This window comes from Penicillium canariense, assembly GCF_028826845.1.
Source record: "Penicillium canariense strain IBT 26290 chromosome Unknown utg000007l_segment0_segment0, whole genome shotgun sequence".
Classification (NCBI taxonomy): domain Eukaryota; kingdom Fungi; phylum Ascomycota; class Eurotiomycetes; order Eurotiales; family Aspergillaceae; genus Penicillium; species Penicillium canariense.
In genome coordinates, this window is record NW_026622734.1 from 2,799,331 (window position 1) to 2,851,781 (window position 52,451).

The 52,451-nt window shown below is 46.1% G+C and overlaps 9 protein-coding genes across 9 annotated transcripts; 4 read left to right on the plus strand and 5 right to left on the minus strand.

The window, feature by feature from the left end:
* Positions 1-2,150: 2,150 nt before the first annotated feature.
* On the minus strand, positions 2,151-4,151 carry N7482_010025 (GMC family oxidoreductase; the record flags this gene model as incomplete). The annotated part of the gene is made up of 3 exons (XM_056692149.1): positions 2,151-2,614; positions 2,678-3,970; positions 4,031-4,151. The coding sequence occupies 3 exons, from the start codon at positions 4,149-4,151 to the stop codon at positions 2,151-2,153; spliced, it is 1,878 nt and encodes a 625-aa protein (XP_056539855.1).
* A 6,996-nt stretch (positions 4,152-11,147) lies between these two features.
* Positions 11,148-12,374, plus strand: N7482_010026 (uncharacterized protein; the record flags this gene model as incomplete). Its single annotated transcript, XM_056692150.1, has 6 exons — positions 11,148-11,437; positions 11,491-11,710; positions 11,766-11,827; positions 11,882-11,990; positions 12,053-12,191; positions 12,265-12,374. The coding sequence occupies 6 exons, from the start codon at positions 11,148-11,150 to the stop codon at positions 12,372-12,374; spliced, it is 930 nt and encodes a 309-aa protein (XP_056539856.1).
* A 5,127-nt stretch (positions 12,375-17,501) lies between these two features.
* Positions 17,502-19,422, minus strand: N7482_010027 (fungal specific transcription factor domain-containing protein; the record flags this gene model as incomplete). Its single annotated transcript, XM_056692151.1, has 5 exons — positions 17,502-17,799; positions 17,853-18,395; positions 18,462-18,623; positions 18,684-19,309; positions 19,363-19,422. The coding sequence occupies 5 exons, from the start codon at positions 19,420-19,422 to the stop codon at positions 17,502-17,504; spliced, it is 1,689 nt and encodes a 562-aa protein (XP_056539857.1).
* Positions 19,423-24,611: 5,189 nt separating this feature from the next.
* On the minus strand, positions 24,612-26,447 carry N7482_010028 (Lactose permease; the record flags this gene model as incomplete). The annotated part of the gene is made up of 4 exons (XM_056692152.1): positions 24,612-25,423; positions 25,516-26,028; positions 26,101-26,222; positions 26,272-26,447. 4 exons carry the CDS (start codon positions 26,445-26,447, stop codon positions 24,612-24,614), a joined length of 1,623 nt encoding a protein of 540 aa, XP_056539858.1.
* A 2,268-nt stretch (positions 26,448-28,715) lies between these two features.
* Positions 28,716-31,997, plus strand: N7482_010029 (putative beta-galactosidase; the record flags this gene model as incomplete). Its single annotated transcript, XM_056692153.1, has 3 exons — positions 28,716-29,304; positions 29,363-30,773; positions 30,830-31,997. The coding sequence occupies 3 exons, from the start codon at positions 28,716-28,718 to the stop codon at positions 31,995-31,997; spliced, it is 3,168 nt and encodes a 1,055-aa protein (XP_056539859.1).
* Positions 31,998-35,250: 3,253 nt separating this feature from the next.
* On the minus strand, positions 35,251-38,520 carry N7482_010030 (uncharacterized protein; the record flags this gene model as incomplete). Its single annotated transcript, XM_056692154.1, has 6 exons — positions 35,251-36,948; positions 36,998-37,018; positions 37,071-37,222; positions 37,289-37,679; positions 37,780-37,993; positions 38,075-38,520. 6 exons carry the CDS (start codon positions 38,518-38,520, stop codon positions 35,251-35,253), a joined length of 2,922 nt encoding a protein of 973 aa, XP_056539860.1.
* A 1,796-nt stretch (positions 38,521-40,316) lies between these two features.
* Positions 40,317-40,913, plus strand: N7482_010031 (uncharacterized protein; the record flags this gene model as incomplete). The annotated part of the gene is made up of 1 exon (XM_056692155.1): positions 40,317-40,913. The coding sequence occupies one exon, from the start codon at positions 40,317-40,319 to the stop codon at positions 40,911-40,913; it is 597 nt and encodes a 198-aa protein (XP_056539861.1).
* Positions 40,914-40,981: 68 nt separating this feature from the next.
* N7482_010032 (uncharacterized protein) lies at positions 40,982-42,214 on the plus strand (the record flags this gene model as incomplete). The annotated part of the gene is made up of 1 exon (XM_056692156.1): positions 40,982-42,214. The coding sequence occupies one exon, from the start codon at positions 40,982-40,984 to the stop codon at positions 42,212-42,214; it is 1,233 nt and encodes a 410-aa protein (XP_056539862.1).
* A 4,933-nt stretch (positions 42,215-47,147) lies between these two features.
* Positions 47,148-48,764, minus strand: N7482_010033 (uncharacterized protein; the record flags this gene model as incomplete). The annotated part of the gene is made up of 1 exon (XM_056692157.1): positions 47,148-48,764. The coding sequence occupies one exon, from the start codon at positions 48,762-48,764 to the stop codon at positions 47,148-47,150; it is 1,617 nt and encodes a 538-aa protein (XP_056539863.1).
* Positions 48,765-52,451: the final 3,687 nt, after the last annotated feature.

Sequence of the window (52,451 nt, forward strand, 5' to 3'; positions counted from 1 at the left end):
GCACATGCCCAAGTCTTTGCATTGTCGCTGATTTACCTTGGGCGATACCATGCCGGAAGGCACGTAAACGAATCGGCACGAACAACCGCCTAGATTTGCAAAGGTCAACAAACGTTGTAAAAAGGGATAAATTGGGAATAGGCTAATAATTGAGAGTAACATACTACCAGCATCGCATGTATCATTGTGAGCATTGATAATCTCGTCAATACGCCACTGTGCATGAATATACACTCATCAATCTGGCTCAGGAGCTTCCAGAGCGGACAGGAATACGTCATGTCTCGCAAAGTATGCGAGCCTTCTAGTACCACGCGGATGACTGCATCGTGATTGAGTTGTTCGTTAGTGCATATGTCGGCCGCACCGAATTCGCGCACTTTGAGAAGTACGTCATTTGTAAATCGTAGAATGGTATAGCTCGTGTCTCCGGACAGAGACGTAGACAGTGCGCAAGAAGTACTGGATTTAAAGAAGTAGTCCTCAAACCACTGTTTTCTCCGTTCAGAATCTCCTACATCGCATGGACTCTCGACTAGTGGCGGGACATCGTCTGTTTTAGACACGTCGTCTTCTATGCGATAAAACGGATCAGGTATGGGTATTGACGAGGAATTAGAAACACTGTTGAGAAGTGAATCGATAGGCGGGGAGATAACGCAGGATCCTAGAAGATCGTAGTATGTTAGAAACGGTGCCCCTTAGCTCTAAGTGCCGAAAGCATGTTTCTTACCTAGATGTGCGTGAATCAGATCTTGAAGACCCTTTATTTGATATTGGATGTCTTCAAGTCCATCCTTTTGTTTCTCTGACTTCACTCTCTTTGTTATCCTATCTTTGCGGCGTTTTGCCTCACGCTGAGTCGGGGTCAACATCCGGCCTGATGACCAGGGCTTGACTGTTGTTGAAGGACGCGGCGATCCCGGTGCTGACATTGAGAATAATTTAAACGTGATTCCAGAGAGTATGGATATCAGCGACTGGAATGTAGGCGCCGATGTATCATGCCGCGCTTGGTGTGACCAGGGCAACATAAGCACAGAAAGGTAGAGAGAAACAGCGCCAAGTCAAGGACATGGGAGATCCACATGATCCCGTATTACCCCGCACCTTCCAAGCGCGGGGTAGACCCTAAAATCCCCGCCAAACTCTAAAATGGTACCAGTCTTTGCTAGTGGTTCGGAGCCACGGAAGGTCTAGGCTAACCTTTGGTACAGTTTCACTCACCGGGAGATTTCGGACGCCGCACAAATAGGGCGGCAAACTCGCGCTGTCGACGCATTGATGTTCCTCCACCCATAACGCCACCCATAAGTTCACAAATATCAGATTGTGCCAGTACGCCTCGTCTGTTTTCTCGACCAACTTCTCGCGCACAGCATTATACTTGCATCTGACGGATTCTCAATTGACTATTGAAAAGCGATTTTGTTCATTCATCTATCTACACCCATACAGCCTATTACCGAGTGCCGACGACTAGGAGAGCGGGCTCGCCTGTCATACAAAGTGATCGCCACTACTATTTCTTGAACCTTGCAGGTATGGCAGCAGGTGTTCTCATCCTGTGTGAAAGTAGCGTCGTTTCATTTCTGTCTCAGGATAATATTCGAGCTTTCGATTTATATTGTAACTCCTTGAGAAAAGACTCCCAGTAAGTCCATTATGGCAAGCCCAATCGACCGCCATATATGATATGCCAATAAATTGTTAGTATGGCCTTGTAATGGCTATGCAAGAACTTTCACTTTATGCTTAGGCCTCTTATGGTCAAAGAACTTACAACTATTAAAAAAAAGGGATTTGAAATAAGCCTCACAAATGTCGAAAAGGTCGGAAACTGTACCCGGGCCCGTGAGCGATCCACGAAACACTCGTCACATACCTTACCTTTCACTGTATGACAAGATAGCAGTCCCATGGGTCTGTCCTTTTTTTAGTTTTATTTTAAATTTTCCAAGTGTGATAGTTAGGGTATTGATCCATGATCCCAAGAAGTGGAAAAAATCAAAATCAGACTTTGATCATTCCCAGCTAATGAAGTACAAACTATCGAAGACGGCAAAGGTTGACTATATTTTCCAAGATTCATCCACAGGTTGAATAAGGTGACGAAGGATCCGATGGTGTCCTGATGAATAAGTCTATTTTCATAGGTTTGCACATATCTGTGCGCCTCTTCCTCGGCTTTGCTTGATCATGTCACTTAGCTTAAACGCCATCGCACCAATAGGCGCAGTCGGATGTCCGCTGATCTGCTCAGGGAAGACACTTGCATCCATAATTCGGAGTCCTCTAATACCATGTACCCGACATTGCAAGTCGACTACACTCGACGCTGGCGTAGGGCCCATGCGCGCCGAACCAACTGGGTGGTAAAGAGTGAAAGCCTTCTCCTTCATGAACCGGATGAGATCCTCATCTGAGATGCACTCGATGTTGCCACTCGAGAAAGGCCACCAAGAAGAGATAAACTCGTCATTGACTGGAACGGCCTCAAAGAAATTTTGGAAAGCTGGACTTCGCATTATTTTAAGACAAACACGCAGACCCGTCAAAAGAACATTTCTGTCATTGTCACCTTCATCAGACAGGTATTTCGGATCGATGATTGCTAAACAAAATCGTTTCAGTTAGCTTGGTATCCGCTCGAAATTCCGAAGTTCATGCTACTCACGTGGGTCAAACGCGTCCTTACTGCGAAGTGTAATCGTACCCCGGCTGTGTGGACGAAGGCCAATAGGGACAAGGCTGAAGACACTGCTACCATCAATTGGCCTCTCTTCGCCGTGATTAACGAAAGCTAATGGAGCTCCAATGATTTCTAAATCTGGGGCATCCCGACCAGATGTATTATCTTTTGGCAGGCAGCTTGTGGACCCAAGATTCTCGTAATCAGTTGATCTGATAAACGCAGCTGCCTCTCCGACATTGCTGGTCAGAGGGCCGCTTCCAAAAAGCAGCCACTGGAGAAGAGCTGGCATTGCTTTGATGTTGCTTGAGAGATAGTCCAGCGTTTTACCCGCCTTCGCCTTGCAGATTACCGGAGTCGTACAGAGGTGATCTTTCATGTTTTCTCCCACCGCAGGATTCTCGACGAGGACTGGAATTCCATGACGTTTGAGTTCGCCGACTGGACCAATACCGCTCAGCAACAATAGCTGAGGGGTATTAACAGCTCCACCCGCAAGAATGACCTCTTCTCGTGCATGTACCTGAAAGCGATCGCCGCCTTGTTTGGTCTGAAACTCGACACCGATTGCCCTAGGGCTGTCGGTAGTGATGCGGTCAAAAAGTACACGCGTGGCGTGGGCATGACATGCAACATGGAGATTAGGCCGTTTCATGACGTCTATTGAGAGGTACGCCGTGGCGAATGAAGAGCGCTGACCCTTAGGATCAATAAATGTTTGGAACCGAGTGACGCCTAGCGAACCGGCCGGGGTATTGACATCGGCGACTGGAGGAATACCCGCTTCTTGACATGCAGGTACGAATCCTTTATCGACAATCTCGGATAGCCATGCATAACCAGTGTGCCATTCTCCCAAAGACCCTCGCTTTTGAATATCAATTGCAGGGCGTGACGAGTTAGGGGTGAACTTCTCCATGCGTTTCAGGTATGGCAAAATATCATGATAGCCCCAACCCTCACATCCATGAATAGAAACCCACTCATCGAAATCAGACGGGGAGCAATGGTGGTACATCATGGCGTTAAGAGAAGTGCAGCCCCCAAGGACACGTCCACGAGGCCAGTACAGCTGTCGTGCCGCTAAGCCAGGCTGCTCCTCCGTGTAGTAATCCCAGTCATGTTCTGTATGGAACAACTTCGGAAACATGAGAGGAACTTTGGCCTCCAAGATTTTTGTGTTGTCACCACCGGCCTCTAGCAAAAGGACGGAGATGTTCTTGTCTTCAGAAAGCTTACTGGCAAGGACGCAGCCGGCCGCACCAGCACCAACAATGACTGTTGAAGAGGTAATACATTAACAACAGGGATCAGGGTGTTGAAGTCTAGGACACATACCATAATCATAACCACGAAGGACGCGTTGGGCTGTAGAATATGTGATCGGTGGTCCTGTTCGAAGCTGTGGCGTGGCATATTCAAGTGGGTCATGCAATGGATTTGGTCGTCGTCGAGCCATGATGATGTGATGGACATTCTCGATTCATCGCGGACCAACGTCTTCGCTTTATAGCTTCAGCATCGGAACCACATATGCTGTCGACAAACTGTGACCTCGACTTACTGCATGTTCTATGCATGTCTTCCCCGCCTTCTGCCGTTCCCAAGGCTGGTCGGATTTCTGCACACATGTAATTGGTCAATTTACACATCGACCCCACATCCTAACCCTGACACTAGGGGGTGCGAGTCGCACACGCCGCACCCCACTAATTACCAGGCGCAAACATAACCTTTTCGCATCGAGGATCGCACTAGATTAAAGGCAGGGGTTTCAACTAAACCTTCTCCTTAGCACACCAGCAAAAGTTATTCTATTAGCCAACTCAATAGCGTCTACCCCTCTTTGCTCCAACTCCGGTCAGACCATTCCATATTTTCGAAGGAGTATTCGCCGCGTCATGATGATGACAATAATGATAATAATAATGGTATTCTCTATACCTGAAACAGCCTAGCTATAGTTTCTATGGAGATCAACGGAGTTATTGGTAGGTCTTAATGTTGATAGCCCAAAATGACAAAAACGCAGATATGACTCAACAATATACCAGACAAACACAATGCATTGTTGGCAGATTGTATTTGAGTCAAAAAGCCCCAAGGTCAAAATTTGCAATTTAAGGTCTTTACCCAATGTCTTTTTATTCAAACATCTAGGTCAGACAAATGCCAGGATTCTCTGAAAAGACATTGGTGTTATCGTTCGTGCCTAAGGCTCAAGAGCGAGTCAAATTTGTTCTTTAGCGCATATATCCTATTGAAAAGATTGACACAAATCTGGAATTGAAGCCCAATTCTGAAGGTCCATTCAAAGGTAGACTAGGAAACTTCGTTTTCAATATGATGAGCGTAAGATGTTAGACTGCTAGAGAGTTTTCCCCTAGTAATAGGTCTTCTTTGTAAGCTACAAATTTATGATCTACCAATGATGATTATGAGGAGTTTGAAGAGCAGATGATGTTGAGCCTCTAACTAGAGGTATTGGTTTCTCTAGTTGAAAGTTTATCTTTGCAAGAATATGCTTATTATCAAGTGGTTTAAGCCTAGTATATGCAAGACACTACGTACGGGTTTTAGATTAAATACTTCTGCTAGAGTAGGTATTACACTTGCCAAGTTGTTAAATAGAAGAGCATATTTAACAAAGATATCAAATCTAAGAAAGGAAAAGAAGAGAAAGAGATAACTCTGGTTTACTCTACACGCTACTGGAACCTTCTATATTATGCGATCGTTACGATAGGTAGATATAAGGACATAAGTCTTCCTTATCTACATCATTATTACTAGCTATTATCCTATTTCTAATTAACCTCCCGTGCACATGTTTAAACAGAGCAAAAACACTAAAATCAAGTGGTTAGGGGAGGTTAGAGACATGTGTAGGTATTTAGAGACAGATGATTGCATTTTTCTTACAATAGATCGTCAAACTATCTAATTCAAATGCTACTGTAGCTCGCAACAAAGCGTAGCTATACTATACCTATCATAGGGTTTCTGGAATAGGGCTTAAACACCTTTTCCAACCAAAAAAGGCCAATCATATCTGATATCTGTGCACATTGTTTTGCTGCAATAGACCAATATGTGGAAAGTGTACATTCTTAATACCAAACACTTATCAAACACTCATTTTGAAAATAATCACTGGAGGTATATTCATCCCTTTGAATTTACAAATTCAATAATTGTACCCTATCCACGGGTTCCTTATATAACTATATGAGGCCTCCAACTGTATTTCAAAGCAGGAATAACCTTGGGGATTAAGCGGAGCCCCATTTTTCATCGTTTCAGATACTATCCTCACGTATACTACGTCCCAATAGCTATATGTAAAGTATTGAAACTATGGTATTATAACTCCCGAACCCTCCTACTTCGCCCGTTGCTATGTAATCGTACCATCGTACCTTTTACGCATCCTCGGGTAGCGCTTGATAAAACTATAAGCATAACTGATGCCTATCTCTGCAGTTGGATTCTACTTATAAAGTATTAGCCGTACTATTCCGCTTAGGAACCCTAGATGAATAGGCAAACCACGTTTAGCTACCTTACGTAGTCACTTGAAAATCAAGTTTTCTTGATTAGTGAACTTCTTGATGAAGATGATGATGAGTAAAGATCATGCCCTATTAACTTGATGCAGCCTGATTAGTGTCGTATGGATATGCAGGCGCTTTCTCCGGCGGAAGCAAGAGCATTCTGAATCCTAGTCCACGCACATCAAGCAGTAGATTCATAAAAAAACAGTGTTTTGCCATATTACAGTAAATCCCCTGAACCCTATAGGAAACGGTAACCATACGCCCTCGTAGCCCTCTGTTATCCCGCGATTTGGCCACCTACATCTCTAGTATCTCCTTCCCTGCCATTCTTGCACAACGTCCTTCCCGCTATGGGCCACCATGTCAAGAAACGCGTACCTATACGTACTCTCCTACTTTAGCCACCACTCTGCCACGGAAACCGCTCTGAAAAAGATCTATCGAATAGGATGGCAATATCGTACTCAGTATTATTGATATTCAAAATGACTTTATTGATCGTCAACGCACGATCTTAACGCCTTACTCTTTGCCTTTCACTACCCTACAGCGCCGCCCTGATAGGTAGTATATTTCTAGTAATATTCGCTATTGAAGAAGATTTGTAGTATCCTGAACATTCAATGCTAATTTACTGCACAAGGTCTAGCGCCTAGGCCATTCAATAACTATCCGAGATATACTAACGTAATACACAAGCGAATGGCGCATATAAGAGCGGCGCTTCCCAATACACCATAGTAAACGCGGTAATTTTGGCCAATATAACAATCACAAGTTAGTTTGATTTAATTGCTGCCATGCAACTGTTGATATGCGTAGTACTGTAATTGAAATCAAATGATGTAAATGTAATTCAGGAAATTCTTTCGTGGCTTGACCGAGAATATAGATCGATAGCTGATGAATATATATATTTAAACCACCAAACCCTACAATCTTTGCCCGAACGCTGTGGATAAGCTATATATTATCAAAATAGTACTTGGACTTGATAGGATCTTCTAATAAGTTATCTTTGTTGAAATATCGCGTTATAAAATATTGCATTCACTATGGTCCTTCGTGGTGCGCAGCCGCTTGCGCCATCTACTTGAACAATCCCTCCTACTACTTTAAACCCTTTATTATCGTGATTAATCACGATATCATTAGAAGAACGAAGCCCATGTAGTATAGGACCTAAGACCTATTTTATGTTTCTTGGTCGCGAATTAGTTCTTTTCCGACTATTTGAATAGCTATAAACCATTTTCAAGCGACAGCTATTAAAATTAGCTAGCTAAATAATTGGTAGATTCCTAGTAGTAATCCATGAAGGGTCACTCTTATTAACTAGTTAATAGAACTAGTTACTAAGCAGTTCGCACTTTTCAAAAACACTGTGCGGACAGGGCATATATACTACACTAAACCTAACAAGGTAGTAAGGGGAAAATGGGTTGAGGGATATTTTCGATTATTGGTCTTATAATGACGTTTTGGCGGTGCTCCGGTGTACGCGGGTATTCGGCATACACGGTATGTGTTATAGCCCTATTCCTTCGGTCTGAATCTGTCAAGATTCGGTGATTGTGTGAATGGTCAGTAGATTGAATCAATTGCATTACTTTAATTTTTCGCTATCGAAATTTTACCTAATCGACAGGCCTTCACAATCACTATAGTTACCCGTTACACTCAGCCTACTAGCAGGGCGCTACTATGTTGTAGGATATATGGAGAGGCTGGCATAAGATTAATACAGGAGACTACTACTCCGACTGCCGCCCTTCCCTACTCCAACCCCTTCCCTACTCCAACCCCGCTGCCTGATTTTCTGGCTATCGTACATAGATAGGTTTAGCCTACCTAGCTGCTGCCTTTTCTGCTGCAATTCGCCCCCTGATTTCGAAGGTGTCTGTTTCCGTATTGAATTCCAGTTTCCTAGTACAACTACAGGTTTTTAGTCCACCCAAAAAGCTCTCTCTCTCTTCAACGAAACCAACTGCATATATCCTCACCTAGTATCCAATTTATTCTGATTATTCAGCACCTGTCTAACCACGCTGACTACTGTATAGGACCCCGCGAATTGACTATGCCTCCACGCCCTTTGTGCCCTCCATAAAGACACTAGTATAGTTAGTATTAGACATCATTTTTGGCTTAGTAACTAACCTGATTCAGTGCCATTGGTGCTTCTTGGCTCAGCGGAGAGAAGCCAAATTGGTAATGCTATATCGATGGGCAGTGAGAGTGTATAGATAGTGAGAGAGTTGCGGAAGTTGTAAGATGAAAGCAGTAGAGAAAGCGGTGTGGTACCCAGGTAGGCTAAACCTACCCAGGTACGATAGAAAATCAGGCAGGGGTCGGAGTAGTAATCCCCCTGATATATCCAGCAAAAAAGTCTTGGCAATAAGGGAAATATTTTCAAAATTTTGCATTACCACCGTATAGAACCTTATCTGTGAGGTTAGAACGGCGCCTCTGAGTATTTGTGTCGGGACTGTTTCTTTTAATGTCACACAAACAGCTAAGTACGGAGCTTGGTCATGTGACGACCAGCGCCTTTGGTCTAGTTCAGAGCTTGATCACGTTGGCCAGTGCTCCTTCTTAGTTTAGCTCGGGGCTTGGTCAGCGACCACCCCTCTTTCTTTAAATGGCTCGGATTCAGTAGATTTGAATGGATTATCATCATCTACCCCATCAGTTCTTCCAGATGTTACTAAGAAGTCCTATCTTAGCATTCAATTTATGGCTATTAGGACATGGTTTTAAGCGCGACTTTTGTCCATTAAGCCAGGCATAAAGTGTTAAGCAGCCTTTGACTTAATCTGCCCTCTCTAAAAAGTTTGTTTCCAAGAGGCATTTCCGAAAGCGGTGGTAATGGAAACACGTGGTTAGAAGCTAGAAACACGTGGTTAGAAAAGCAACAAATGGGGGATAGAGGAAAAGCTTAATGCACGGCCTTTAGTCGCACAAATTTTTGGGGCATAATACCACTAGACTAAAAATGCTCCATGGGCTACATTCTTAGTCTATATGGTCATTTATTATTTCGACACCTTGTTTCCCACTTGGCAGTGGATTAGGATACAGTATGTTATTAAGGTTCAGGTAGCTTTTCTTAAAGAGTGGTTAGAATTAACTCTTTGTTAGCATGGTTAGTAACGTAATTCCCAGCCGAGCGAGCCACCCAGCCGACCAAGGCACCTAAAACACTATACTAAATGCGACATTTCCAACATCATATTTCAACGCTGAAGGGTAATTATATATACTTGAGGTATCTTGGTTTTTAGGATATTATACTAGGTATTTCTATAAGGTCGAGACATAATTTAGGGCGTGACAATATAAATTTATCTATTTATATCGCTCGGTCGGAGCGTATATTTAGTAATATATACAAAAAAATATTTTCTGAATATTTTAACTATCCTTTTAACTATTTCTAGTACTAGGAAGTCATACTATACTAAAATCAAGCAACATCGTCTCCTTGTTGCTAATATATTGTGACCTGAAAAAATCATATTTAGTGTTTTGGGGTAGCTCGGTCGGCCGGGTGGCTCTCGGCTAGGAATTACGTTATATTAAAAGGGGCGCCTAAAGTTCTGTCAGCCCATGTATCCACGTGGGATTTTGTAAGGGATCCCATTGGCTAGTGGGGCCCGTTCTTCCATGATGTTAATTTAGCTCCCAAGCTTCTCTCCGTACATACCATAGTGATCGGAAGCACCTCGTGTGTGGCGGAACCAAGGTTACTGGTCAATGAAGACGTCAGATACTTAGCTCTTGCTAGTGAAAAGGCTTAATAACTGAAATGTCTTACTTTGTTAACAAAGTTAGAATATAGAGGGACATCGCTACCCTATTCAAATTGTCAAACAAACAGCTCGAATCCGATCGCCTCCTTTCTTCAAGGTTCGTGTTAAGTGGTAACATACCATCCATCTAAACAAAATATCTGAGATATCCAATTCTAACCTCTCCCAGTAACTTGCTATTCACTATTCTGTGTTAGCTGGAGATGGACATATGAAACTGCTTACAGATTAGAGTGCTAAGTAATGATTCCTTAAAGCATAGTCGCGTTCCCCAACTTTAAAGTATGATTTCAGGGCTGGGTATTTTGTCTCATTAATTTAAACCTTGAAAAAAGGAGGAAAAAATATCTAATTTATCTAATTATAAGCTTTTCTAATATAAAATATCCACTTTCCTTTGCTAGTTAGAGACGAACCCCAAGGAGTTGGCACTACATTCTAGCTCTACTATTAATCAACCTAAAATTTCAGGGAGATCCGTATAGTGAGAACGACCTGCTATAAGAGATGAATCTATTCCTTACTCTAATTCGTAGGAAGCTTTATAGGTCTATCCCTAGCTAGTATAAGCAAGTGAATAACCGAGTAGTTAGATTGTTAGGAAAGCTTATATCAGCAGCGTGAGCGGTAACTTACCGCTAGCAGGTGATAGGTCCCACAGGAGATCATATTTCCCACATTTGGTATGTAAATCTGGATTACCCATGAACTCATAGCCGCCGAAATCGGTGGTACAGGGATCAGGGCGCTGTACGGGCTATGGGAAACCTCTTCACAGCCCCCCTGTTTTCTTCCAATCGAGTAGACTTTTTATCCTTATTTTGAGTTCGCTTAATATTTTTCGTTATGGATGCTTACTAGACCATACACTTTAGCTTGCCACGATAGCTTATGGTGAGACATCCCGGATATCCTTTTACGGTCAGATGGTAGTTAACCCGATCAAGACGAACCCTAAAAGAGGGATGTGAGCAGATTTCGAGCCATCGAATAATATAAATAGGGAAGCAACGTCCCTCCATCTTCCAGCTTCATTGACACAGCAAGACACTTCGGTTAACAGGGACCACACCTAGCTATCTCAAAATGTCTTTCTCAATCCGACTGCAAGTCTCAATCCTCATCTTGGCATTGTATCCACTTGGAATACAAGCTGCATCGGTACCTAAACTGAAACAAGTCTCTGTCCTTGACTTGCTCGGTAACAGTACCAAGATCATCGAGTCTGGCAATGTGACACAAAAGCACTCGCTGCCCGAGATAGACGAGTCAAACTTCCATGTTACAGATGGGATAAAGTTCTACAATTACCCAGGGGGAATCGACGTCCCATCTGAATTCTGGGAGGAGCGCAGCATCGTCAAAAATGACACAGGGTGAGCTTCATTACTACTGGTCAGCTTAATTTCACTGACACATGGTAATATAGTTCTGACCTCGAAGCTCGCTATTACACTCCACAATGCCTTGAAGCATGCTCATGCAGTTCCGAATGGACCACAAGCTATTCATGGGAAACTGTGAGTTACAGTACTGTGGCAGGCAATCTTCATAAAATCTCGGACCCACTGTGTCCCCCTGGAAGTATTTCAAACTCCTACACCTTATCGTACTCGTACCAGCTCTCAGTCCAAGCCGGCCCAGACTTGGTAAGTCAAAGTGCCTAAGAAGGTTTGTCAAGGAAAAGAACTAACGGGAATGCAGAAAATTCCTATCAAGTACCTTGACAAGTTTGGCCTTCGAGCAGGCTTTTCCTACACATGGGGGTACGTACGAATCGTCTTGTCAGATTGATCGGTCTAGCTAATTGATCCCAACAGCCATGCTCAGACAACTGCTTATACAGTATCTTGGACTGATTCCACCCATCTGCATCCTTTTATCGAAACCTTCCGGCCCAACGTTTTTATTGCATCCGGAATTGCTCGAGTAAGTTCCTTTCCTACCGCCTTCTATTCTCAAGACATACAGGCTAATCTACTACGGCAAAGATGATCAAATCAGACCTCCGCTACGGCAGCGGCAAAGTCTGTAGCACAAGTGCGCCGAGTCATATCAATGTTCATCTTCCATTAGTCTACGGCAGCAATGACGACTGTCAATCTTCGGGCAGCACATGTGGCGCTAGTGGTATGTTCATCTGCACTCTTTTCTCTCTGGCAACAGAGAGAGGAAGCAACATACACTAAGATGACAATTTTAGGAAACTATGACTCTTGCTTCTTCGTTGGAAATTACGCGAAGGCGCTCTGCCCCAATCGAAACCTAGGCCCAACACCTTACGATCGTGAATGTCCCAGCTACCTCTATTAGTCCTTGAATCCACTATGTGGGCGAGGTCGGTGATTTCAACTGAAGTCTGCCCTACATTCCTCGGATCACATGATCCTAATTTACATTGCATAGCTTCAACTTCTGCGGAGATTAAATATTTACGCAGTTTAATTTATTTGATTTAACAGAACTGCCTACAACTTTTCAATGCAAATATGCTACCCCGCGTACGAATGAAGATACTCCATTAACCTGATACCATCTAACTAGTGTGGTATGGCTATGCAGGCGTTTCCATTGGTGGAAGCAAGAGCATTCAGAAAGGACAGCACACGCACAGAAAACAGTAAGTATGTAAGAAAATAACGTTTTGCTGTTAAATCCCCCAAACCCGTCAGAGGAAAGTAACCAAACACAAAAGGACCGCCGGAGACAGCGCAAAGACGATGTGAAATACGACCGCCAAACCCTAGTTCAACCTGAAACGTGCTGCGACGACTACAACTAAATACGCTGGACCAACCGGTCCAATCCGTCCAATCTAGATAGACACGACTACCTTGCGTGGCCATGGAACACCAATCGAGAGAATCAAGCAGCTAAAATGCTGCCTGAGATAGAAGATGTCGACACAACGGGGGAGAGGGCAACTGAGAGTGGAATGAGGGAAGAAAGCAGTGGAATATGATTTGTCAGTGGATGAAGGGATAACTTACCACTAGCAACTGATTGGTTGCTGATGGGCCCACATTCGTTTAGTATTTCCTATGTAATCAGGGAACCGAGCTGTAATGCAGCCATTGTCACAGCTGAGTACCGGAGACATCAGACACATCGAATAGCGGTGTATCTGAGTGTGTGCTTTTAACAGCGCTTCTCCGCCCATCTTTCTACTGAATCAATCAATGTTATTCATCTATATTGGTTCCGCTTGATATCATTCGTCGTCTTCGCATACTAGGCTATACAGTATCAGCGTGCGCTGATATGATTGTAGCGGGCGTATGGTTACGGTATTGGGCTGGTGTTCGGCTGCATTTTCTTGGCAAAACGCCGCTTTCCTTCATATTTAATATTTACTTCGTTTCAGTGGGTGTTTGGTTAGCTCTTGCTTCTGTCAGAGGAAGGGCCTGTATGGCCACTGCGCACTAGCTAGTCTGCATTAGGTTAACAGACTCATCATCATCATCATCATGAAATAGACACTTGCAAAAAGCAGTCCTGGCTGACCTGGATCCTGAGCTCCGCAATAGGCTTGAATCCCTGAAATAGTGATTAGACACACTAATTTTGGGTGGCTTTCCCAGTTTATTCCTTTCGCGCTTCAGAGCGCCATTCCAAAATTACTTTCCTAATTGAAACATTCTAGGTCGTATACGGAGTACTAGATAGCTAGGGCGTATATTATCCCACTAACCCCTGAGATAAAACTATAAATTAATAGCCGTAGCCAATAAGGGTTAGGGTTTAAAAATCAGGATGAAAAGATTTATGGATTGAAGAGGGGAACCGAGGGTGGAAGGCGGTATTACAGTAAGCACAGCCCGTGCAGACGTGCCGATGCCCATACGACCGATCCTCGGCGATGCGAACACACTTGCTCATGAGTAATCCAAATTTCTATATCCAGATATAAGAGATACGGTATCCAATGAGCTATCACTTGCTAGCGGTAAGTTACCAACCCATATTTCGACAGCAGGCTTCTTCTCCAAGGTGGGAGTGGTTTCTTCTTCTTGGAGGGGATATGCAGCATAAAATGGATATGATATTAAGATATCTCGGAAATCCAACGTGTGATCGACGCTCAAGGTAGGAAAACTAAAGCCATAGGAAGAAATCAACACTATCAAAAAATGAGGTGCGTCGCGGAGAGCTTAGTTATTAGGATGATTTAGCAATGGTCATTTAGAGAGGTGTCGTAATGGAACCATATTATTACGGCCCCCCTGCACTAGTCGACGCCCCGCCCAGAGTGTACACTACCCCCTCATCATTATTGTGACCTGGCTGGTTGAATATTGGGGTTTTCGACTTGGTCAACGCAGACGCGAAAACACGTGCTCGACTAGTAAGTGGGACCAGCATCGGCATAACTGGTGGTCACGGCACTCGCCGATCCTATTGTCGGGCGCACATTCAGGTCTAAGCCGAAATATTCCGAAAGCCCCATCCATATTTTGTGCGGACCCATCAAGGTTTGGCCGGTTTCTCTTTGGATTCATGTTGAGTTTTCAAACATGAGCTATAGATGCCAGTCGAGGGCCGCGGTTACTCCACTGGAGGGGCCAGTTTGGGACTTCCAAGCTGCTTAATATGAAACGAAAAAAGGAAGAATTCTCTCTTCACAGTCAATACGGCCGTACTGGCACATGCCGGGAAAATACTTCTACCAAGACAGCCATCAGCGAATATACGCTTGTAGTTAGATCTAGCACCGGAATGCCTCCACATGAGAAAGAGCTGACCCACTGTTGATTGGAAGTAGCTTTACTTCCCATTGACTTTCGGAGGGATGGTCTCATCCGACATATATTACCGAAAAGCTTAGCTATTGAAAACCAGCCGTAAGTTTAGATTTAAGCCTGCTGGTGATAAAGGAGTCTCAGCGTAGTGAGTAGGCGGAGCTATGGTTAGTTGTGCAACTAAGCATAGCTGAGTCCAAATGATCGGCAGACCACAAGGTTTACTTCGTGTTCAACCCACTTCAGCCCCAACTTAGCTGCCTCGAGGCGTACGTCCCTTATTCCCAACCGTTTTGTTGTCCAGTCTCCACTATTAGACCACTTTGCTTTTTCCAAATTATGAGATCAACAACGGGCGGGTTCCAGCTGAGTGGTACTCAGGAAAGGTTCAAGGGTACTTAGAAGAACTATGACTGATCGCAAAGTCCGGTTCAGCTCTTATATATAATTTAATATATTTATATCTATTTTAAACAATACTAATTAATGGTTTAACTGCAATTATTTAAACCCCTACAAGTCTAAATCACACTATATCTTAATCTATTATATTTTGTTACTTTATATCTAATCTATAAGAGGATATAAAAGGATTCGATTTAAACACCATTTTTTGTTATAAATTTTATACAAAGCAATCTTTGAGAAAAAAATTTGTTTAAGCCTTGAAAAGGGGTAAAAAGGATTATATAATATAGAATCCTAGGTCCCGCTTAGGTATAAGAGCTAAGCGGGACTTGGGATTAGTTATACTTTCCTCGGGCGAATAGCATGTCTACCAGGAGGGCCCCTTGGTCGAGCCCGATTTTCTTCCTACTTCACGGACCTCGCCGGGTACTTAGGCCATGATGGCATGGCGCGTCGACCCCGCCGAGCCTAAGGTCAAAGGGATGCAGATATAGGGGAGCCCTTGACGCTCGACTATCGGCAGTCTACTTGGGAACACACCGCCGTGACATGTTCCATACCGTAGGGTACTCTGTAATTTCAATCAACCAGGTACTGACCGGCGAAAATATCCAAAATTATTGTGCTGGTTGACTAATGGCAAGCAACACAGTCGGGCCATAAGCGACGGACGTGCCCGGGGCCAAGTACCTCCTCAGTTCTGCTGAATTTTTTCTAAGTCCCGCTCAGCTGGGTGCCCGAGCAAGAATACTCCACTATTTGGTGATTGTGTTTAGTCCAGGCTTTCACTGGCATTCACACAGGGATCACTATGCGTTCTGGCATCCGTAGAGTCAATAGGCATACTTTATGATAAGTCAAATACTTTTATCTCCCGCCATTTATATTATGATGTGATAATAACAATAATGGATATTATCCCCCCTATTGTCGCACTAATGAGGAACTTCCGAGCCGCCATGTTATGTTCTAGTCTTACCTAAGATGAAGGGTCACAGCTCTTAAAATCGACCAACTCTTCAACTAGGATGCTAAATATTATTTATCGCTTATCCTTATTGTGGCCTAATGATGCCTCACACTGGATTCACTGCACGGCCTTGACCTGGCCTGCAACCTCAATAACGCCGACGGTGGCGGCCTTGACGGCGCAGTCGACTGAGGCCAATAGTATCTTCCCGGCCATGAATACGATCAACCCGAATGACATCGAAGGGAGTGGCGTGAGTGCTGAACTAGCCACCAAAATTCAGATGGTTGCCACTAGCATGACCAGCCGATGTATCCGCCTTTGCCCTAGACTCTCACCACCAGACCGTCATTTAAAGACTTGATTACAACGTCACCCATTATTACGATACCCCTCTCTATGTCATCACTGGGACGTTGGATTGCAGTGTGACTTTGTTTACACTAATTGCTTCCTGTTCCGCCTCGACGAGCAGGCCAACCTCCAGGGGCGTGAACGCCGCTTCCTCTGTACGGTTTACGGCCGGCTCTTTATTATTGTTCAACTTAAGATTATAACAGATTGCCTACATTTATTGTCGAAAAAGCAGAGCTACTCAAAATCAATATATGACAAACTAACAAGCTCTTACCTAGAAAATTCCTTGAGGGAGAATACATCGATTCCAAACAACCTCAACTGAATTAACGTAAATCAAATTGAAACTCCCTGCGAACAGAATATGTCCAGCACCTGGCATAGTATTTTCCAGTGAGTTTTCATAGGCCTAGGCGTAGTCTTATGATTTGTCCGAGTTGACAACGACATACAATGTAAAAAAAGGTAGAAAGGGTGGTAACTACCCATAGACGCCCATTACGTCTCTCAATATTCCCCTTGAGTGTATAAATGACAAACAAGGGGACTGTATCAAGTTCTGGAAGGTTGTGCCCCTTTTTGTCTACAGGCTCTGATTACAACAGCCCAATAAGCTTGACTACTATTGGCGGAGAGAGTAAGGCCTAGCTGAATGATGAACCAATCTGTGTAGAGGTGGTGTTCAAGGCATATTTCTTGGTTTTCACGGATCTTACAGCCCAATTTCACATATGGATCGATCTTGCTTGGAACGAATGGGACGCCTAATTATAGATGTAGCTACATACGGGGACCCAAGTCTGTGGACACTACCTGAGTTGCCCAGTATACGGACTGTTTTCTGCCCCTAGAGAAGCCTCTCCGAAACTGAAGCTGGTGGTTCGAGTGAGGCACATTGATGGCAGCTTATTCGTTCCCAACCGCATGCTTTGCTGGTACTTTCCCAAAAGTATTGCTGACAAAGTACTATTCTTGAGACACTCGAAAGGCGTAAGTAGAGAAGTGCTGTTCGTCCTCCTGGGACGAGATAGTTTTTGCACATTCGCTTTCGAAGAACTCGTGAACTTTCATGATTAATCTCAATGCCTTCTCAATACCAGGAGAAATGCAGGACTCATGAATTGTCATCCATTCTTGTAAAAATTGCTCTAGGCGAGGGCCCAGCTCCAGCAAGGCGATACGACGAAGCTGAATTGTCAGCTGTGGATGACAGAAGCCGCCCATTAGGGTCAACATCGCCGTCGCGATTCTAACGAAGAAGTCTCTGGTATCAGAAAGACCTCACACTAGCAGATAATATGCGAGCATCAGACTTACGAAAGCGAGCATGGCCAGGTGTCTACCATGACAGTATATGGCACCTGCTTCAGGTACCTCAATTTGAATAAGCAAGTGTCGAGGGCAACCTGACAACCATTAAGCATACGCAGGTTGTTGTTGAGATTCCAAGATGGGTTAGCGAGAGCCCACTCCAGATACGGTCGATAGATGACACTTCGACAACTGAGATACCACTGCCTTAGGTACTCGCTATGCGGGTCATCGGCAGATTTTCCATCTTCTGGAAATTGCAGACTTGGAGGTAGTGTTTGATACCAGTCCTGCAATTGGCATGCCAGTTCTTGGTTCACAGAAGGAAAATAATTTGAATCGATTTGAAGGCCATTTTTGTGGTCATAGAGCACGTAGTGCGCTCGGTTGAGGAGGCGGCGTAGTGCGATCGATGCGAGAAAGTAGAAGGTCGACCTTTCTTCCTCTTCAATAGCCTCATGGGATTGAAACTTGCCCGGAAGAGAAAGGATTGATTCGATTTCAGCGTTGCAGTGTTGTGGAAGCGTTGGCAACTCCGAGATATAGTTGCTAGTGAGAGTCAGGCGGTAATAAGTGTAGGGGTGACATTTGCTGTGTGACACTGCCTATGCTTACCTTTCTAGTACAAAACAGGACCAGAATATTCTGGTGATGTGTTCTCGATCATCACGCTCCGGGTTGTCAAAAGGGCAGGAGAGCAGGAAACGACAACGAGTCCGTGCACTGTTCACATAAGACCATGTTTGCAGTGGCCTTTGCAAATAGCAGAAGTAGAGACTAGGTAGTCGTCAGTTTCGTCTTGACTCGCCAGTTTGGCGTGTAAAAATGTTGTCATACGCAGTCAGCAAAAGGCATTGGCAAGCTTGCACACTAATCTCAATGTGGGCCAAATGAAGCATCTTCATTGCCGCAGTGAACCATAATTCTCCCTGCAGCTTCAGCTGTCGAGACGGATATTTGGAGCCTCCTTCATCTATCACGGAGGCCCCGACACAACCCAACGACATGACCAGTAAAGCGAGACACGACTGACAACTAGGGTCGAGGTTTTGTTGGTGTATCCTTAATTCTAATGAATTCAGATCATCCAAGCTGATAGTAGGGAACCAAAAGTTATATGTCTGTTGGAATACGCTCACGATGCTTTTGACTTCCGACAAGTCCACGCTGGGAACCATGGCATAGGGTTTGCTTCGAAAGGACGATCGTCGATGTTCGAGCAACAATAACGAAGACTCTGTCTCCTCCAATATTGAAGGATGATCTAGAAAGACTGGCCACTTCAGAAGAGACTCCGCTGAGGAAAGATGTCCTGACGAAAGCACAGCACTTTCAGTGGGGTCTCTAATTGTGCACCCGCCGGGATGATGGGATGCCTCCTGAGACATCGAGGTAACTGTCCCAGTCGGGGACATAGACTTGGCCTGGATGCCGCATATAATATTAGAACCGGAAGCCGTAGCCTGAAAACCAGCATCGGTGAGTAAGAAATGACCTTTGGCCAGTCGTTACCTACGGCCAAACTCTTGAGTTCTTCAATGGAAGCCTCCATTCGCAAGACCGTATCCAAGATCATTTCACTTTTGCCTCTTCTGATCTCAAGTTAATACTAATCCTCACATTGGAATCAACTCACTTACGAAATAGCATCTGTTCCGTATACACACGCTTGGTTCAGGCTTACACAGGGCCCGCAGGGATCGCGAGCATCGCATCTGTCAGGTTCGTTAATCATCATGTGCTACAAAATCACATCGAAGATGACGAGCCTTGACTTTCGCTGGCGGCATGAGTCGCACTGTGGGTGATATTAGTTTCGATGATCGATTCAACTCGCTACTTCCGGACAAGGGGGAAGAATTGGAGACAGACCGCTCGAGCTGCCCTGAATCTCTTCATTTCGAGCCAGAATGCGAGATGCCAGGTAGTGAACCCCTAGTCAAAATCAATCGGCCCTGACAATGCGCTTCTATTTGCACCAAATGTATGAATTATGGTGCAGAAGGTGGAGACGGAAAGGTCGGATTGACGTAAACGATCCCCATGCGGGGTGCACGTGATGCCGCTTCTCCTGACAATCTTGCAAGGATCTTCGATGTATTATGGCTGGCCCCATGTGACTTGATGTTCCGTGATTCCGTCTACCTCACGTGTTTTCGCGTTTTACGCGTTCCGCGGCCTTGTTGCATCTCCGTGGGTGATCCCTGCTCCCTCGCATCACTGCCGACTGTGTTTCGGTCTTTGTGCGCTGGTCCTGTAGTGTGCCCGCCAAAATGGAAATGCACTGCCTAGAAAATACTGTGTGATGATAACTTGTTCTTAAAAGGAAAAAGAAAATTATGCCTACTGCCTCCGCACCCCTTTATGTGTCTCTCCCCGTACTTTGGCCAGAGATGATGCTCTATCGGTTTCAATGATCAGCCCTAGCGGCCACTCTATCAGGTCAAAGACTGACTGCTCCAAGTATGCATATTCAAAGGCAGGACTCTCAGTATCGGACATGTGATCGATGCCGCGTGCACTCCCGTGCCCTCCGGTCGCGATCTAGTCGATTGCAGGCCTCGGTTATTCCACCACCTCACCCGAGCTAGTTCCGCATCCTGCTCGCCCTCGCGGGTTTAGCCGCGCGCCCTTGGATGAGATCTCTACTTATATATGACCTACGATAGCTGCCAGGAAAATTGTTCGAAATTGGTAGTGCCTGCGATCATCCCGCTCTAACAGACACTGACTAGCCAACCCCCGCTTCCTTATATCCGCCCGCCGCGAGCTACTATATCAACCACGCCATGGTGGAGCGCCTCTCTCAGGCAAAAATTTCGCAAGTCTACTCCTTCTGCGCTTCCCTACTCCTCTTCACTGCGGCTGATTCCGCAACCGCTGCTACTGACGCTTGCCCCGCTTGCTACTACTTGATCCATTTTTACAGCCTTTGCTGGACCAACACCAGAGCTGTCTTTCTGCCATGAGTTGTCGGCTGAACAGCCTGTTTACCTCATCCACCATCGGCACCACTGGCCACTTCGTTCATTTTCAGGGTTAAACGGATGTGCGCCTAGATGGCAGGATCGACCACTATTTGCTCGAGATAGCCGAGCCTGAACACGATAGGCATTGGTTCGTCTATGGCAAGGGGGCATGTGGTGTACAGGCAAGGGAACATAATATCACCGATGGCCGCCTACATGGAGTTTACAATATCTTCACACAGGGATATCCATACGTGCGGACTCTGCGGCACACCACCAGCCAGGTTCTGGGCCAGATAGCTACCCTCGCCGTCGAGCTCTTCATCCCCCCCGTGGGCAGAGAACTCGCTGCAGTAATCACCACGAACAATCTCCGCCGGGTGACCCCGCGACGGGCTGGTTTTTATGGGAAAGGAGGCCAGCAGCCACGGTTCGTTCCGACCTGTCCACTATAATATTCGCTCCTTTTTCCATACGACATTCTAGGCCGAGGCTTTTTTGACAAGTCCTAGAATAACGTACACTATAAGCAGATCCGATGGTACCGCCACCTATTCCCGGCTGAACCACGTATGTGGGCGTCTGGCCGTCTAGCGTGTGAATATATGCTGCGGACAAGTTCTCGCAAACGGAGTATGAGCGCCTGCAATATCCCAAACTGCGCCGATGCGTGCAAGCTGCATTTTGAACTCTACTCTGTAGCATGTTAGGAAACCCGTGGTTTGTCATATAAGAAACCGTGAGATGTTTTGGGGTCATAATAAACAGATGCAACACTTGGCCACAGAGGATAGACGCTATTCAAGAAAACATGAGGCCGCCCAGGACCAGAATAGGCAGGGGCCGATCAAAGTCATAAAACAACTCAATTCTAAAAAGCAGTGCATCCCTGTGGCTGTGCCTAGCCTTTGGCGAGCTTTTTTCCTGCTCCACCCCTGGATTTCTTAAATGAGTGAGGTTTCTATCATCGTGGTCGCACTCGGCCCGCGTGGAATTGGTTTCTGTGCCATCTCACGGGATTTTAAAACTGTGTATTGCCCGTCAACCGCTGACTTCGTACTGTCCAGATCCTAGGTCTCTTCACGCTGGGAGAAAGCGTGTGCACTATGGTTTCACTTGGCATATGCAAATTCTTTCTAGTGCCATTCGCTAGGACAGACCACAGGTTTTATTTTCCTCGAAGGAGTTCGCTCAAACTCTAGTTTGTAAACTATAATAGAGCTACACATTCAATTGGCAGTACCAAGGCGTCATACCGATCTGTGGTTCGAAATTCTACTTTGGGTTGGAAAGCTGGGCCTTAAAAAATGCAGATATCAGGGTTGTGATGAGGAGCTTGATCGGAATTGCGATGATGAACAGTCCCCTCAGTTTGTCTATTGGTTCTTGAGTTGCTCTCTTAATCCATATGTGATATCCACAGTAGATTTGTGCTTTGAAGTACAGCATGATGTTGATTCGTCACTAGCTTTGACCTTGGCGTTAGTTGTTTTTATATCGATAATAATTAGTGACATACTGAATGAAATCCGAGAAAGGCCCATTTCTCGGAGGTGTATGCCCAGACAGATATCTGTGGCACATCTTACTATATCCACATGCGCTTTTTATGATACTTGATTTGTGACGACATTGTATCTGCCGCGTTTCTTTCCTAACTGAGGCTTTCCGGCTCGAAACAGGCGAGCGAGCGACAGCACAGAATATCGTGCAATTACAAAAGGCAGCATTTTCGACCAAGACCCACTTCAAACAGCTTTCAATTCCTCTGCCAATCTCGCCCAATACCACTATAGGTTAGTAGTTTAGGGCCGATGAGCTTTGCAAACGCGGCCAGCTCGGTATGCATCTCGCAGAATACGAGCCTATAATAAGTGTACAGTCATATGATTGAATCGGTAACGTCTGAACTCCTGCTACTTGTCAAATATAATACTATTGGTATGGGCTAAAAAGGGAGATATGTAATAAGATTGCGATAAAGATTATATAGATAGATGATGGTAGAAAGATTCAGATGTTTGCTGTTGAATGCTTCCTTATGAGATATACAGGCACACTGACGTCTTTAATACCAATACCCGGGGGTTATAACGGTCGAGTGCATAAGTAATCCAGGATTATATACAAACGTATAAGAACGTGGGCAGTAGATGAATATATAAGCCCGTTCTTAGTGGTAACTAAGTTACCACTCTATATACTCTGGCATCATATCAACAAGCTTGATTTCCTATGCGTATATGCGTAAGCACCTACCAGAGAAAGAAGTGACATCCTAAATGCCATTTATTATGTGATATTTCCCATAGGCCAAAAAGCAAAGTCTAGCTAAACTATACGATATGACTAGTTTCACTATTAAGATTTATAGAGATATGTCCTCGAATCACAATAGAGACTATACTGAACACCTTCGCAGCCGCAGGAATTGTTCCAATCGATGCAGAGTCTATGCTTGCTAGGCTCGATGTTGATATACCTTATCGGATGCCCATACCACCACTACTAGGCAGCTAGCCATTAAGTGGATCTAGTTAAAATAATTCTGAATCCTATGGATCTGAAGCAATCTCTATTGTTAATCAAACAATAAGGCCTGATAGGCTGCCTTAGCCCTTCTCGATAAGTGCTAGACCGAATTAGTAAGGCCTGGGAGATATAGGTATACAGTGTGGGTCTACTACAAGGGGAAGTTGATAAGTTACTCACTATAAATACCAAGACACGTCCAAAAGACAAGAGGCTACTGAGCAGATAGAACGCAAATAGGCTTTAACAGCTGCTGGTGCGATAGGAACCATAAAGCCTGTGTCGCATGCTATAGAGCACGTTCAACACGCTTTAGCGGTAGTCGATCCACAGGTTTTATAGCTATCCCAGCCTACTCGAAGGGCGCCGCCAAGGTGTAGTGGATGAAGCGAGGTTAGGTAAAATATTAATGTACGTAAAAATGACTTTACTTGAAATATAGTATGCCGTTTTGGTTGATAAAATGTACTCTGAAAGTGTAGCGCGTGGTACGGTTGGCGACGCAGGCGGGTGGGCACCGGAGGCGGGAAATACATCACAGAAACAGGGCAAATTTGGCATCCTATAGTATGTGATCCATAGATTGGTAGCTGTAAGCTACCGCTCCTTGCGCTGATAAGTACTGAATGAACAACCCTGTGCTTAGTGGTAAAATACCACCTTTCATCTCGGCACCTTTGCCTACCTTTGCCTTCTTGCACATCTCCTAAATCTCACCGACAAGTGTCGGGTGTTATACAAGCGTATTTACAGAATTTAATGTGATATTATGTCTGTCGGTACTACCAAACTACACAACTCGTTGTCAGTATCACTGGATTAAGCATAGAAAAGAAAATAGTTAACTTTTCATGATGCTTTTAAAGTAAACCTTCTTGGGAAATCATTGAAATCAAATGTCCATGGCCCTTTTCTCTAGACCAGATAATGAATATGGAGGCTCAACAGGCGACAAGAATGTAGTTAGAATGACCATCGATATCCAAACAAATTTTGATTCTCCAGAACCTGCAAACCACGATGCCTCCCTCGGCTCTAGTTACTCGACAGCCGCCATGGATACTCTCGATCAGACAACCGCGCAGGTATTCTGGATAGAGTCCGACAGTGTCTCAAAATCCAGCGGCGCGACGCGGAATGAACCGGAATCCGAGACAATTGGCGTTACAACAACATGTTGATGATAGTCGCTGCTTCGAGCCCCACGTTTACTTTCTCTTTTGAATTCAAAGACACCAAAGTTGGCTACAAAATAGGCGAATAGTTACGCCTCCACTTTAACAACAGTTCCGGACTCATCTACCTCAACTCTGGTCTTCTTCATGCTGGCTTTCCGCGGGTTCGGAGCATCGAAGATATCCTTCAGTTCTTCCAGCGTCTTGCCCGCAGTCTCCACAAAGAAGAAATATATGACAACGATCTCAACGCAGATCCATCCAATATAGACAAGATACAATTTCCAGCCTATCTTCCCGATACCAACAGAGATGCCGTATGTGTTAACAACCATGGCGATGTTCAAAAACAAAAAGTTGAGACCAGACCCTTTTGCTCGTGTACGGTTCTCCAAACATTCAACAGCATATAGAGTCTGCAGTGGGCTGAATCCCCATGCAAAAACTATGCCGAAGAGATAAATGGATACAATGACACCATAGCTGAGTGACGGGTGGTGCTCGCTTTCCTTTGTAAAGATGGTAAGCATTATGTAGGAAATCAAGCCTCCACACAGACCACCCAACAGCATGGTACGACGACCTAGCTTGTCCAGCAACGTAGCGCCATAGACAGCACCCATCATACTGAAAATAGGGTTGATGGCATTAATTAGCAATTGCTTGTCCGGACTAGTGATGCCCGCTTGAATAATCATCTGTGGCATGAAGTAGTTGACAACATTGTTCCCGGACCATTGTCCGAAAAAGGCCATGGCAATGACCATGAACAATCGATAACGTGCCGGGCGTGTGTTTGCCAATTCGCGGAAATCCCACCATGGATTTTTGTTGCTCATCATGTTGAGCTGTGCAATGATTTCCGAGTATTGAAGTTGGACGATTGGGTGATTTGGGTCACCTATGGCCAATTATCCAAACTATGTTAGTCTATCGCACCCGTTTATCTGATGGGAATCTCCGAATTAACCTCGGAGAACGTTGAGCACTAACCGTTACCGTGGTACTTGGCCATAATCGCTAACGCTTCCTCCCTGCGGTCTTGGGCAATGAGCCAACGGGGAGACTCTGGGAGGAAGAACACCATGAACAAGACAATTCCAGGAAGGCCGGCCTGGACGAGGGTAGGGACTCGCCATGCCCATGAGTTTGCAAGATGCCGATTGCTTCCGTATGTTGTCCATCCCGCTAGAATGTTTCCCAACCACCAGAAGTTGTTGTACATACCGGCCATGGTTCCACGGTATACTGGATGAGCTAACTCGACAGTGTAGGCTGGTCCCGCGGCAGAAGCAAGAGCCGCGCCAAATCCCAAGAGAAAACGGCCACCTATAAAAGTTTCCATTGTCTGTGCAGGTGCTTGGACGGCGGTTCCAATCCAAACAAGGAGGCAGCCGACAAAGATGCAGACCTTGCGGCCGTAACCATCGGCTAATAGACCGCAAAACGGGAAAGCAGCGATTTGTCCTAAGTTGTAAATAATGAAAACCATACCAGTAGAAGAACCTGAACCAGGTTTGACCGTCAGTAACTTAAAATAAGAAATTCAAGCGCGATAGTTAAGTAATTGGCCCTTACCTGCGCCATCGAGTCCGAATGTCTCTTGATATGGTTTCATGGCGTTGATGGAAGACATGAGCGACGAGTCAAACCCATTCATCGTCGAAATCAAGTATCCAACGGCCATGATTATGTATAGCCTGCGAATTTGTTAGAAAACGGCCAGCCCTCTTGTTGAGGATAGCTCACTTGATCATGTTCCTTGACAGCAACCTGGGCGGCTGAGCCGAAGTGGCCGCATATAGAGCCACAGAGGCGGTGTTGATCTCAGTGGCGCGGCCTGCCGCCTCCTTAGCCAAGGCGACATGACCCATGACATCCTCGTGGTATTCGGCAACACCGTCGCCTTCGGACTTGGCTTTCATTCTTGGCTTCGAACTGAGGGTTCGTAAATAAATCGGGTTAGGTCAATATGAATGATAATCTGCAATCTGCACTTTTGCTTTATCTCTTATCTGCAAGGGGTAGAGATAAAGACTGAGACGTGTTCACGAAGAATCCCGATTGTGAAGGGCCATAGTTATTTGGGGAAGGGGAGGGGGGAATTCAGGCTACCTATGTACTTTTTCCGCCCCGTTCCCCGCGCTCCATTAAACGCAATATCCCCGGATCACTGATAATCAATTAGCGCGTATCGGCTCTTGTGTCAAAGATACTTTGCATGTGGCACATTTCGGTAGACTCCACTGGGAAACCGGAGAGAGGTTGTGCTCCGTGGTTGGTCTTTCGAGTCTGTTCCTCCTAATGTGTTGTTGACTTTGATTCTGTCTCAGCGAGCGCCCATTGTACTATTCCATTCCTGTTTTGGGACGCGTGCACTAGTATGGCGAATGTGGCTTCTAGACCGATCTAGTCAAGGTTACGGAAGAGCTTAACATACTTACCGTTTCGTACCTAGCATCAAGTTTCTAGTGTGAAGCCATGCCAAATCCGTCCAGGTTGCCGTGGTACTCAGATGTTAAAATCACGCTAAACTCCGCGGCCTGGGGTTTCAGAAACGGGGTTTAAAGGAGATCACGAGATGAGAAACCAGTCCCACACGGCTTATGGCCCCCTGGTCTGATTCCAATCTCAAACGCTTCCATATTGACCCAGACCGACCGGCAAACTTCCATTAGCAGGCGGGTTTGTTGTTGGTGGCGAAACCAAAAGCCGCCTCAACCGTGGTTGACCTAGGAAGTGAGGCCATCATCCCCATGCTTTCTCTATAATTACTGTTCTTTGAGCTTGATTTGACGCAACGAAATGCTCAATACTAGTTGATTATACCGTTTTTATATCACAAATCCTCACCAACTACGAACTAAGGTGACGACCTGCCTGGCGGAGGAGACGTTGTATTGTTTGTCACGCAACCGTTACAATCCATGAATACCTACTTCTGCGGTCGGAAAAGATATCCCCGCATTTCCTCAATTTTTGGTCGCAAAACCTTCGGTCGCCCCGGGCTTGACAGCTAGCGCCAGTGCGGTTGATTCCTTTCCCCTGGGGTCTGGCGACTGTTCTCTTGCCTTGCGCAACTATGACAATTCGATTTGGAATAGTGTTACTCTGAACGACGCCGACAAATCCGTTGATTATACTAGTTCGATCGGATTTTGGCTTTCTTCGAATGTTGATTTGGCGAACCATTTTGACCCTCCGTACTCCGTACTCCGTACTGCTTATTAGGATACGCACAAAGGGGTTGGCCCTACAATTCAACTACTGAGAGGTAGTCTTCTCGGCACAATCCCTATTCCTCCTGGGGATCGCTACTATGGCTTCCCGGGGGTGAGTGACATACAATATCGATAATAGAGAAAAGAAAACGATGATGGTCAAGAGTGATCAAGGTTCAGTCGTAGAGACGGAAAGAGAAGCGATCAAGCTCACGCAAAATGCTCTTTGATGTCACACAGGGAGTTTCTTAGACTCACTACTCCACGATTGACGAAACTTGTTTCCTCCCTCCTCCACATTACCCTGGCTCAGCTTCGGGTCACTGATTCTTGCCCCTGCCCGTTTCAAGGTCTTAATCTGGGGAGGGCAGGTGACCAGGAGCAGGCTAACTGACATGCCGAAGCTTTGCAGATGCGCATAGGTACAGATTTGGATGAGGTGGCACTTTGAAGTCAATATCGATCCCCGATACAGCCGGCTAAATCATGACCTGAATGGCTTAGACAATTTCACTTAGGTTTGTGGCAACAGATTGAAAACCTTACTCGCGAAATCCTTGATAAAAGGCTAAACCTTGTCCCGCGGCTCCGATTGACCCGGTGCCGATAGCCCCGGAGCTTGTCTATTGGATACAGCCTCTCCGCTCCCACAGCCGACGAACTAGCCCCACCCCGACCGGCTCCGATAGACCCGGCCCAGGATCAAGGTTCCGAGAGATGGGGAAGGAAGAACTAGTGCGACAACGTACAGACAACACGTCTCTGACCCCGCAAGAGGGTCTTTAGAATGAGGAAGATTGTCGGAAAGGGGTAGCTGGGACGAGAAGTGCTCAGAGAGCCACTCACTGCCATCTAGTCTAACATCTTTCCATAAAGGACGTGGCAGAGTAGCACGGTTGGTGGCCCAACTACCAAGACGACCTGAGAGTGTCATTCCATTCCTTACGGGGTTGAAATCCTCAATCCATCAGCATGAGCTGTCCTCAGGCATTGCCGCTGCAGGCGGATGCCGAACGGCCCGACTTCATGAATCCCGCGGTTTTTCGCAGAAATACCCTCCCCGCTCGCACTTATCATATTCCCTCAACATCTCTACTTCTCAATGGAGCCTGGGAGTTCAAGATGTCCCGGTCGCCACCGGAGGCACCGGAGCCTGGCGAGGATACTTCTGACAGTGACTGGTCCAGCATCGATGTTCCGGGCCATTGGCAGCTGCAGGGCTGGGGAAAGCCGAATTATACTAACACACAATTCCCAATCCCAGTGTGCCCTCCTTTCGTACCCACGGATAATCCCACAGGTACATACCGTCGGAATTTTCGCGTGCCAGCCGAATGGCAAGCCGAAAACATAGAAATACGCTTGCGGTTCGACGGCGTCGATAGCGCGTATCATGTCTGGGTGAACAAGTGCTTGGTTGGGTATGCTCAAGGCAGCCGAAACCCGTCCGAATTTGACATCACGCCATATTTGCAGGAAAGCAACAATGAATTGTTTGTGCGGGTGTATCAGTGGTCAGACGCTACATATATTGAGGATCAGGATCAATGGTGGCTATCTGGTAATACTTAGATTGTGTGATACGCGGAAAGAAACCATATGCTAATATCTAATGATAGGAATTTTCCGAGATGTCACTTTGATTGCTTTCTCAGCCCAGGATCGCTTGAATGACTGGTTTATTCGCACAGATCTCGATTCAGAATACAAAGATGCGACCCTTCTTGCAACAATCGATTACCAAGCCTCAGAGGCAAGCACTATTGTACTTAATTTGATTGAGTCAGTCGAAGGCAACCGTCATGTCGTTGCTTCTACAGAGTGCAAGGTAGTGCCAGCAATATCCACAGTTGAACTCAGCCTGCCTATTGCCAACCCCAAGAAATGGACCGCGGAGGGGCCGTATCTGTATGAAGTGCAGATGCTCCTGACAAATTCGGGATCCAAAAAGACGCACAAGGCTACACAGCGCATTGGTTTCCGCAAGGTTGAGCGCAAGGGTGGCCTCATCACCGTCAACGGCAAGGCTATCCGGCTGCGTGGCGTCAACCGACATGACCACCATCCCCTTCTAGGTCGTGCCGTGCCCATTGACTTCATGAGGAAAGACCTTCTTCTCATGAAAGGCCACAACATCAATGCCCTTCGCTGTAGCCACTATCCCCCCGACCCCCGGCTTCTTGATATGGCTGATGAACTGGGCTTTTGGGTCATTGATGAGGCCGATCTGGAATGTCATGGTTTCTATGACGCTGTCGCTCGGCCAATGGACATGGATGAAACTCTCGAGTACGAGGAGCGCAAGGCAATGATCTTCCCTAAGTGCGGTGTCCATACATCAGATAACCCCATCTGGCGGGCAGCCTACGTTGATCGAGTTCATTCATTGATGCAACGAGACAAGAATCACACTAGCATCATCATCTGGTCAATGGGGAATGAAGCCTTCTTCGGCACATGTCACCGTTCCATGGCGGAGTATGCCCGGCGTTTTGACAGCACTCGCTTGATCCACTACGAGGGCGACGTCCATGCGGAAACCACGGACATGTTTAGCTACATGTATCCGGAAATTAGCCGGTTGAGATCCTTAGCAGCGACTGAGGGTATTATGGACAATGGCGAGTTTAATAAGCCCATCATTCTCTGTGAATACGCTCATGCCATGGGCAACGGACCCGGCCTGCTTCCGGATTACGAGAAATGCTTCGACGAGATCCCGCGCTTGCAGGGTGGTTTCATTTGGGAATGGGCCAACCACGGGCTGTACATTGGGGGAAACAACCAAAAAGAAGGCCTTTATGCCTACGGTGGTGATTTTGATGACTATCCGAATGATGGAACATTTGTAATGGATGGTCTCTTGAACAGCGCCCATCAGCCTTTGCCAGGTCTGTTGGAGCTGAAAAGAGCCTTTGAACCGGTCAAATTGGAAGTCCGTAAAGAAATCTTGGCTGTGAAGAACCGGTACGACTTTTTGGATCTAAGCCATCTCCGAGCTTCGTACAAGCTTGAGACATTTGATAAACAGTGAGCCCATGAATTTCATCACGATGATTTGAACACAAACTAATTTTTACACATAGAACAAACATCTTGACATCTGGATCGCTGGAGTTACCTATGGTGCCCGCTGGGCAGTCTGCTGATATTTCTCTCCCGGTAGAGCTCTTCCATCACAAAGCCCACCCAGCCTACCTGACCATTACATTCGAGCAAAGAGGAATGGTTGAATGGGATCAAGGGGCTTATGTCGTTGCTTGGACACAAGTGTTGATCTCAAAGCCAGCTGAGAAAGCCCCGGTCAACGGCGTGGGCCTTGCACGAGGTATGCGGGATGCTATCTCGACCATGTCCACAAAGACAACCGTCTTTATCAGCAGCAATAACTGGTCCTTTGAGTTTGATTGCGTTCGCGGACATCTCAGGAAGTGGACCCACAATTCGACTTCTATTCTTGAACCGCATCCAAAAACAGGACTCGCCATGGTGCCTAGTTTCTGGCGCCCTCCGACAGACAACGACGTTCCTACTGCGGCACGTTATTGGAAGCGATTCGGAGTTCATAGCCTCACGAACCAGCTTCGTTCCTTCAATATATTATCGAAAGACAGTGATTGTGTTTGCATCGAAAGCGAGACATTCCTCTCTCCTCCAATCCTTTCCTGGGGGTGGAAATGCTTTGCGCGTTATACCATCAAATCCGACGGCTCTTTATCCATTACCATGAGATTCCAACCCACTGGAACCGCACCGACAACTGTCCCTCGAGTAGGGCTAAATCTTCGTACAAGCTCTGCTCTGCAGTCAGCACGGTGGCTGGGACTCGGACCTGGAGAATCTTATCCCGATAAGAAGGCCTCCCAGAAGATTGGCCTGTGGAGATTTGATAACGTCAAATCACTGCAGACGATATACGACATTCCGCAGGAGAATGGGAACCGTACAGAGACATATTGGATGGAACTTCTGACTGAAAATGGTACGGGCTTCCGTGCAAGCCGACAGGGATGTACGGTGGGGAATGGAGGAACGGCAAGCTTGAATTGGACAGCTAGCCGGTACTCCGACGAGTCTATTGAGGCAGCACAACACCCTTGTGATCTCATTGAAGATGATGCTGTGTTTGTTAGACTGGATGAACGAGTTGCAGGTGTAGGAACTGCAGCATGTGGCCCAGGACCTATGGACGAGCATCTGATTAAGGTGCAGGATATCGCCTTTGGTATAGTATTGGAGCCTGTCTCTTCATAAAATCCAGAATTTTGACTATAATTGTTCCTAAATACAATCAAAAAAAATTGTTATATATATTGTAACAGCCACGTAACACAGAAGGTTTCTGCCGATAGGCGATAGTAGTTAAAAGAAGGCCCATCTCTCTTTCTTTCCTTCTCTTCTTTCCTTTCTTACTTACAATATCTTCACTAAATAGAGACTTGTTTTCAATAACCCGACTTATATCCTATCGTATCTCCCCACTCTCTTTCTTGCTATTAAAGTAATAGATGCCTTATCCTCCTATCGCCATCTAAGCTTAACTACTAGCCTATTACAGGCCGGTGCCCGTTGTTGCTCACGTGTGCCACAAAACCTTGGCATTTTAACATAGAGAACACACGCGGAGAACTTCTTGTCATAAACAATCAAAACCAATCGCGCTATAAGGTAGGGCTTAGGGCTACTGCCGTATCTGGCTGGTCGGATGAATTTATTGTATAAGACCAACACTCACCCTCCTATTTACCCTCTTCCTCTTCTTGACGATGTCAAGGGAGTCCCGTTTGCAACTGACGTGATGAATTCTGGCTTCTCGTCGCAAATCTCCCATTCTCATCACATGGTCGACAACAATGTCCAGGTATTTCATCGCTTCTTTCAACTTCCCACCGAGCTGAGATTTGCCATCTGGCATTAAAGCCTTCCGCGCCGTGTGGGAGAAAGAGATCACCACTATAACGACTACGACAATTTGCCATCGCCCTGTAAGTAAGGACATACCACCACTCTCAACCACTGCTTGCCACTGATCAGTAGGGTATGTCATGAATCACGTATGGTCGCTTGTGCAGCTGGTCACTATCCTGATTTGAAGGCACCTCCAGACATAGAATGGAAGTCGGCGCTGAAACTTGACCATTTCGTGAATCGACTCCACTTGAGATTAAAATACACTTAGTTAGGATGCATTTCCATGAGCCTGTGTTCTCATACTGTACAGGTGGAGGAAGTGCGCTCGATTATCTCGCATGGAATGCTTTCAGGCTCAGCGGGGCTCTTTTATGTTCAACTACGTTAAGAGCAACTTCGAGGGAGACGTTGATATGAAGGAGAGAATTTCAGCCCTTCAAGAACTTCGACGTGGAGCCGTCGTCATGTGTATTAGTGTGGTACATACTACCATAGAAAATGCCGCAAAGGGAGGACTGTTTTGAACTCTTAGAGATGCACTAATTCAGATTTCCTATGTATCGGACACACAGCGACTGGATGCCTTTTTCCATCTTGCAGAGGCGTATGAGTCTACGCCGAACTTCACCGCAACAAGGCAAGGCCTTCAAAGAAACTCTAAGAATTATATAAATCCACCTGGACGAAGAGGCTCGTCGACGCTTTCCAATCTCAAGGTGCTGAAACGCTGTCCTCGCTTTATCCTGCTATTATGTTCAGACACTGCCCGAATTTTTGCAACCATCCGTTTAAGGATTTTACACAGGCCGAGGTCAAGGCCGATGATACCTCTCCAATACCAGGAAGCCTCATGTCAAAGTCCACCGAAATTTCAGGTCCTTCATATAGTCTATGATTATGATATAAGACTAAGAAAAATGATTATTTGGAACTCAAGAAAGTATCGGCTCAATGATTTTGATCAGCCATAATATTTTCGACATTAAATGAATGTTTTTCATGATTTACAGAAGACTCAATCAAGCAACTTGTACAAATATACAGTTTTGAAGGGGTGTAGAAAATTACAGCTCATAGGGCCCAATAATTGGCATTTCTGGTCTCCAAAAAGAATATATTACTCTTGTAGCAGACCACAAGAGGCCAGTAGCTGATTCTGATACTCCTGAAATTGTTCGGAGAGTCTTGTAATGAGTTCTACCAGCGCCCTTAGCCGAGTCATAGTCCTCGACCAAGTCTATGACTGCCCCCAACATCTTGTCGCCCATCTCGGGATGCGCATCCATGGTAGCCAACGTATCAACCATTGAGATTCGGTGTCTGTTGGTGAGCTCCTTCTCGTATGTGACGGCCCCATGTTGTGTTATCAAGTTAGCTGTTGGGAATCTGAAACCGCATTTCTTTGGATATACCCAACCGTTTGATGCTTTTCTGATCAGTTTTTTATGTGGCTAACAAGGCCACTAGTCACACCACCCATCTGTGTTTGATAAACAAGCTCGGACGCGAGTGACATGTAGTGCAATTGAGTACTCAGGGTAGCTTTGCCCCATTTTTCGATGTCCGCAGTCTTTTCAACAACATGGCCCATGAATTCCCGATATTTCTTTGAATAGTTAGGGGGTACTAGGCCGGGTCAAGTTGGCGCGCATCAAATCTGCCTTTGCAACCAGATGCCCTCAGCTTTTGAACCGCGGCGTCGAGGTCTGGATTCGATTCATGCCCAATATTGGTGTGTCCATTCTATTGGGTATCACTGGCCTGGGTGTATCTGACGGGTTTTATGTCATGACTGATGCGCAACAATTGGCAATTCTCGACGGCTCCTAGACTTGATGCTCGATCGAGGACTTGCCGCCTGCCTTCAACGCCCACACATACTTTTCTAGCTGCGGTTCGTCGTCATTCCGTAACTCAATGCTGTATTCCTCTATAAAGAACCGGCCGTTAGCGCCGTCGGTTTCGTCTTGTGCCAACTTTAATACTTGTTAAAGTTATCCTCCACCGCAGCCGCCGTGTGAGCCCGGCCATACCACAAACGCCTGCGCCGACATTCATGACCGCCACCTACAGACCCAGATAACAGAATATTTGCCTTTCACGACCTTTATGGTGAGCCAGCTATATGGATCGGTCATCGCATAGGTTCGACGCTCGTGCATACTCTCGCAGCGGTTGGACAAGGGCAGAGAGGCGAGCTATGGCGCGCCCAGAGGACTTTCGGAATTTAATGTAACAGAGAATAGGGTCCCTACTATAGTGTGTATGGAACAGCTATAGGAGGAAAAGGAATGCGAGCACATACTAGTACTTTCTTTGGTTATCCTTATCCTTTTGTTATTCGCTCTAGTACACCGTCTTTACAAAGGTGTTGAAGCTTAATAAGGTGAAGGATTCAGTTTACTGGGGATAGAGTGAAATGGCACGTAATAGTCGTATTTGATGTGGCATGGAAGGGGAGAGGTTCTTGATAGGCGAGGGACTTCAGTACTATGGACCACTTGCAGCAAGCGGAGCGGGGCCATGCGATCCCAAAACTCCAACAAAAGGTCTTTGAGAGCCGTGTGGAAGATACACACCATTGGACTAGAAGATCTTAATCCAAATTTCCGATAAAAGAGCTTGCCGGAGGCCCAAAGTAGCTATCCTTTAAACCCCCTGCATCCACTATAATCCTCTCTAGCAACAGTCCCCGTGCGAGCGGTCGATATCCTATGACATGCGCACCCGGAGAGACAGCGCAGAAAGAGTGCGTTCGAGTCCAGACGTTGTTCCGGACCGCATCTTCCCAACCAACAGGAAGATCTGCGATCAAGTGATATTCTAGCAACCGAGCTGTCTGTTTCGAATCGCCAAGCAAAATGTCATATCTGAGCTGTTCTTCCGGCTGGTATTCGAGAGTCATAGTGAAGTACAGAATGACACGAAAGGTGGACGGGCCGGAGAAGAGATAGATAGGATACAACAAAGGCTGTAAATCGATGCCCGGCAACTTTGACGATAGTGCAAGTCCAATAGCGCCTGAGCTGGTCCGTCCCAGGTAAGGATATGCCTGGTATAGCTGCTGCGATTCGCTAAATGACATACCGACGTCGATTGAAATTGACCCATTCGACTCAACAAAGCCGCTGAAACCCTCGGGCACCTGCCTGCAAATGACCTTCACGTGGACTTGCTCGAAATCAGCTTGTTGTGATCGGATGTTGATTATAACGATCCCATGAAATTTCTTGGGAGCCTTGTTCCAGTCAATCGAGACCTCCACACGCTGATCCTCTTCGCCATCCGGAGACAGATGGCCTGAGTATTGAGAGAGTAAGACCCAATCTTGCTCGACGACGGCGAACCAATCCACATCCTTCGGCCCTCGAGTATAGATTTCAAAGAACCGGTTTTTGGGACCATAGGGGCAAAGTTCTGGCAGAGTCAAGCCCGACACCAGTTCACCCCTTGAAGGTTGCATACGATCAGATTCTTCATTGACAAGACCTGGCCTAACACCGGTGTGGCCCTCCACAGCGATACCCATTTGGCCACATATGAAATTTGATGCTTGCTGTCGCTGCACGAAACTGAGACCTGTGATCATATCGCGTGACGGCGCTTGCCACGTTGTAGGGCTAAATCCGTAATGTGGCTGCTTCATGATGTGGTTCCACTTGTCATCAACCCATGGCGAGTGGTTGTATTCCTCAGTGAGCGACCAGTCATCGTCAAAAAGGCGCAGTATCCGGTAAGCGAGGACATTAGTAGTGTTCCGGCGCTGCAGGCCATAAAGCTGATTCCGCCCCAACGTCACACGTAGCTCGGTGTTAATACGGGACGCGCGGATAGGATGTTGTACTATTTGGAAATAAGCAGCCTTATGCGATGTTGGCAAACTCCTCATAACCTCTTCAGCTCTTTCTTCCAGTATACGCCACTTCGCCATGACGCTCTCGGCCTCCCTATATTGGAGAATTGAGAATGTATTCGATTCGATGTGTTCATGCCGGCGATACGACATCATCCGATCATGGCTCATGAGCAATTTTGCTATATCTTTGGCATACTTCAACCCAAACTCACGTTCTGCGTAAGCATCGAAGAAGTCGAATAGCCTGACGGGGCATGGAGTATGGATATTCCAAGCCAGGGAAAGAGCAAATGTGAGTGGTAGCTCTAGCGGCTTAATATCGCCGACGTTAAACAACCAGATCTTGCGTGCGTCACTGGCATGTGCAGCCAACAGTTGTTGTTGAATTTTTGCCTTGTCTGTCTTAGCAACTTTTTCGTAGAATAGGGCCAATAGGACCTACGCATGAATTTGCGTTCAACCACTTATAGCTGCGTGGCCAACCCACGTATTCAAGATGATAATAAATCTGTAACAATAGTCAGCGTTAGTATAGCGCGTAGAAATGAAGTGTACATTACCCCTGCTCCACCTTGACGATGTCTCTCCTTCGATGTCGGTAGTCGACGGATGTTACCAAAGTTGTCATCAGCGAACAGTAAAGTAACATCATCCGGGACTTCAAGCCCTTCTTCGTAGTGCTTCTGAACCTCTTTGTACAAAGCCATGACCTCTGTTTAAAATAGTCAGCGAAGAAAAAGATGCTCCACAATGAAATTTAACCCCATTGGACACGTACGACCTACACCATCTGGCCTTCCATAGATATCGTTGATGATGTCCCTCTGAGTGGCAACGACATCTGTTAAAATAGCGCGGGGGTCTTGTGACTGTATCGCGCCGTCACTTTCCCCTCGCATTCCCAATGTGAGAATGCTTTCGTAAGGATGAGCTCGCTCGGCGCCCGCCCTCATAAAATCGACAATTCTCTCCTTGTTCTCTTCCCACACCCATTTTCCCTTATTTGACATACGCCACTCCGACATATTCCGCTGCATCGGCTCATGATGAGAGGTTGAAACAACGATGCCATACCTATGAGCTAGTTCTTGATTCAATGGATCGTCTTCAAAGAAGATGCTTCCCGGCTCTGGGAAGCCAGACCACATAGCAGGCCATATAAAGTTGGCCTAATCGAATGTTAGTCTTGTCGTACAAATGCTATGAGCACAGAGCAGGAGGTATCACTGGGATACCTTGCATGGTTGCCTCGCTTCTAGATAGACCTACTTTCATACGCAAGAGCAATTCGAAAACCGTCTTGTAAAACTCCGAATTCAACTTGGGTCCAAACTTCTCATGAGCCCAGTCAATCAACCCCGGTGTCTCATCGTTGATGAAAATCCCACGGTATTGTACGCTGGGCTCGCCTTGGGCTGTCTGTATAGGAAGAGCATATATATGCTTGTGTGGCGATATAGGGACATCGGCCCACCAATACCACCTGCAGCAGAATGAGCGCATTAGTTTGCAATCAGAAGCCAAAATTACACCTTGAGACAAGCAATATTGCTTATTCACCTACGGTGATACGCCAATCTGTTCTGCGAGAGTGTATATACCGAATATAGTTCCTCGCTTGTCACTGCCCGAAATGACCAACATGTGCTTTGTGCTTGGCCACGGACAGGCTAGAACGTTGGTCTGGAAAGATTCCCATTTGCCTTGAATACTCTGGACACAGAGATTGCCAGTATCTACCAGCTCACGAATGAACTGAGACTTTTCTAGGCTTCCCACAACAATCATTATGTCCCTGGATAGCACATTTGACGAATCTTCCCAGTTCAGAGAAGCGACATCGTTGAATATTGCTGACTTGGAACCGGTTACTTTGTGGAGATCAGCGGCGAGACTGTCAACAGCAAGCTGAACACCGTCAAAGTCCTTCAGGTCAACGAGAATAGAGGCACCAGCAAGCTCCAGATTATTCGTGCCAGGCTCGAACCCGATGAAACGAGTATCAAACATGTTGGAAAGTTTTTGCGCCGTGGACCAGTCTCAGGTCTGGATTCTGAGAAATAACGATGAAATGAATCTTCACAATATTTCAAAATAAAGTTGTGCCCCCGGGAGGATACATGGTGTTATGATTTGTTCTCGGGCTGATGCCCATGGCCCGAAATTACCACTTTGAGATACCTTCTACGCGATTATGCGTCAAAATACCAGAGTCTACCATTACCGACCTTCCATTGGGCTTACACTGACGGAAAAATCATTTAATCTCCGTCCTTGCATTTCCGTTTTCCCGTCCTTCCATTTTGGCCGGTGGACCAAAGCGACGCGGATATTTTAGCCGATCGGATATTCCGAGAAATATATCATCTAATTTTTTGAAAACTACCGGGTAACGTCTCGAACCTTTTGTTGCAAGAGAACGTCACGCGGGTGGAACCCCTGACATGGACTACTTGCGTGAATAATTTAGCTGGTGAGGATCGCAACTTCTCATTATTCGTATAGGCTGGATCCGACCTAATATGCTGACACTCACCCAGAGCGGGATATCACATGGTCATCCCCACATCCGTACCCCACATGCTTATGGCTTAATTCCACCCGTATGACTTATACACGTAATCCAGAAGGTCTAACGGTTCCAGCCGCATGGTGCAACTTTTTTGGATCGAATTGGTGGCAGAGTAGGTGATGTAAAAAATGGGTGGGACAAATGGAGATACGAAAATTGGATGAGGTGACGGACTGAGTCCGAATTCCAAAAATGTCTTTCTACCTGTTAGTCCCTTAGTTACTAAAATCCACAAGGGAACCAGTTTAAAAAGACGAAGTGCTTTTCCCACCCACGATCTAGTCTCGTCGCCGGAAATGAGACGGAAAATGCCGCGGGAGAAGACTCTTTTCGAAAATTACGTTTAACTAGAAATAGCTACTTGGAAATTACATGGATGGTGAGATAATGATCACACGTCGTAATGAAGGACGTGTCGTAATGAAGGACAAAAACGGATGACCGGCCGACTAAATTACCCCTGGCAGTAGCCACACGATCACCACGTTCCCCTGACCGCATATTGCAGGGATGTGGAAAAGGCTAAAAGCCGTGCGGAACCTGGGCTATTTGCCCAACCTTATGACAAACTTACGACGGATATCATTCATTTCCGTGGTGGCCATTGCCATTGGATTTGTCTGGCAATGGTTCCTTGCCCCCGGAGTCGGGTGAATCGAGTCGGCATGTTCCAGGTTCTGATTCTTTTAAGCCGGACTATCCCCGATTCAGTGCATATCTTGATGTTCATTGGTTGTGGTGGTTAAGCTAGTCAAGCTCTCTGCAATTAAGCCCGGACGCCTGCAGACCTATCCCTCCTAACTATAAAATCCGGTCATGAACCAGCGATGAGATGTTGAGATTTCAGGCGATCAGGCCCAGAATTCCAGTCCACCCAGCCAAATTTTATATCAAGTTCTCGTGTCCACAAAAAGCTAGCAATGAAGACCTCAGGTGCAGTTGCAGCGGCCGTCCTCTGGGCTAGCTTAGCAACGGCGACAACATACCCGGTCATTGAGGCAAACCTTACAGTTTCAATTCCAACGCAGCCAAACATTTCCTACGTTGACATTGGTCTATATACGTATGACAAACCTGTTCTCATGGTCGATGGATCGCCGTTCTTCTATAATGGCATCCAGCTCAGATCCGACAATCTTCGCCTGGCGTGGGGATGACACCAGAAGAAATAGGCCTTACTTACCAGGTCGCAGCGGACGCAGGCTTCACAGTGGCTAATACTCAACTGTACTGGATGGATGTCCAACCAGACTCCTCCTTTGCTGCAATCGAGTCGACCTATATCCAAGGAGGAGCCTCGGCCTCTGTGAATTTTGCGACGAACGAATATGGTCAAATCGGGTACAATCATAGCAACACAACCGCGCAGAGCCTGACCTATCTGAAGTTCGATTTTACTAGCTATTCCCTAGACCAGATCGATGCCGCCAAGATTCGAATCTACGTTCCTACTGCGGCTAGCAACAGCACCGCATTCTTCGCAAACCTTTACGGCATTTCCAACCACAGTTGGTCCGCAGATACATTGACTTGGAACAACGCTCCTAACCATAATGGTATCAATGTCACTGGAGATAGTGACTATTGGCTTGCATCCTCCAGCCCAGCATGGGACACAGTCTTAGCTGTGTCATACTACGACTTTGACGCCTCCGACTACATAATCAACCACTGCGCCAGCAAGATTGCCAGCTTCATCCTCCAACCTCAGGTCAACCAAACGTCCTTGACAAATGGCGCCTCTGTTGCAGGGACATTAAGCTCTGAACCTCCTACACTGTGGCTCTCAAGCAAAGCAGCTGGAACTACTCCTACGTTGACACACTGTTAGGTTGGGCTGAGGATGCGGACATCAAACTGGAGTTCCTCTGGTTTGGCTCCGATAGCTCCGGCGCTACCATGGATAACCGTGTGCCATACTTCGTCTATAGGCACATCTTAGTAGAGAAAGTTCTAGCTTCTGACGGGTCAGTGGTTCCTATGATGGTGAAGAATCATGGAAGTCCCTACGGAGTTTACTGGTACTTAAGCGACAAGAATGACTTTTCGCTCCGAGCACTGGAGAAGACAGCGCTTAAGAATGTTATGAACCATGTCGCAGGGTACAACACAGCAAACGGGGACAAAAAGATCCTTATTGGTGTGGACATCAGTAACGAAGGTCTCGTCGACAAGATACAGGCCGGAACAGGTGGCGGCACCATTTACGAGAATCCAGCAACCTGGTCTGCTCGGTCTGCGTTTGCATCTGAGGCGGCTTTCGTTCAACGCACTATGTGGGAATTTCAAGTCAATCTAGCCAACGCGGTTAAAGAGTCCAACTACCCAGTCTGGACAAGATCAAATATCAACTCTGCCCTCAGCGTGCAGGTCACCTATAACGAGGCGATGCGGGCCAACGGTGGTACCAGTGTCGATTTCTGCGGCTTGGACCCCTACATTTCAAATGTCACGCAGTTATGGGAGTTTGGTCATCAGCAGGTGACCATTGGCGGTACTAACGTGAACTGGGCCATGGGATCTAATGTGCCAATGATCATGGAGAACGGCGGCGAATATACCACGTCTGAGTGGCTCATTCTTTCCACGCTTGCCGGCGGTGGCTACTACAATGTTTACGACTTGATGGACCAGGAGACCTACGGTATGTGGCTTCCAGCGAACAGGGCGGCTGGCAACTTTACCCCAGTACCTCGCGGATCCTATATGACGGGTGTCATTAGCACAAATCAAATCCTCAAGTCTCTCTCTGCGGACCTTGCAACAAAAGTGCCCAATGGAGCGGGGGGTACCGATATGGTCTTTTTCAATGCGCTTAATGCCAGCACCAACTTGACGGATAGCCTGTGGTCGATCCCTGTTTCATACTCGCCCACGAGTGGCGCTGTTGGCATCGGTATCGTGAGGAGTGACGTAGCCATCTTGCTTGCAACAACCCGCAAAGCCAACTTCACCCTCAGTGACATCGCGTCGTACGGTATCGCCTCTGTTCAGCATGGCAGTTACTCCAGTGCCGGAAACTGGGTCTCCAGTGGAAACCATGCGTACACTACCAGTGGGCAAAACATTACCATCCAGCTCACCCAAGGTACCCTTGTTCACATTGAACTCAGGAATAAAATGTCCAAATAAAGTCAATGTCTACTTTGGATACAATGGCTTACCGGGAAGTGTTTGAAGGGACCCCGTTCAATTTGAGATTACGAGGACCAGGGATGCTAGTTTCGATAACTTGCTGTATACAATGAGAGTAAATTTCCTGGCTGTACTATGAGAAACGGCTATCATCATTGGTGAAATTATAAGTTCATCTCATACAAACTGAAGAAATTCCATTTATCCTTTCCCTCCATCCTTTGACAAAATGGTGGTGTGCTCTCTTTTCGCATTCTCAACACCAAAAATATAAAGCGTAATGATCAGTCTCATACTAAGTGGCCCAAACTGTGTTAAATTGAAAGGCATGTAACCTACATTAATTACCTCTGGCTCGCGAGACTTCTTATGAACAAAGGTCGTTTTACTCATTTTGGAAGGGGAAGAGTCCCCTCGTGCATTTCACTCTATTCGATATGTCGAGTTTAACGTGGAAGACTTCTGTGAACAGAACACATGAGCTCGAATGGATTAATACACCACAGCAAGCAGGACAGTGGAAGCTTTCTGGCATTTGGAGTCGATCTAGTCGAGCGAAAATTTGATGAAGTCCAAGTTGAGGTATAGTAGACTCCAGAGTACTGTACTGGTGCTTTGGCCAAAGTTTCCTGCCGCCAACTATCTCTGTATGTAGGTTGACTAGCTTACAATAGAGAAAAGCCCCGCTGGTAAAGTCCCAATTTCACCGAAAGAACCTTGTGGCCGTTAGGTGTGGATAAGTCGCATCGCTATAATCAACAATGTATATTGAAGGAGGGGTGAATCTTGAATTGTGCCTACCAGTTCTACCAGGATGGCTCTCATAGCATATGCATGATAGTTATATAATTATGGAGAACTCTGACTTCCGACCTCTGATAATGCATACTGTCGAAATATGGCTATCCACCGGTATTATTCAGCCGGCTACTAACCTGTTTTGATTAGCTCCTTGGCAGTTTCTCCTTTTTTTGCGCATGTCGCTTAGCTTTTCTACAATACACACTGTCTTGATCTATTGGCCTACACATTACTAGGCGATACCCGTATTCCTAAGTTCGACACATACGAGTCTTACCCTAATATGAGTAGTGCTCAGAGTGACAAAAAGGATACCACCAATACAGGGTATCAAAAATGGCCGAATCATAGCAGCTTCCGAAGCGGGGACTCTAGCCATACGCGGGGTCCCCGCAGTCTCCGGGGAATGCTATTAAAACCATCATTTATCCGCACTTGGTTCCACTCAGAGTACATGCTGTTTGTTGTCAATAGCCTTGCCGTACCTAAGACTCTGATCTGGGCAACCGCCGGACGCATTCTATCACGGATGGATAATAACCCGAGACGAACAGATGCCGCCTTTTCGTCAGCTTTGTTTTCTCCACATGTAGAGCAACCGCAGGTGGGGCAGCGCCAAACAGGGAATGCCACAGCTAGAGACCGTCTTCGCGTCACAAGAGCATGTGATAGGTGCAAGAGGTCGGTAGTGTATCAATCACTATTGAGAAGAGCGCTGACGCCTGCCTGCGAGCCACACAGAAGGAAGATACGATGCACAGGAACCCATCCATGCGAAATGTGCTCGCGGCTTAGTGCGTGTTGTGCCTATGCCATCCCTTATCGCCGTGGTCCACGTCCCCGAGTCACTCGACGTGATGTGGCTTCCTTGACCAGCAATCACCAATCCCACTCCACAATGCTAGAGAGTAACGGTGCAATGGTAGAGCGATCCCGGGAATTGCCTCTTATCGGCGCAGCACGTGAGATAAATCCCATGCTGGCCACCGAACCAGCCTCCAGGGCGTCTCCTGAGCTACCACAAACGGACCTGCAAGGTCACTATATTGGGCCAGCTTCCGGTGTGTCGTTTCTGCACCGAGTGCAGCAGCGTTTGTATATGAGCAACCATAATCCGACTAACTTTACTTTTGGTGACACGCCGTTGCCCAATTTTGACCCTGCCACCTTCTGCGTCATGGTTTCAAAAGAGCAAACAACACGGCTGGTGCAAAAATACTTTGAATTTTCGGTGCCTATTGACCGGTTCTTTCACAGGCCTACAATCGAGGCTTGGCTAAATGAATTTCACGAAACAATGGGGGCAATGGCAGATACAAGCGAGGCACCGGCGCGGCGTGCTGTATTGTGGACAATTTTTGCTACAGCACAAGGACATTTCAGCGACGTGCAAACTACCAATGATCTAAAAAGGTCTGTGCAACGCGTTAAAACTCCATCAATTAAGCTGATCCACCGAAAGCATTCATTATTTTCTCACCGCCGACTACCATCTTTCAAAGGAAAGAGGTGCTGCTTGTCTCGCTAGTGTTCAAGCACGTTTATTCCAGTGCTTCTGGTTGCTTTCGCAGTCACGTATGAATCACTGCTGGGATCTTTTTGGCGCCACAGTACGAATTGCTATTGCCATGGGCTTGCATAGGAAGAAATACCCTACACCCGTTAACGATGACGGATTGATTGAACTCGAATGCCGCCGGAGGACCTTTTGGAGTGCATATTGCCTGGATAGCTACCTTAGCATAGTGCTAGGGCGACCAAGGATGCTTCATGAGGAAGATATAGACCAAGATCTACCATGTGAAATGGATAGCTGTGAATTCCTCAATGCTGACTCTCATCCCCCAGAAGGGCGTCTCGGATTCTCACCTATGCTAGCACCAGTGGCATATTACAAGTACGTTACGACGCTCTAGAAAGATCCAACAGAGTATCAAGACTGAAAGATTGTTAGACTTCATCGCATCGTCAACGTTGTACTTCGAGATTTGTATTCGATCCACCCTATCTCTACTACAAGACGGTGCAATCTCGTTCTTGAATATGCACGGAAATTAAGAGCATGGCGAAGCGAGGTGCCAAATTTCATCAATGAAGAGTTTTCAGGACCGCTAGTCCCTTTGTTTCAACGTCAAAAAGATGTTGTGAATTTGTTTTATTGGCATACTATCATCCTCGTGCATCGTCCATTGCTTCTAGCAAATTTAGTTCAGGCATCATGCCCTGGCAGCAGAGGCAAACATATAACCCTCCATGAAGCCCAGATGAAAGAGAGTGTGGATGAATGTTTAGCGGCATCTCTCAAGATCGTTGGTGCGGTCTCAAAACTTATCAGCTCCGGCCATATGTACCGATCATTTTGGGTAAGTGATGACACAAGCTCCTTTAGTACATGGGTGAAAGTCTAACAGCATGCGCGCAGGGTACCACATACTTCGGCTTTTCTGCCGCAATTATCCTTTACGTTCATTCGATTCATCAGCTTTCCTTCTCTACAGATATTGATCAAGAGTACTTTACTGCAGCAGTGCAGTGCCAGGGAAATTTATCTAAAATGGTAATTAGGGGATCCCTAACGACCCGTTACTGCGTTGTGCTAGAGGAATTGCGTCTGGAGGTTATGAGGCGGGTTGAGCGACCAATAGACCCTGCTCTTGGTAACGACGTGACAACAGATAGGAATCCTGTGTCAGGTTCAAACCAGAACGAGTCTCTCGCGGGAGTATCATATGACGAAACTAGCGCTGTCAACCCTTTCTCCATATATGGAGGTTCGCTCGCAGATATTTCTAACTGGGCACAGTTTGAGTCCTTGGTGAGCAGATTTTTAAGTCAACTCGTAACATGGTCACTGACAAAGTTTTCAGATTGTACCTGGTTATGGAGGATTTGATACAGAATTCAGAGGCATGTAGCCAGGAACAACTATTCCCATGTTTCAATAATATCGCATATGTTAATGTCTGGAGCATCCTCATTTCAAAGACGGTGATGCTGCTAAGCCTCGCCCAGAGGGACCGTACTGCGCTTGGTTCTTCCCCTATCTATTTGATAACGCTCTTCCTTCTTCTGTCGGTTCTGGACTGTCCCCTATTTAAACCTTGCAGGCTGCATAAATAATTAAATCAATACCACTTTCGTCTCAAAGAAAATCAAGCAAGATATCTACAATGACATTGTGAATGGAAGTCCTTAGTGTCTTGTTCTTGAGCCATGAGAGGAAATCCAGTTATCGTTTTAATCAGATGTCAATGGTATCTGGTTTGAAGAGTTCAAGCTGGCTAATCTAACGATTTCCAGGCTTCGTTGACCTCGACGAACGGGAGAGAAATGCCCCACTTATAAAGGGAAATTAAGAGCCGAGCGGTTCCATCTCTGGGCCGTATTTGACTTTCTCACCCTCGTGATCGATTTCGGCTATTTAATGTAAGGTTGCCTATTTGTGCAAACAGGAACAGGCCAAAAGACTCTCTAGCGTCCGGGCGAAAGGCATACGGGACCAGAATGTCTGTCCATTGTAAGATAATACAATGAAGTTCAGATGTCCCAGGAAAACGGCCCACAAAGAAGCCCCACAAATGCGATTGTTCTTCCGCTTGTTGAGCGCGAAATTTGTGAAGGCTAACCAATTTGTTAACGCAATGCGATTTCGGATAAGCCACGGCCTGGTCTTTCACGTTACTCCGGTCGGGCTCCTGACTCACCTAGGAACCATCTAACATAGCTTATGTCAGCCCCACATCCCCTGTGGTCAAGGTCACTGCACTGCGGGCCTTCGCATGCCTATATCTGTTATCTGTTGACAATGGAGATTCGTATATTATTCAACTATATTGTCTTCGACTTGGAGCTGTACTTCAATCAGTAGCTTTCAGCTTTATGGAAAACTGTGTACTCGGCTGGTCGATGTAGGTCGCACCAGATTCTTGAATGTATATAGTGTACATATGGCTATGGGACCACCACCTGGAAGGAGATATTGCTATAATCATCTCAAATAACCAGACTGTATTGAAGCTAATGTGTACGTTTTGGACAGCACTCAAGTGAGGAAAGACCTAGCTGGTAGAATGGCAATGGGATTTCGGGCAAGCAAGGACCAGATACAGAAGCCTCTTAACGTGAAGATTCACTCCGCATCTAGGTTGGCCTTGGGAGCATTTCTGTGAGAGGACAAATCCACGGGCTGATTTTTGAAGTCCCTGGCACCAATTTTCATGGAGAACAAGATGTCCAACTCCTCGTACGTTCGACCACGCATCTCAGGTAGACGAAAGAAGACCCAGACGAAACAGAACACAATAAGACCACCCGTCAAAAATCCACATTTTCCCTTCCAGTTTCCCTCGGTAGGGTTCAAAATATAGGGGCCAACAACGCTGTTCAGGATATTGATGACGTTACAAGCGTTGCGCGCCAAACCAATAGTTTGGGATCGGAGACGGGTGGTGGAGACCTCGCCAACAACAATGTATGCACCAGGCCCAATGGAGAGCTCCATGATCGTGAACCAAAGCAGATATATGGCGGATTCGGCATAGCCTTGGGCGGAAGTATAGGGAGCTAAAGAGATGAATCCGATTATGAACATCATTATGCCCATTCCGACCATTCCCCAGAGCAGCAGGGGACGGCGCCCGACGCGACCAGTGAGAGGGAAAGCACAGAGGGTGCAGATAAAATGTAGACCACCCTGGCCAACACTCATGTGGAAAGCCTGGGTGGCTACTAGACCAGCCTGCTCATAGAAGTAGGTGGCATAACCGGTAATGACAAAGCCAGTCCACTGCTGTAAAGTCCATGTGACGCATGCGATCTCCGTGCGCCACAGGTTAGTACCCCTGAAACAGTCGAGAACGCCGGTGCCTTCGGCGATGGATTTTTCAAGGTGGTTGGTCTGGATCATCAAATCCACACTCTGTTTGGCCTGGACGTAATTCATGTCGGATAGCCGCATGGTTGTATGCTCGGCATCTTCGATACGACCTTTGCGCACGTACCACCATGGGGACTCCGGTGCAAAAATGACCACAGGGAAAATGATCACAATCCAGACCCATTGAACAGCCAAGGGAATGCGCCAGCCCCAAGGGTCATGTTTTCTGCCGGATAGGCCTGCTAGCACACCGTAAGACACAAACTGGCCAATGCCCCAACAGAGAACAACCATGGTCTCGAGATAACTTCGCAAAATAACCGGACAGACTTCGGAAGCATACGCGGGAGCCATTGTGGTAAAGACACCCCAGCAAAGGCCACAGAGAAGTTCGCCTACAAAGAAAACTTCAATCGACTGGGCAAAGAAAGGAATGAAGATGGCCCCCGTGAGAAAGACCAAGGTTCCCTGCAAAGATCGCTTGTGACCGAATTTCTCGGTAATGAATGAATTGATGAATATACCAAAAATGTTGCCAATCGGGTTAGACAAGGTCAAGGCGACCTGCCAAGCAGCTTCGAGCTGGTAGCCGGAACCGACAGGTTTACCGAAACGCGACTGAAATGAAGGATAGGCCATGAGAGAGCCCAAGAGAGCCGTGTCGTAACCGTCCATAATGATAGCGAGGGAAAAGATGAACGACCAGAAGACTGACTTTTTGTAGATTCTGATGGCCTTCCAGAAGCTCATGGTGTGCTCTATTTCGGTGGCCAGTTGAGCATTTGCAGCGATGGTAGTAGGGTCCTTCCTATGCGGATTGCCCCCGTCGCTGGCCTCATTGTGTTCAATCGTGATCTTGTCTGCAGCCATACTGTATGCTCTGTTGACTGACACGGGATACTCCCAGGATTAACGTTGTTTTGGTCTGGACAGAGTACAGAATTATTTGTGCTGATTAACCATAAGAATTTGTGAGAGAGAAGAAATTGAAGCCAAAATGGCCAGGCGATGGAGGTGAGGTTGAAAGGAGTCAGGGGGCCTTATATATATACCTTTTAATTCCAGCACTCGTCCTCTCGCATGTATATTGCATCAATTTGCAAAAAATAATCTACCTACCCTAGACCAGCAACGAAAGTGCCCAATAAATCGAGTTAAAGGAGCCGATTCGAAGAAGAAATAGCCGATCCCTTTCCCACTGGATCAATAAACTTGAATCAGTGCATAGCGAATCAAAAACCGCCTAAGCGCTTTACATTTACAGCCTCTGATGTGCAGCTAAAATTTAGCCAGGACTAAGAAAGTTTCTCTATGATGGAGCACATCGAGACATAGCGGTGTGGCATTTGCATGCGGAAACGGGGGCGGGGGCGGGGGCGGCGCGGACACGGATGTCGAAGTTACACGAGGTGATTTCTTGCAAGGCTTTTTGGGCACCCTTGTACCGTGTTCGCGGGGAAAAGTCTGGAAATTAACTAACACTGGACACAAAAAAAGCAAGTCTCAAGCCGCGACACAGCGGCTTCTTCAATTTACAAGAGCAAATCCACGTGGGTTCTCTACGCCCCCGGCGGAGATGCCGTTCTGGGGAACCAAAGTTGAATTCCCCCACCTCTTTTGGCCAAAAGAGGGGAAATAGGTCCCTGATAAAACCCGATTGCTTCATGTGACTTCTAACCTTTGAAGGTTAAACGGAAGAACGGAAGAACGGAAGAATGGGCTTTCCCAGTATGCCGCTCCAACGGAAATGATCTGTACTCCCGCGTATGGAGCGGTATAGCGGGGGCTCCGCTATTGTCTCCGAGGGCTGCCTATGTCCAATCGCAGTTAAATATTGTTTCGCTAGTGGAAAAATCATAAATCAGTTTATCGGCAAGCAAACCAACCTTCCTTCTTGGTTTTGTATAATACATCTCTTAACATATTTATACTCGTGATTCTCTCCGTTGGCAGGAACACAGTTATTAAAAGCCACCTTGGTGCAAGCTCGGCAATTTAAGTTCTTGGTTTCTTAATCTTGTAAGGAAAAGCCAACAGGCTAGTGGAGTTGCAGAGCCAAAACCTTCTAGCCAGTAGCTTAATAGTTCCCTCGCCTAACCCAAGCGACACATGCCTCCAGGCATGCGACAGCTCTTGCTCCAAGCGACTCAAGCATATCAGGGCCTAACAGGCAAGTGGACAGGCAGTAAGTAGGCAGTCCAAGCAGCGTTTTAAGCATCCGCACCCCTGAACTGAAACTAGGTGTCCCAAGTGGGTATTTAGAATAATAGTCTCCGAGGGACTGCAGCGGCCCACGATCGCGTGGCGGTTGGCCCATTAGGCCCTCGATCTGCGTCCGTAACGCTCGAACCTCTTCTTGTAGCTTCGCATTCTAGGTCTATAGCCCACTCTGGCCGTGTTCCATCTCTCTCAACTTAGGTCTAGCGGCTTGAATCAGCGCAGTTTGCTCGTCGATGGTGTATTGTAGGTGTTCAAAGCTCTTTCGGATTTCCTTGGTTTCACGCGTTATACGCTAGCTCTAGTGCCGACCAGTTCCGCGGCTTGCTAGCTAGTATTGGTATAGTCGTCCTCTAGGCGCGTTGTCGGAAAGGTATTGACAACCACTGAAATGTGGCTGATAAAAGACTTATGATGAAATAACAAAAGTAGAGATAGAAACTAATGATCATATTGATTTGTCGATCGCTATAGGTGGATAACAAGGAAAGAAGGTTATTAGTAGATCTTGAGGAGCCGCTTCACCCCCTCTCTGGCCTTCCTTATAAGTACAATATCAAATACAAAATAACCCCTAGTAGGGCTACGAGCCTATTCTAAAGGCTTTATATAAGCTATAAAGGAAAACTAGGGTAGATGTTAGCGATAATATTACAGCTATCAATCAATCAATATTCTTATTGTTACGATCATGGAAAGAGCTAACTGGAAAAGTAACCAGGTGCATTCACGAAACAACGAAGGTGAAGAAGGAAGAAACTACGGAGGCTCTGGTAACTATCTTGTAGAGAGCTTATGCAAACAGGCCCTATTAGGTTAGCTTGGTCGGGTGTTTCTATCACTCCGCGTCTATCAGGTAATCTCCGTCTATCGTTCTGTTATGCGTTATATAGCCCTCCTTTTTAAAGAGGCTCGCCCCGAGACTCTAGGATATTATCGTCGATATAGTTACTAATAAATTCGTCGACTTCTGCTATAGCTAGCTAGATCTATAGGTTCTTTAGGGGTCTAGGGGAGTTAGGGTATCGTCGGTAGAAATCTATTAGTTTTAGCGGCGTATTTTTAAAGTCGGCTACGTAATACTAAGTGTTGTCCTTATCGTAGCCTAGCTACTTAACCTTATACTATAGCTTTTGGTAGTATAGGCGTAACTATAGGACCCCTTCGACTTCCTATTCTTGCTAATTATTAACTAGTACTAGCGGTAGCGGATCATCGATCTAACCTAGTAAGGGATCGGTCTTCGATAAATAGCGTAGCTTATTTAGCAAGAAGACTAGGTAGACCTTAATAGATAGGGGTAGCTCAAGCCTAAATATATAGCCTTCTTTAGCGATAATCTTATATAGTCCGCTAGCTTAGTCCGATAGCTTCCGGCTTTTGGTAGTCTAGTCCCTAATAGTATATAGTAATATAGACTATATCTCCTACGTCGAAATCTACCTTACGGCGGTGTTTATTCGCCTATATACGTTAGAGCCTTTATATATAGTTAATTATTTTAGTAGTCTCTTTCTAGATTCGTTCGATTCGTTCTATAAAGTTTTATATATTACTAGTTAATTACGGCGAAAGAGAAGCGTCGGTAGGTAGGTCCTAATCGAATAATATTCTAGGCTCGTATCCTCTTTCTATAAAGAAGAGGGACCTTTTTATCGAGTCTTAGTATAGTACGGACGTAGCGAAGTTAATTATCGGTAGCTATTCGGACTAGTTATCTTAGTACTTATTAACTATTACTCTTAGTCGTTAGGCTATCTATTAGTTAGCTATCTCGGTCTAGCCGTTAGTCTACAGGTAGTAAGCGGTAGATAGCTTACGCTTAATATAAAGAATTCGGTAGAACTTAGTCTAGAACGCTGATATAAACTATCCTCTACGGTCCGATATAATTAAGTTAGGTATACCTATCTATCGGAAAAGATATATAATAAATAATCGAGCTATTTCTTCGGTTATAGTTATCTTATAAGGGATAGAGGCCTAGCGCTTACTAAGGCGATAGTATACTACGAATACTACGTCGTAGCTATACTTATCCTTAGGGAATATCTAGAAATCTATTATAATATACTACTATAGCCGATCGGGGGTAGGGAGTAGTTATAATAACCCTAGGGGTCAGTCTCTCTATATCTTTATCCGCTTATAAATTCGATAATTATCTATATATTATTTAACGTCGGTTACCTAGTTAGGCTACTAGTAGCGACTTAAGAGAAGGGCCTTTATTTTAGTCTCGCTCGGATATATAGTATATAGTTAACGATAGACCTTATTAAGTAGATATACCCTAAGGTCTCCGTTATCTAGTACTACTAGTCTTCCTTCGTAGAGTAA